Here is a 72,089-nt window from a genome sequence, read left to right on the forward strand (position 1 = left end):
CAAACCTTGCAGTCAGGATATTAGTGCCCTTCCAGTTTGGATGCAACCCGTCCTTCTTGTACAGGTCCCATCTGCCCTGAAGAGAGCCCAATGGTCCACATATCTGAACCCCTCCCTCCTGCACCAGCTGCTCAGCCACGTGTTTAGCTGCACTATCTTCCTATTTCTAGCCTCACTGGCACGTGGCACAGGGAGGAATCCAGCGATTACAACCCTCGAGGTCTTGTTTTGTAACTTACTGCCTAACTTCCTAAACTCCCCCTGCAGGACCTCATCACTCTTTCTGCCTATGTCATTGCTACCGATGTGTACCACAACCTCTGGCCGTTCACCCTCCTCCTTCTGAATGCCCCCTGTCCGTTCAGAGACATCCTTGACCCTGGCACCAGGGAGGTAACATACCATCCTGGAGTCTCGTTCACGCCCACAGAAGGGCATATCTGTGCCCCTGACTATAAAGTCCCCTATAACTAATGCTCTTCTGCTCTTTGTCCCTCTCTGTTGAACAACAGTGCCAGCCGTGTTGCCACTGCTCTGGCTGCTGCTGATTTCCCCTGATAGGCCATACCTCATGCAGAGTTGGGTCACCAAATGCTCTGTCCTCCCTGAATGTCTGCAGCAGCTCACAACACGACCTCCAACAAACCATCCACAGCACCTCCAGTAACTTTACAATAATAGAAGTAAGTTAAAAGCCCCTCACCTGTAAGTTGGATGCCTGGTCCTTTTAAATAATACTAGATGCGTTTCCTCATGCTGCTGAATATATGTTCAGCTGAGAGTCACTTACACAAGCAGTCAGTGGACATGCACAGACCAAGTTTCAAAGATGTACATCAAAGCTGCCGGTATGGTCCATTGACAACACAATCAAAACCATCCTCAGAGCAACAACACAAACATGGTAGGATTGAACTAGAGCCCTGCCCAGCTTGGGGCACTGTGCAGGCCGCACTGGAAGTGCCTGGCTGAGCAGCTCACATCTCTGTATGGATCCCAACTTCTGTACCGTCATCACCAGTAGTGTTGGAGAGTCTAAATAGTGGCTCGGGACAGATACAGAGGGAAAGGAATTCACTTTAAAAGGAGAAATGAGAAAAGATTGAAGTCAAAACATTTTCAGGAATATGAGAATGGGCAGGAGAATGGGACTAATTGTAGGGGTGAGGCCATGGAGGGATTCAAACACAAGAATGAGAATATTAAAATTAAGGTGCTGCCAGACTGGGAGCCAATGTAGATCAGTGAGCACAGGGGTGATGGGCGATCGGGATTTGGTGTGAGTTAGGATACAGGCAGCAGAGTTCTGGATGGGCTGTGGTTTATGGAGGTTTATAACTGGGAGGGTGACCAGGATAGAATTGGAATAGTCAAGTGTGGATTTAACAAAGGTACAGGTGAGGGTTTATGCAGCAGATTGGCTGAGACACAGGTGGAGATGGGGGATATGACAGAGGTGGTAGTGGACAGGGTTGGTCATGGAGAGAATATGGAGATGGACTCAGCTCAGGTTTAAATAGAACACACCGATTGCAAACAGTCTGGTTCAGCCTCAGTATTGGGCAGCGTGGTGAATTTGTTTCACAGATAAGGGACGGCGTTTGTGATGGAGACCAATGACACTGGCTTCAGTATTCCCAAAATTTACATAACAGAACAGTATTTCAGTAAAACAGGGTTTACAGATCTCCTAGCTGGAAATACAGACAGCAAGAGCAGCAACGATGAGAGAGTAAATGACAAGAACTGTAACACAGTTGGCAATGGTTTATAGAGCTAACAGCTGGACATATTCACCAGGAATACAACGGCAGCAAAAAGGGCAGAGTAAATTACAGGAGCAGTAATGCTGTTAAACTTGGTTTATAGAATTAATAGCTAGATAGAGAGACTTACCAGGGACACCAATAATAGCCAGGATGGGATAGTAAATGTATTGAATAATCTTCAGTGCGAGATAGATACGGAAGTTTAATGAGTACCGATCATAATATGTAGAAAGGTAGTAAAATTCCGAGGATAAACTCCTGTCCATTGTTGTAACATTCCAAGCTATTGTTCTCAGATTCTGACCCATTGTTGTAACATTCCAATCTGTTGTTCTCAGATTCTGACCCATTGTTGTAACATTCCAATCGATTGTTCTCAGATTCTGATCTCTCCTTTCTCTCTCTCTGGAGCCGCTGATCTCTGTTGTGCCGGGGCTGATGTTCCGGCTGAAATGATGGGATAACACATGGAAGCCCCTTATTAATAGAAGATGGAAAACTTCCAGTGACACAATTAGGGTCCATGGAGACTGATATTATTTGCAGTCACTGAACAAACAGATTCAGTTAACCATTTTCAATACAGCACTTTTTGTACCACAATAAAGTAGATCATTTACGCAGTCTGGATGGGATGCATGAGGGTTGCTGAGGGATGGAATGGTGGAAGTAGCAGAGGCACTGGCCAGCATATTCCGATCCCTCTTGGATATGGGAGTGATGACGTAATTTCACTGGGTCACCACTCTCTGGATGAAGAAATTTCTCCTCATTTCAGTCCTGAAAAGTATACCCCGTATCCTGAGACTATCACCCCTGGTTCTGGACTCCCCCACCATCGGGAGCATCCTTCCTGCAACTACCCCGTCAAGTCCTGTTAGAGTTTTATACAATTCTATGAGATCCCTCTTCACTCTTCTGAACTCCAGCGAATATAATCCTAACTCTCCTCATACGTGAGTCCCGCCATCCCAGAATCAGTCTGATAAACCTTCGTTGCACTCTCTCTAAAGCAAGAACATCCTTTCTCAGAGAAGGAGACCAAAACGGCACACAATATTCCAAGTGCGGCCTCACCAAGGCCCTGTATAATTGCAGCAAAACATCCCTGCTCCTTTCCTCGAATCCTGTCTCTATGAAGGCCAACATAACATTCGCCTTTTTTTTACTGCCTGTTGCACCTGCATGCTTACGTTCACTGACTGGTGTACGAGAACACCCAAGTCTCGCTGCATATTCCCCTCTCTCAGTTTGTAGCCGTTCAGATAATAATCAGCCTTCCTGTTTTTGCTACCAAAGTGGATAACTTCACATTTATTCACATTATATTGCATCTGCCATGCAATAGCCCACTCACTCAACTTGTCCAAATCACCCTGAAGCCTCTCTGCATCCTCCTCACAACTCACCCTCCCATCCAGTTTTGTGTCTTCTGAAAATTTGGAGATATTACATTTAGTTCCCTCATCTAAGTCATTAATATGGAGTGTGAATAGTTGGTATCCTAGCACCGATCCCTGTGGTACCCCACTAATCACTGCCTGCCATTTTGAAAAAAGATCCGTTTATCCCTACTCTTTTTTTCCATCTGCCAACCAATTTTCTATCTATCGCAATACACTACCACTAATCCCATGCGCTTTAATTTTACTCACTAATCTCTTATGTGGGACTTTGTCGAAAGCCTTCTGAAAGTCCAAATAAACCACATTCTCTGGCACCCCATCATCCACTCTATTAGTTACATATTCGAAGAATTCTAATCGATTTATCAAGCATGATTTCCCTTTCGTAAATCCATGCTGACTCTATCCGATTCTAACACTGTTCTCCAAGTGCTCTGCCATAAAAACTTTGATAATGGACTCTAGAATTTTCACCACTACCGACGTCAGACTGACTTGTCCATAATGCCCTGCTTTATTTCTACCTCCCTTTTTAAATGGTGGGGTTACATTAGCTGCCCTTCAATCAGCTGGAACTGTTCCAAAGTCGATAGAATCTGGAAAGATGACCACCAATGCATCCACTATTTCTAGGGTCACTTCTTTAAGTAATCTGGGATGTAGATTATCAGGCCCTGAGGATTTATCGGCCTTCAATACCATCAACTTCCTCAACACAATTTCTCTACTAATACTGATTTCCTTCGGTTCCTTCCTCTCACCAAACCTTGTGTTCCCCCACATTTCTGGTAAGATACTTGTGCCATCCTTTGTGAAGACAGAATCAAAGTATGCATATTGTTGGTTAGCCATTTCTTTGTTTCCCATAATAAATTCCCATGTTTCTAACTGTAAGGACCTACATTTGTCTGAACCAATCCTTTCCTCTTCACATGCCTACAGAAAACTTTACAGTCAGGTTGGATGTTCCCCGCAAGCTTACTCATGTACTTTATTTTCCCCTTATTAATCAATCCCTTGGTCCTCCTTTGCTGATTTCTAAACTGCTCCCAATCCTCAGGTCTGTTGTTTCTTTCTGGCGAATGCATATGCCTCTTCCATGGATCTAATACGATCTCTAATTTTCCTTGTAAGCCATGGTTTGGCGACCTTTCCCATTTTACTTTTGCGCCAGACAGGAGTAAACAATTGTTGCAGTTCATCAATGCACTCTTTGAATAATGCCATTACCTTTCCACCATCATCCCTTTAAGTAACGTTACCCAATCCATCATAGCCAACTCGTGCCTCATACCTTCATACTTTGCTTTATTAAGATTCACGACCCTCGTCTCAGAATCAACTACGTCACTCTCCATCTTGGAGTCATAGATTCGTACAGCATAGAAACAGGCCCTTCGGCCCACTGCATCCATGCCGACCATAATGCCGATCTATACTAGTTCCACGTGCCTGCATTAATTCCATATCGGTCTGTGCTTTGCTCATTCAAATACCTGTCCAGATGACTCTTAAATGTGGCTACTGTTCCTGCCTCCACCACCTCCTCTGGCAGCTCATTCCAGATACGCAATATTCTTTGCGTGAAAAAATAACCCTTTTAATCCCCATTAAACCTCCTCCCTTTCATCTTAAATCTATGCCCTCTAGTTTTAGTCACCCCGACCATTGGAGACGGACTCTGGCTACCTGCTCTATCTATGCCTCTCATAATTTTATACACCTCCATCATGTCCCCTCTCAGCCGTCTTTGCTCCAGGGAAAACAGACCCAGCCTACCCAATCTCTCTTTATAACTCAAGCCCTCCAAACTAGGCAACATCCTTATGACTCTTTTCCGCACCCTGTCTAGCTTAATCACATCTTTCCTGTAGTGCTGCGACCAGAACTTCACACTGTACTCCAAATGCGGAATAACCAATGTTATGTACAACTGTAACATGACGTCCCAACTCTTGTACTCCATGCCGCATTTGATGAAGACAAGCATGCCATACACCGTCTTCACCACCCTGTCTACCTGTGTTGCCACATTCAGGGAACTATGCACTTGCACCCCAAGTTCTCTCTGCTCAACAACACTCCCCAGGCCCTGTCATTCACTGTATATGTCCTGCACTGGTTTAACTTCCCAAAATGCATCACTTCGCACTTGTCTGCATTAAATTCCATTTGCCAATCCCTTGCCCACTTTCCAAGTTTATCTATATCCTGTTGGAACCTTAGACAACCTTCTTCACTTTCGACTATTCCATCAATTTTTGTATCATCTGCAAACTTACCAATCATGCCCCCTACATTCATATCCAAATCATTAATATATTTGACAAATATATATGTCAGTATTTACAGTGGAGAAAGAAAATGTTGTCGAGATTACTGAGATACAGACTACTAGGCTAGATGGGATTGAGGTTCACAAGGAGGAGGTGTTAGCAATTTTAGATAGTGTGAAAATAGATAAGTCCCCTGGGCCAGATGGGATTTATCTGAGGATTCTCTGGGAAGACAGGGGGGAGATTGCAGAGCCTTTGTCCTTGATCTTTATGTCGTCATTGTCGACAGGAATAGTGCCGGAGGACTGGAGGATAGCAAATGTTGTCCCCTTGTTCAAGAAGGGGAGTAGAGACAGCCCTGGTAATTATAGACCTGTGAGCCTTACTTCGGTTGTGGGTAAAATGTTGGAAAAGGTTATAAGAGATAGGATTTATAATCATCTTGAAAAGAATAAGTTCATTAGCGATAGTCAGCACGGTTTTGTGATGGGTAGGTCGTGCCTCACAAACCTTATTGAGTTTTTTGACAAGGTGATCAAACAGGTGGATGAGGGTAAAGCCGTGGATGTGGTCTATATGGATTTCAGTAAGGCGTTTGATAAAGTTCCCCACGGTAGGCTATTGCAGAAAATACAGAAGTATGGGATTGAAGGTGAATTAGTGCTTTGGATCAGAATTTGACTAGCTGAAAGAAGACAGAGGGTGTTGGTTGATGGCAAATGTTCATCCTGGAGTTTAGTTACTAGTGGTGTACCGCAAGGATCTGTTTTGGGGCCACTGCTGTTTGTCATTTTTATAAATGACCTGGATGAGGGTGTAGAAGGGTGGGTTAGTAAATTTGCGGACGACACGAAGGTCGGTGGAGTTGTGGATAGTGCCGAAGGATGTTGTAGGTTACAGAGGGACATAGATAGGCTGCAGAACTGGGCTGAGAGATGGCAAATGACGTTTAATGCGGAAAAGTGTGAGGTGATTCACTTCGGAAGGAGTAACAGGATTGCAGAATACTGGGCTAATGGGAAGATTCTTGGTAGTGTGGATGAGCAGAGAGATCTTGGTGTCCAGGTACATAAATCCCTGAAAGTTGCCACCCAGGTTAATAGGGCTGTTAAGAAGTGTTAGCTTTTATTAGTAGGGGGATCGAGTTTCGGAGCCACGAGGTCATGCTGCAGCTGTGCAGAACTCTGGTGCGGCTGCACCTGGAGTATTGCGTGCAGTTCTGATCACCGCATTATAGGAAGGATGTGGAAGCTTTGGAAAAGGTGCAGACGAGATTTACTGGGATGTTGCCTGGTATGGAGGGAAGGTCTTACGAGGAAAGGCTGAGGGACTTGAGGTTGTTTTCGTTAGAGAGAAGGAGGAGAAGAGGTGACTTAATTGAGACATATAAGATAATCAGAGGGTTGTACAGGGTGGATAGTGAAAGCCTTTTTCCTCGGATGGTGATGGCAAACACGAGGGGACATAGCTTTAAGTTGAGGGGTGATAGATTTAGGACAGATGTCAGAGGTTGTTTCTTTGCACGGAGAGTACTAGGAGCGTGGAACGCCCTGCCTGCAACAGTAGTAGAGTCGCCAACTTTAAGGGCATTTAAGTGGTCATTGGATAGACATATGGATGAAAATGGAATAGTGTAGGTCAGATGGTTTCACAGGTCGGCGCAAAATCGAGTTCTGAAGGGCCTGTACTACGCTGTAATGTTCTAGGTTCTATGTTCTAAAATTAAAATCCCCTATCACCACCACCCTGTTGCTCCTGCAGCTTTCCATAATCTGTTTACATATTTGTACCTCTGTCTCACGCCCGCTGTTGGGAGGCCTGTAGTACAGCCCCATCATTGTTACCGCACCCTTCCTATTTCTGAGTTCGACCCATATTGCCTCACAGCTCGAGTCCTCCATAGTGCCTTCCTTCAGCACAGCTGTGATATCCTCTTTGACCAGTAATGCAACTCCTCCACCCCTTTTACCTCCCTCTCTCTCACGCCTGAAGCATCGGTATCCTGGGATATTTAGTTGCCAATCATGCCTTTCCCTTAACCAAGTCTCAGCAATAGCAATAATATCATACTCCCAGGTACTAATCCAAGCCCTAAGTTCATCTGCCTTACCTACTACACTTCTTGCATTAAAACAAATACACCTCAGACCACCAGTCCCTTTGCTTTCATCATCTGCTCCATGCCTACTCTTCCCCTTAGTCACGCTGACTTCATTATCTCGTTCCTGACAGGCTTTCGTTAATACATCCTTACTCTCCACTGACCTCATTTGGTTCCCATCCAGAGCTTTCCCTCTCTGCAGCCTCTGCTCCATTTGTTGATCATGTTTCAGACCCAGAGACACTGCAACTACAGTCCCGATACCTCGTCTAGAGTTGGATCACTAAATCCTCTGTCCTCCCTGAATGTCTGCAGCAGCTCACAACACAAACTCCAGAAAACCATCCACAGCACCTCCACTAACTTTACAATAGCAGAACTAAGACAAAAGCCCCTCACCTGCAAGTTGGATGCTCGGTCTTTTTAAATCACCCCAGAGGGGATTCCTTGTGCCAGCTGAATGGATGCTTAACTGACAGTGACTAACACAGGCGGTCAGTGAACATGCATAGGCCAAGTTTCCAAGCTGCTGGAACAGGTTGTTGATATGCCATCCAGACCCCTGTTCAGTCTACCAGTCCATGCAGGGTACTCTTGGACTCGTGCCCTGTCCAGCGTGAGAACGGTGTCGGCCACACCAGAAATGCCCATCAACGTGGATTCCACTGCACCAGCACCAGTGATAGTACTGAGACCAAATCAGAGTCAGGGACAGATCCATAGCTAATGAAATTCACATCAAAACGAGAAATGACAAACACTTCAAATAGAACAAATGGAAGGAATATGGGAAACGGGCAGGGGAATGGGGATAATTGGAAGTTTGAGGCCATTTAGAGCTTTTAATCCAAGTATGATTATCTTAAAATTGTGGCATTGCCAGACTGGGAGGTCGGTTATGTCAGTGAGTACAGGGGTGATGGGTGATCTGGACTGGGTGTGAGTTGTGATGCAGCCAGTAGAGTTCTGGATGAGCTGCAGTTTATCGAGCTTTGTTACTGTGAGCGTGACCAGGAAAACATTGGTATCATCAAGTGTGGATCTAAGAAAGGCACGGCTGAGGGTTCATAATTAGATGAACTGAAGGAGATGTGGAAATGAACAAAATTATCGAGGTGGCTGTAGGCAGGGTTAGTGATCGACAGGATATTGAATATGAACTAAGCTTCGGATGAAAGGAATCGCTGAAGTTGTGAAGAGTCTGGTTTGTTCTCAGACATTGGACAGGGAGTGTGATAGAGTCGGAGGACAGGGACAGAATTTGTGACAGAAATCGATGGCAGTGGATTTAGTCTTCCCAATATTTAAATAACAGGAACAGGAATGCAGTGAAACATGATCTGTACTTCTAATAACTGGATAGAGACGCTTACCAGGAACAATAATATTAGCAAGAAGGGCAGAGTAATTGACTCGAACAGTACTGCAGTTAAACAAGGGTTACAACATTAATAGCTAGGTAGAGAGAGACTTACCAGGGACACCAACAATACTGAGGGCCGGATAGTAAATCATTTGGATAGTCAAAAGGGCGTAATAGATCCGATATTGAAAAGAAAGCCGATGATAATTTGTAGAAAGAAAGTCAGACACCCACGAGAAACTCCTCTCCATTATTGTCACATTCCAATCGATTGTTCTCAGATTCCGACCCATTGTTGCAACATTCCAATCGATTGTTCTCAGATTCTGATCTATCCTCTCCCTCTCTCTGGAGCCACTTATCCCTGTCAGTGCCGGTGAGAGGGATGGAGGTGGGGGTGAGCGGGGTGGAGGCTCCCGCTGATACTATGGGATAACACATTGGAGGGAGTCCTGCATTAATAGAAGTGGAAGACCCTCCAATGACACAATTAGGGTCCACGGAGACTTACATTAATTACAGTCACTGAACAAACAGGTTCAGTCAGCACCTTTCAATCCAACACTTTCTGTACCGCAATAAACAATTATCCAGTCTAGGTGGGATGTCTGAGGGTTGCTGAGGGAAGGAATGTTGGAAATAGCGGAGCCACTGGCCCGAATCGTCCAATCCTCCTTGGATATGGCAGTGATGTCAGAGGACTGAAGTGTTGCAAATTCTACAACCTGTTCAAAACAGTAGTGATAGGCTACACCCTGGAATACTGACCCATCAGTCTAACCTCACTGAAATGTTGGGGAAGCTTGTAGAGTCTGTAATCTGGGACAAGATAATTGTGGTTTAAATAGCATGAGTTTATAAATGACAAGAAGGTCCAAAAGATATATTAGTGGCAAATCATGTCTGAAAAACTTGATCAAATTCTTTGATGAAGTAATAAAGAACAAAGAACAAAGAAAATTACAGCACAGGAACAGGCCCTTCGGCCCTCCAAACCTGCGCCGATCCAGATCCTCTATTTAAAGATGTCGCCTATTTTCTAAGGGTCTGTATCTCTTTTCTACCTGCCCATTCATGTATCTGTCTAGATACATCTTAAAAGACGCCATCATGCCCGCATCTACCACCTCTGCTGGCAACGCGTTCCAGGCACCCACCACCCTCTGCGTAAAGAACTTTCCACGCATATCCCCCCCTAAACGTTTCCCCTTTCACTTTGAACTCGTGTCCTTTAGTAATTGAATCCCCCACTCTGGGAAAAAGCCTCTTGCTATCCACCCTGTCTATACCTCTCATGATTTTGTGCACCTCAATCAGGTCCCCCCTCAACCTCCGTCTTTCTAATGAAAATAATCCTAATCTACTCAACCTCTCTACATAGCCAGCGCCCTCCATACCAGGCAACATCCTTGTGAACCTCCTCTGCACCCTCTCCAAAGCATCCACATCCTTTTGTTAATGTGGCGACCAGAACTGCACGCAGTATTCCAAATGTGGCCGAACCAAAGTCCTATATAACTGTAACATGACCTGCCAACTCTTGTACTCAATACCCCGTCCGATGAAGGAAAGCGTGCCGTATGCCTTCTTGACCACTCCAGTTACCTGCGTTGCCACCTTCAGGGAACAATGGACCTGAACACCCAAATCTCTCTGGACATCAATTTTCCCCAGGACTTTTCCATTTACTGTATAGTTCACTCTTGAATTGGATCTTCCAAAATGCATCACCTCGCATTTGCCCTGATTAAACTCCATCTGCCATTTCTCTGCCTAACAACCAATCTATCCATATTCTGCTGTGTTCACTGACAGTCCCCTTCACTATCTGCTACTCCACCAATCTTAGTGTCGTCTGCAAACTTGCTAATCAGTCCACCTATACTTTCCTCCAAATCATTGATGTTTATCACAAACAACAGTGGTCCCAGCACGGATCCCTGTGGAACACCACTGGTCACACGTCTCCATTTTGAGAAACTCCCTTCTGCTGCTACTCTCTGTCTCCTGTTGCCCAGCCAGTTCTTTATCCAACTAGCTAGTACAACTTGGACCCCATGCGCCTTCACTTTCTCCATCAGCCTACCATGGGGAACCTTATCAAACGCCTTACTGAAGTCCATGTATATGACATCGACAGCCCTTCCCTCATCAACCAACTTGGTCACTTCCTCAAAGAATTCTATTAAGTTGGTAAGACATGACCTTCCCTGCACAAAGCCATGTTGCCTATCACTGATAAGCCCATTTTCTTCCAAATGGGAATAGATCCTATCCCTCAGTATCTTCTCCAGCAGCTTCCCTACCACTGACGTCAGGCTCACCGGTCTATAATTACCTGGATTATCCCTGCTGCCCTTCTTAAACAAGGGGACAACATTAGCAATTCTCCAGTCCTCCGGGACCTCACCCGCGTTTAAGGATGCTGCAAAGATATCTGTTAAGGCCCCAGCTATTTCCTCTCTCACTTCCCTCAGTAACCTGGGATAGATCCCATCCGGACCTGGGGACTTGTCCACCTTAATGCACTTTAGAATACCCAACACTTCCTCCCTCCTTATGCCGACTTGACCTAGAGTAATCAAACATCTGTTCCTAACCTCAACATCAGTCATGTCCCTCTCCTCGGTGAATACCGATGCAAAGTACTCGTTTAGAATCTCACCCACTTTCTCTGACTCCAAGCATAACATTCCTCCTTTGTCCTTGAGTGGGCCAATCCTTTCTCTAGTTACCCTCTTTCTCCTCATATATGAATAAAAGGCTTTGGGATTTTCTTTAACCCTGTTTGCTAAAGATATTTCATGACCCCTTTTAGCCCTCTTAATTCCTCGTTTCAGATTGGTCCTACATTCCCGATATTCTTTCAAAGCTTCGTCTTTCATCAGCCGCCTAGATCTTATGTATGCTTCCTTTTTCCTCTTAGCTAGTCTCGCAATTTCACCTGTCATCCATGGTTCCCTAATCTTGCCATTTCTATCCCTCATTTTCACAGGAACATGTCTCTCCTGCACGCTAGTCAACCTATCTTTTAAAGCCTCCCACACATCACATGTGGATTTACCTTCAAACGGCAGCTCCCAATCTACATTCCCCAGCTCCTGCCGAATTTTGGTAGAGTTGGCCTTCCCCCAATTTAGCACTCTTCCTTTAGGACCACTCTCGTCTTTGTCCATGAGTATTTTAAAGCTTACGGAATTGTGATCACTATTCCCAAAGTAGTCCCCTACTGAAACTTTAAACACCTGGCCGGGCTCATTCCCGAACACCAGGTCCAGTATGGCCCCTTCCCGAGTTGGACTATTTACATACTGTTCTAGAAAACCCTCCTGTCTGCTCCTTACAAATTCTGCTCCATCCAGACCTCTAACACTAAGTGAATCCCAGTCAATGTTGGGAAAATTAAAATCCCCTATCACCACCACCCTGTTGCTCCTGCAGCTTTCCATAATCTGTTTACATATTTGTACCTCTATCTAACGCTCGCTGTTGGGAGGCCTGTAGTACAGCCCCAACATTGTTACCGCACCCTTCCTATTTCTGAGTTCTGTCCATATTGCCTCACTGCCCGAGTCCTCCATAGTGCCCTCCTTCAGCACAGCTGTGATATCCTCTTTGACACGTAATGCAACTCCTCCACCCCTTTTACCTCCCTCTCTATCCCGCCTGAAGCATCGATATCCTGGGATATTTAGTTGACAATCTTGCCCTTCCCTCAACCAAGTCTCAGTAATAGCAATAACATCATACTCCCAGGTACTAATCCAAGCCCTAAGTTCATCTGCCTTACCTACTACACTTCTTGCATTAAAACAAATGCACCTCAGACCACCAGTCCCTTTACATTCATCATCTGCTCCCTTCATTATCTAAATCCTTACAGGCTTCTGTTACTACCTCCTTCCTGTCAACTGACCTCCTCAATTGGTTCCCATCCCCCTGCCACATTAGTTTAAACCCTCCCCAACAGCGTTAGCAAAAGCACCCCCAAGGACTTTGGTTTCAGTCCGGCCCAGGTGTAGACCGTCCAATTTGTAATAGTCCCACCTACCCCAGAACCAGTCCCAATGTCCCAAAAATCTGAACCCCTCCTTCCTGCACCATCTCTCAAGCCATGCATTCATCCTGACTATTCTTTCATTTTTACTCTGACTATCACGTGGCACTGGTAGCAATCCTGAGATTACTGCCTCTGAGATCCTACTTTTTAACTTGGCTCCTAACTCCCTAAACTCTGCTTGTCGGACCTCATCCCGTTTTTTACCTGGATCATTGGTGTCTATGTGCACAACGACAACTGGCTGTTCACCCTCCCCCTTTAGAATGTTCTGCAGCCGATCTGAGACATCCCTGACCCGTGCACCTGGGAGGCAACATACCATTCGTGATCCTCGTTTTCGACCACAGAACCGCCTATCTACTCCCCTTACAATCGAATCCCCTACGACTATAGCCCTTCCACACTTTTTCCCGCCCTTCTGAACAGCAGAGCCAGCCACGGTGCCATGAACCTGACTACTGCTGCCTTCCCCTGGTGAGCCATCTCCCTCAACAGTATCCAAAACGGTATACTTGTTTTGGAGGGAGATGACCGCAGGGGACTCCTGCGCTGCCTTCCTGCTCTTTCTCTGCCTTTTGGTCACCCATTCCCTTTCTCCCTCAGCAATCCTAATCTGCGGTGTGACCAATTCACTAAACGTGCTATCCACGACCTCCTCAGCATCGCGCATGCTCCAAAGTGAGTCCATCCGCAGCTCGAGAGCCGTCATGCGGTCTAACAAGAGCTGCATTTGGACACACTTCCTGCACATGAAGGAATCAGGGACATCAGCCATGTCCCTGAGCTCCCACATTGAGCAAGAGGAGCATGACACGGGTCTGAGATCTCCTGCCATTTTTAATCTTGAGCTTAATTTAGTTAAATGAAAAAGGAAAGAAAAGTTTTTACCAATCACGATAAAACCAAAGAAATAGAAAAAGCCCTACCTTATATACACCCCACCGAGTCCTTTTTTTTGGTTAGAGGAGGAGGGCGGGTGGGAGACCCTACAAGTGTGGTGTCTCGGTTCAGAAACCGCCCAAATATATAGTGTTTTACTTACCCAGCAGCCCCCTGGCCTCCGCCGAAAACAAAAGGAAATTAAGTTTACTTTCAAACTGACCTTCCCAGCTGCTCACTCGCTCGCAATCTCTGCTCCCGAAAAAGCTGCTGCAATGAAAGGAAAGTTATTTTAAACCGCCCAAATATATAGTGGTTTACTTACCCAGCAGCCCCCTGGCCTCCGCCGAAAACAAAAGTAAATTAAATTTACTTTCAAACTGACCTTCCCAGCTGCTCACTCGCTCGCAATCTCTGCTCCCGAAGAAGCTGCTGCAATGAAAGGAAAGTTATTTTAAACCGCCCAAATATATGGTGTTTTACTTACCCAGCAGCCCCCTGGCCTCCACCGAAAACAGAAGGAAATTAAGTTTACTTTCAAACTGACCTTCCCAGCTGCTCACTCGCTCGCACTCTCTGCTCCCGAAATAGCTGCTGCAATGAAAGGAAAGTTATTTTAAACCGCCCAAATAAATAGTGCTTTACTTACCCAGCAGCCCCCTGGCCTCCGCCGTAAACAAAAGGAAATTAAGTTTACTTTCAAATTGACCTTCCCAGCTGCTCACTCGCTCGCACTCTCTGCTCCCGAAAAAGCTGCTTCCCAGCTGCTCACTCGCTCGCACTCTCGATTCCCGAAATAGCTGCTGCAATGAAAGGGAGAGTGTTGCTGCAGATAGCATGGTTGCTACTTTGGATATGAACGATCAAAAGTCGTGGAATCAAATGCCATTTAATAGATTCGTTAGGAAGTCTGAACCTCATGGATTCAAGAGGCAGTAACAGTGTGGATATGACATTGGCTAAGGAACAGAATACAGAGGGAAGTGGTGATCTATTGTTGCTCAGACAGTGGAGGGGATTATACAGTGAAGCTCCCCAATGGTCGGTATTCGGGCCATTGCTTCTTTATGGAAACATACATAAATATATATCTGTGTATTGTGTTTGTGTGTGACATTTACTTATGTATAAAAGGCATAATTTCAATGTACTCAGGTGACAGAAACTCGGAAATGCAAAAAAAAAATGAGGATGATATTAGAAGGATTCAGGGAGACCGATGAAATGAGGAAATGAAGCAGATGAAATTTAGTGCAGACATGGGCTCAGGGAGGAAGAATAAGATGAGGCAATGTAAATGAAATGGGGCAATTTTAAATTGGGTGCATAAACAGATGTCTTTGAATATAGCAGAACAAGTCGATAAAATTATTAAAAACACATCCAGGATATCGAGCTTTATAAATAGAGGCATAGCGTGCAAAAGTAAGGAAGCTGACTAAAACTTTGTAAATCACTGGTTAGGTCTCAGCTGAGGAATTGTGTCCAATTCTGAGCATTACTTATTAGAAAGGATGTCAGAATGTTGGAGAAGGTGCAGAGGAGATTTACTGGAATGGTCCAGGAATGTGGGAGTTCAGGTACATGGGGAGACTTCAGAAACAGGATTCAGAGAAGATCAGGTAAAGGGGGGAATTTTATGGAACAGATCACAATTATGTGCGGTTTTGACAGAGTAAGGGTAAACTGTTTCCTTTGGGAAAAGGACCGATAACAAGACTCAAAATACTTGGCAAAAGATGCAGAGGTGCCATAAGGAAAACATTTTTTTATACAGTGAGTTGCTTTAATCTGGAATACACGGCCTGAAGATGTGCTGGAAGTAGATTCGAGAGCAAGTTTCAAAAGGGAACTGGATAAACGCTGCAGAGGGGGATTTGCAGGGCTTTGGGAAAAGAGGAGGAAAGAGGGGCGAAATAAAAAGCTCTTTCAAAGATGGCACAGGCACGATGGGCCAATGGACTGCTTCCATGCTTTGTGATTCTCCGATTCTATGGTAACAGAATCCATTGAGTCCTTATTTCGTGCGTACAATTGATGTCCAGCAGTTCTTGAGCCAGCGGCTCATTGTTACTTGTATCCTCACACAGATAACAGAAGAAAGGCTAACACAAGGGCCAGGTGAGGTGAATTGTGTTGACAATTTGCTATATTGGGTTATGACGTCTCTCTGTTTGATCACTTCGATCAGTCAATTACAAACTCATTGATTTTATTCCTATTTTATTTCCTGTCTATTTGTTCTCAGGATATGGCTGATACTGACAAGGCTGGCATTACTTCACCATCCCTAGTTACCATGAGAAAATGATGGGCCTTCATTCTAAACCACTGCAGTCCATTTGGTGAAGGTGTTCCCACAATACTGTTGCAGAAAGGATGTCAGGCTTTTAACCCAGTGATGATGAAGGAACGGTGATATCTGTCCAAGTCTAGATGGTCTGTGCCTCGGAGGAGGGGAATATGGTGATGATGGTGTTTTGTGTCAGAGTCCGAGCTGAATTCTGCCCCCTCCCCTCGATCTCGTGTCCCTTGACTGCAAACTGTAAGTGTTCTCTTTAGAGCAGGAATGTTAAATGGAGGTTGAATAGAGATATGCAAAATCTTGAAGAGTATTTGGTGGAGTAAAGACAGAGAATTTGGTTTCACTGGAAGTACTTTCAGTAACCAGAGGACACATTTTTAAGGTGATCGACCAACAAAAACGCATTGATTTATTATAATCCGAAATTCACAGCCTGAAAGAGTGGTGAAGCAGATTCAATAATAAATTTAAAAAAGACAATTGGTTGAATAGTATCAGAGGAGATTTTCATCGATATGGGAATTGTGTAGAGGAGAGGGACAAATGGGATTGCTCCTTCAAACAGCATGCACAGACACGATGGGCCAAATAACCTTCTCAGTGCTGTATGATTCTTTGAGTCTGTGAAAACAGAAACTATTGAAACCTTACCTGATGGGTACAATTGACGGTCAGCAATTTTAAACAGAGGCTGATCGTTACTTGCACTTGGAACACACCTTGTTGGATTAACACAGGCGAGGGAGAGAGATGGAAATCTCCGGCTCAGTTTGTGGGGCTCATGAACACAACTTGTTGGATTCGCGCTGGCCAGGAAAGAAATATAAATTTCCTGCTCTGTGTGTGTATTTGGGGGTCGGTACCACACTATGTGGGAATTACACAGATCAGGGATAGAATCGGTCCTTTTCTGCTCTCTGTCTGCATGTATAAGTCAGTACCACACTGTGTGGGATCAAGAGGCCGGGGATAGAATTGGATCTATCCTGCTCTCTGTGTGAGTCAATACCACATCGGGTGGAATTAAGAGACCGGAGATAGAACTGGATCTTTCCTGCTCTCTGTGTGTCAGTACCATACCGGGTGGGATTAACACAGACTGGGGACAGAATTGTTCTTTCCTGCTCTCTGTGTGGGTCAGTACCACACCGGGTGGGATTAACACAGACCGGGGACAGAATTGTTCTTTCCTGGTCTCTGTGTGGGTCAGTACCACACCGGGTGGGATTAACACAGACCGGGGACAGAATTGTTCTTTCCTGCTCTCTGTGTGGGTCAGTACCACACCGGGTGGGATTAACACAGACCGGGGACAGAATTGTTCTTTCCTGGTCTCTGTGTGGGTCAGTACCACACCGGGTGGGATTAACACAGACCGGGGAGAGCATTAGGTCTTTCCTGCTCTCTGTGGGGGTCAGTACCACACCGGCTGGGATTAACACAGGCTGGGAACAGAATTGGGTCTTTCCTACTTTCTGTGTGGGTCAGTATCATACCAGGTGGGATTAACACAGGCTGGGGACAGAATTGGGTCTTTCCTGCTCTCTGTGTGGGTCAGTACCACACCGGGTGGGATTAACACTGGTCGGGGATAGAATTGGGTTTTTCCTGCTCTCTGTGTGGGTCAGTACCACACCCGGTGGGATTAACACAGGCCGGGGATAGAATTGGGTCTTTCCTGCTCTCTGTGTGGGTCAGTACCACACCGGGTGGGATTAACACAGGCCGGGGACAGAATTGGGTCTTTTCTGCTCTCTGTGTAGGTCAGTACCACACCGGGTGGGATTAATGCAGGTCGGGGATAGTATTGGGTCTTTCCTGCTCTCTGTGTGGGTCAGTACCACACTGGGTGGGATTAACGTAGGCCAGGGATGGAATTGAGTCTTTTCTGCTCTATTTGGAGCTCGGTACCAGACTGGGTGAAAGCCGCTAACTCAGCACAGACTGAGGATGGAGCCTGGTCTGTCCCAATGAGGACAGAGAGTGACTGGTGAAATGGCCAGTCACCCGGCAGATTGAACTTTACACATTGAACTGTGAAGTGATACATATCGGTAGGAAATATGAGGAAAGGCAAACTAATGTGGGTGGTTGACTGGACAGACCTCGGGCTGTACTAATTTCTGAGGCAGCAGGACACTGAGAAGGCTGCTAAAAAAACAACATATCGTGTCCTTGGCTTTATAAACACAGCACAGAGTAATAAAACTCAGGAGGAAATGTTGATCTTTATACATCATTTGTTCGGTACCAGCTGGAGAATTGTGTCCAATTCTGATCACCACACGTTGGTAAGGATGACAAGGACTTAGTGAAGATACAGAGGTGATTTACTAGAATGGTACCAGGGATCTGGGAATTCAGTTACATGGAGAGATCGGAAAAGCTGGGATTTTTCTCTTTAGAGCAGTGAAGGGTAAGAGGGGATTTCATAGAGAATTCAAAATCATGAAGGGTTTTGATAGGGTAATTAATGTGAAAATGATTCCAGTGTCTGAAAGTTCAGTATTCAGAAGACATACCTTCCACTGATACCAGCCTCACATCCACCTCTCACTGCCTCCACATACCACCAGCTATTTAGCTATGGCAGGCACATCACCCAAATACATTGCAACACAGGCACTGACATTCTGCTCTCCCTCTTACAGGACAAGGTGGCCCATAATCGCAGCAGTAATCCGGCGGGGACCAGGATACCTTCATCGCTTGAGCCTGAAGGAGTAGATGGTTCTCCACATCTACTGGGGCGGCACAGTGGCGCAGTGGTTAGCACCGCAGCCTCACAGCTCCAGCGACCCGGGTTCGATTCCAGGTACTGCCTGTGTGGAGTTTGCAAGTTCTCCCTGTGTCTGCGTGGGTTTTCTCCGGGTGCTCCGGTTTCCTCCCACAAGCCAAAAGACTTGCAGGTTGATAGGTAAATTGGCCATTATAAATTGTCACTAGTATAGGTAGGTGGTAGGGAAATATAGGGACAAGTGGGGATGTTTGGTAGGAATATGGAATTCGTGTAGGATTAGTATAAATGGGTGGTTGATGTTCGGCACAGACTCGGTGGGCTGAAGGGCCTGTTTCAGTGTTGTATCTCTAATCTAATATAAAAACATCATAGGAACGGCTGTGACAGAGCCCATAGCATCCGGCATCACCGAGAGCATTCAGAATAATGATATGTTCCTGCCTTCTGTCCCTTCTTAACTCGCACCTCCCCCTCCCCCCTCCCCCCACCCCCATCTTGCTGTCCAGGATGATGTACAAGCTGCAGATGTTGGGACCATGGACCTCCAGCGTTCTATCGCACCCCCATTCCCTCACTCAACACTTCCCTTCTGATTTTATACTTTCCAATGATAACCCAAAACTGCCAGCTTCCCCTTCGCCACAGCCCCAGGAGAGAGAGAGAGAGAGAGCAGCAGCACAGCACTGATGGTGAAGCCCCATCACTTGGTCTGACACTCACAGTCACCAGATCAAATACTTAGACTGCGTGTACCTTAGAGGCTGGTATAGAGTTGGAATCTGCACGTGGTGAGTCACCGAGCATGAGTGAGCTGCAGCCAGGCATGGGGGAAATTGGTTATGATAAAGAGGACACAGATAAGAACATTGCTGGAACAGCATACAGGAGAATGCTGATGGACATGTACATTGAGATACTTTGTCCACTGACTGGCCTGTCAGACAGTCTGTTGTCACTGTCAAGGAACATGGAGGAGTCCAGCTCCAACATGGTTCAGAACATTTCACGGAGATTGAAGTCCATTCTTTCTCCTGTGGAAGTGGTCACTAACTCCATGACAGCACTGGCGGATCCAGCCGTGATACAGCGCCTGGTGACCATTGTCTCAGCTTCCACTGCAGCACAGACAGCAGACACCCAACGTCTCAGTACTGCAGTGGAAACTCAGACTGAGGCCATGAGATCCATGCTTGCTGCCATGCAGGATCAGACTGCTGTCATCATGGCTGTTGAACTCAGAGATCAAATGGGTTTTCAGGCTTTCATAGCAGTCCAGCAATCTATGATCCAATAGATTACTAGGATTGCTGAGGTGTCACCAGGTGGGAGTGACAGGGTCTCCGTGGAGTATGAACCTGCTGTCTTCTCACAGGATATCAGTATTTGTGAGTGTCCTTGCTGTTACCCATCAGCCAGCCCAGGCTTCTGCTGCCTATGTCGAGGTGGTGCAGTCCGAATCCGAGCCCTCAAGACCCAGAGCTGCTCGAGGACGCCCTGCAAGGCCATCTGCAGTCTCCCCAGTGAAGGTCAGCAGCCTTCCACCAGCCATGCTGCAGTCACTGGGGAAACACTGTGTAGGAGCACTAGGCAAGTTGAGGGAACCCACAAGACAGGCACTAAGGGAATACACAAGGGCGAATAGTTCGGTAATGTTTGTATCATTGGTGACGGATAAATATGTTAATGAAAAGGTTTTTGCTGGTGGTTTTTATTGCAGGATGGTGACCAAGAGAACGCTGTAATGGGGCGTCTAAGATGAGTGTAATGGTGGAGAATGGGGATGGTGGGGGTCCATGGTGGGAAGGGGAGGTTGTCCTATGGGAACTGGAATCTTGGCAGGGACTCTCGAACAGCCTGTCTGGGTAGAAGACATCCAGGAAATATCCTCCCTGCCTCCTCCTCCTCTCCTCCTGAAGTGGCCTCCGGATTCCTGGTGCCAATGCCTGTGTCCTCACGATGGTGATGATTTGAAGGTTGCAGCAGAACACCATGAATTTGGACACCTGCTCCAGTGTGTACTGCAGGGCTTCCCCTGAGCGGTTCAGACATTGGAAGTATTGCTTCATCACACCGATGGTCTGTTCCATCGTGTTCCTGCTGGAGTGTTTGACTGGCAGTGGGAAGTGGGTTTAGGTGTGTAGAAGGTATAGCCATGTGTAGAGGGGTGATGGGGGGTGGGGGGGGGGGGTGGGGGTGCTGGTTTCGGATGCCATTGTCTCTGAGGAAACGCATTCCGGTTGTCCATGGAGATCCGAAGTGGTGCGACCGGCTGACTGCTTCAGAATGAAGTTATCATTGCTGCTGCCAGGGTAGTGGAAATTCACCAACATGATGTACTCGGCATGTTAGCACACCAACTATACATCAATGGAGTGAGAGATCTATCAGTTCCTGTACCTCTCCCCATTGACATGGGGGCCCCGCAGAGCCACCTACACCTTCAGGAATCCTGCTATCCTGACAAAGCCATGGGATCTCTCATCCTGCTTCTCTCTGCTGAGGGAGAAAATGATATATTTACCTCACCCGAGATGGATGGCCTTCGTCACCAGCATATACGTCAATGGACAGCATAGAGAGAGATAATGGATACGTCACCCGCTCCTGCCTGGAAATATCCAGATACGTAGAAGTTCAATGAAATTATGACCTTAACAACCACCGACAGCTCCGTCCTCACCCTGGTGTGAGGCTCCAGGTCATGTTACAGGAGGTGATACAGCTCTGTGTCCACCTCCTTAGTGAATTAGAGTCACCTCACACACTGCTCCTGGGTCAGGTGTAGGTAGGAAAAATGCTCTTGGAAAACGTGGGGTGGGTAGGGCAGAGCCCCCTCCTCCTCCCTCTTTACAGAGCTTCCCTTGTCTGCAGACTCTGCTTCATTTGATGGCCATGTTACAGACCCAGATACATTGTTACTACAGACCCCATACCTCGTCCAGAGTTGGTTCACCAAATCCTTGTCCTCCCTGGATACCTGCAGCAGCTCACAACACAACCTCCAGAAAACCACCCACAGCACCTCCACTAACTTTACAATAGCAGAAGTATGTCAAAGGCCCCTCACCTGTAAGTTGGATGCCTGGTCTTTTTAAATAGCAGTGAACATAGAAACATAGAAAATAGGAGCAGAAGTAGGCCATTCGGCCCTACGAGCCTGCTCCACCATTCATTATGACCATGGTAGATCATCAGTAACCTATTCCCGCTTTCCCCCCATATCCTTTGATGCACTTCGCCCCAAGAGCCATATCTAACTCCTCCTTGGTGTTCCTCATGCTGCTGAATGTATATTCAACTGAGAGTGACGAACACAGGCGGTCAGTGGACATGCACAGTCCAAGTTTCAAAGACGTACATCAAAACTGCTGAAATGAGTGACATTCATTCAGACCCCTCCTCACACTATCAGCACATACATGGTACACCCAAGCTAATGACCTGCCTAGCATAGGGCACTGTGCTGGCCGCACTAGAAGTGGATGGCTTTGCAGTTCACATCATTTTATGGATCCAGGTTTCCATCATGTTGGTACCAGTGAGCCATAGAGTGAAAAGCTTCCAGGGAAGATATAGTGTGAAAGCAACTCATTTTAAAAAGAACATTGATATAAACTTGAAGGCATAAGATTTTAAATAGTTTGTGAAATGGAGAGGGGAATGTGACTAATTTGGGGGGTGAAGCCATGGAGGAATTCAAACACAAGAATGAGGATATTAAAATTAAGGTGCTGCCAGACTGGGTGCCAATGTGAATCAGTGAGCACAGGAGTGATGGGTGATCGGGATTTGGTGTGAGTTAGGATACAGACAGCAGAGTTCTGGATTGCCTGGGGTTTATGGAGGTTTATAACTGGGAGGGTGACCAGGATAGAATTGGACTAGTCAAGTGTGGATTTAACAATGGCATGGATGAGGGTTTATGCAGCAGATGGGCTGAGACAGAGGTGGAGACGGGAAATATTACAGTAGTAGGCAGAGTTGGTGATGGAGAGAATATGAGGATGGACTCAGCTCAGGTATGAATGGAGCACAGATGTTGAAACAGTCTGCTTCAGCCTCAGACATTGGGCAGGGAGTGGAATGGAGTGGATAGGGAATTGAGTTTGTGACAGAGACTGAAGAAAATGGCTTGAGGCTTCTCATGATTTTACATGACAAGAACGCTATATCAGTGAAATATGGTTTATAGATCAAATAGTTAGATACAGAGACTTACCAGGTACACCAATAATAGCGAGGATGGGATAGTAAATCGTTTCAATCATCTTTAGTGCCAAATAGATCCGTCATTCTAATGTTATCCAAAAATAATCTGCAGTAACTTCGCCAAGCCAATAGGATAAACTCCTGCTGCCCATTGTTGTAACATTCCAATCTAATGTTCTCAGATTCTGAACCATTGTTGTTACATTCCAATTCATTTTTCTCAGATTCTGATATATCCTCTCCATCTCAATCTAGCCGCGGATCCCTGTTCGTGTCAGGGTTAATGCTCCCACTGACACTATGGGATAGCACTTTGAAAGGAGTCCCTTATTAATAAAAGAGGGAAATCCTCCAGTGAAACAATTAGGGTCCTTGGGGACTGACATTAATTACAGTCACTGAACAAACAGGTTTAGTTAACCCATTTCAATCCAACACTTATTGTACCACAATAAAGTAGAAGATTTACCCGGTTTAGATAGGATACATGAGGTTTGTTGAGGGAAAGAATGGTGGAAATAGCAGAGGCACTGACCAGAATTCTACAGTCCTCCTTGGATGTGAGAGTGTTATCAGAGGAGTGGAAGGCTATCAAGGTCACACACTGTCTCCAACTGGAGAGATTAGATAAACCCTATAACTACTGATCAGTCAGTGTAATGCTGATGGTTGGAAATTTCTAGAGGCCGTAACCCAGTACAAATATATATCTTGCTTGGGAAAACAGGGGATAATAAATGACAGGCAGCACGGATAGGTCAATGGAAAATCATGCCTGCTAATCTTGATCAAGTTCGTCGATGACATAACTGTGAGTGTTGATGAGGATAGTGTGTTTAGTATTATGTATATGGACTTTCAAATGGCCTGCGATCAAATGACATGTCATAGACTTGTTATGAAAAATGGAACACATGGATTAATGTGACAGTTATAGTGTGGATATGACACTGACTCAGGGACAGAAAGCAGACAGAAGTGGTGAACAGGCATTGTTCAGGCTGGGGGAGGGGGAGTATACAGTATTGTTTCTCAGGGGTCTGTATAAGAACGAGTGCTGTTCCTGACATGTAGATAGATATATGAATGACATAGACCTGTATGTAAAGAAAGACATAAGTTCATGTGTTGCAGATGACATGAAACTCATAACTAATGTTGGCAAAGGTGCAGACCACAGAATCATTCAATCTCACAGATCTTGTTTTTTTTAAAAGAAATTATTCCAGATTCATATCCAACCACAAATTTATTTCTCATTCTAATTTATTTGTGTGTGAATCTCGTGTCAGTGTCTGCGTGAATGTACAGCGTATATTTTAATTATTTTATTTAGATCCAATCAGAATTTTAAAATGTAATAAACTCACCTCTAGCTTAATCTCAAGAAAATCTCTCTGATTGGTTCTTTCACGATCACAACAAAAATAAAAACGTAAAACACTCACTGAGGTGGTAAGCACGTCCACTGTTGAAAAGGAATAAACCTTGTTGTGATCAAATAAAAGCTAGGCCAAATGGGGAGTCTAGGACTCATCCCCATCTGGCTTCTACAGAACTCTGGAGGTTCTAGTGACCATAACCCAGCAACAAACGACAAATTGGAGTCACAGGGTTATACAGCACAGAAACAGTCCCATTGGCCCACCGTGTCCACGCCGGCCATTAGGCCTATCCCGCGCTGGCCATCAGGCCTATCTATTCTAATCCCATTTTTCAGCACTTGGCCCATAATCTTGTACAGTATGGCGCTTTAAGTGCTCATCTAAATACATCTTAAATGTTGTTGTGAGGGTTCCTGCCTCTACCACACTTCAGGCAGTGTGTTCCAGATTCCAGCCACCCTCTGGGTAAGAATAATTTTTCCTCAAATTTTCTCTAAACCTCGTGCCCCTTAACTTAAGTCTTTGCCCCCCTGGTTATTGACACTTCCGATAAGGGAAACATTTCTTCCTATCTCAGCCCCTTATAATTTTGTGCACCTCAGTCAGGTCCCCAGTCAGCCATCTCTGCTCTAAGGAAAACAACCCTAGCCTATCCAATCTCTCTTCATAGCTGAAACGCTCCAGCCCAGGCAACATCCTGGTGAATCTACTCTGACTCTCCCCAGTGCAATCACATCCTTCCTATAGTGTGGTGACCAGATCCGTACACAGTACTCCAGCTGTGGCCTAACTAGCGAGTTATACATCTCCATCATAGCCCCCCTGCTCTTACATTCCATACCTCGGCAAGTGCCCCATATGCCTTCCTAACCACCTTATCTACTTGTCCTGCTGCTTTCAGTGCTCCATAGACAATTACACCATGGTCCTTCTGACCCTCGGTGCTTCCTGGGCTCCTACTATCCCTTCCATATTCCCTTGCCGTGTTATTCCTCCCAAAATGCATCACCTCACATTTCTCAGGATTAAATTCCATTTGCCACTGTTTGCCCATTTTGCCAGCCCATCTATATCGTCCTGTAATTTCAAGCTTTCCTCCTCACTATTTACATCACCACCAATTTTCGTGTCATCTGCGAACTTATTGATCATGCCTCCCAAATTCACGTCTCAATCTTTAATGCATACTGCAAACAGCAAGGGTCGCAGCACCAATCCCTGTGGTACACCACTGGTCACAGGCTTCCACTCGTAAAAACAACCCTCAACCATCACCCTCTGCCTCCAGCCACGAAGGCAATTTTGGATCCAATTTGCCAAATTACCCTTGATCCCATGGGCTCTTACATTCATAACCAATCCCCCATGCGGGACCTTATCAAAAGCCGTACTGAAGTCCATGTAGACTTCATCAACTGCTTTACCCTCATCGACACATTTAGTCACTTCATCAAAAATTCAATCAAATTTGTTAGACCCGATCTCCCCCGACAAAGCCATGCTAACTATCCCTGATTGATCTCTGCCTCTCCAAGTGGAGATTAATCCTGTCCCGCAGATTTTTTTCCAATAGTTTCCCAACCACTGATGTTAGACTCACGGGCCTGCACTTAACTGGTACACGTGGCAGAGTGGCGCAGTAGTTAGCACCGCAGCCTCACAACTCCAGTGACCCGGGTTCAATTCTGGGTACTGCCTATGTGGAGTTTACAAGTTCTCCCTGTTTCTGCGTGGGTTTCCTCCGGGTGCTCCAGTTTTCCCCCACATGCCAAAGACTTGCAGGTTGATAGGTAAATTGGCCATTAGCAATTACCCCGAGTATAGGTAGGTGGTCGGGGAGTATAGGGACAGGTGGGGATGTGGTAGGAATATGGGATTAGTGTAGGATGAATATAAATGTGAGGTTGATGGTCGGCACAGACTTGGTGGGCCGAAGGGCCTGCTTCAGTGCTGTATCTCTAAACTAAACCAAACTAAAATCCCTGCTACCCTTCTTGAATATGGCACCACATTCGCTGTCCACCAGTCCTCTGGTACCTCGCCTGTGGCCAGAGAAGTGGTAAAAGCTATTGATCCTGAGAATACAATTTCAAAGCAGTTTTATTGTGTTTTTCACTGCTGGAGCACTACAATATCCACATTCAAAGCCAGCACCTTGCAAAACCAGAGCAAACGAACACGTGAACATACGAATTAAGAGCAGGAGTAGGCCACTCGGCCCCTCAAACCTGCTTTGTCATTCAATAAGATCATCGCTAATCCGAGTTTAACCTCGACTTTACATTCTCATCTACCTACGATAACATTTTACCCCTTGTTTATCAAGAATCTATCGATCTCTGACTTAAAATATCTAAAGACTCTGCTTCCACTGCCTTTAGAGGACGAGAGTTCCAAAATCTCACGGCCCTCTGAGAGAAAGCAATTCTCCGCTTTCAATGGGCGACCCCTTATTTTTAAATAGTGACCCCTAGTTCCAGATTCTCCCACAAGGGGTAACATCCTTTCCACATCCACCCTGTCAAGACCCCTCATGATCTTATATGTTCCAATCAAGTTGCCTCTTACTCTTCTAAACTGCAGTGGATACAAGCCTAGCCTGTCCAATGTTTCCTCATAAGACAATCCACCCATTCCAGGTATTATTCTCGCAAACCTTTTCTGAATTGCTACAATGCATTTACATCCTTCCTTAAATAAGGAGACTACTACTGTACACAGTACTCCAGATGTTGTCTCACCAATGCCTTGTATAGCTGAAACATAATCTTCCTTCTTTTGTATTCAATTCCCCTCATGATAATCAATAACATTCTATTAGCTTTCCTAATTACGTGCTGCACCTGCATACTCACATTTTGCGATTCATGCACTAGAACACCCAGATCCCTCTACATCTCAGAGCTCTGCAATCTCTCACCATTTAGATATTATGATTCTTTTTATTCTTCCTGCCAAAATAGACAATTTCACATTTTTCCACATTGTACTCCATTTGCCAGATCTTTGCCCACTGACTTCACCTATCTATATTCCATTTTAACCTCCTGATGTCCTCTTCACAACTTACTTTACTGCCTAACTTTGTGTCATCAGCAAATTTAGCAACTATACCTTTGGTCCATTCATCCAAGTCATTTCTATAAATTGTAAAAGGTTGAGGCCCCAATATTGATTCCTGTGGCACACCACTCATTACACCTTGCCAACCAGAAAATTACCTATTTATGCCTACCTTCTGTTTCCTGTGAACTAGGCAATCTTCTATCCATGCCAATATGTTACCCCTTACACCATGAGCAATACCGTTTGATGTGACACCTTATCAAATGCATTCTGGAACTCTAAGTACAGTACATCCACCTGTTTACCTTTCTCCACAGCACATGCTGCTTCTTCAAAGAAGTCGAATAAATTTTATTAAACATGATTTCCTTTTGAGAAAACCATGTTGACTCTGCCTGATTATCTTGATTTTATCTATTACGTCTTTAATAATAACTGCTCACATTTTCTGCAAGACAGATATAAAGCTAACTAGCCTGGAGCTTCCAGCTTTCTGTCTCCCTGTCTTTTTGGATAAAGGAGTTCCATTCGCAATAAAGGAGTTACATACCCAGTGAAGTAACTCGGTACAGGTTAAAAGTCCTATCAGTTGAAAAGTTGAGTAATGTGGCTGGACAGTAAAGGATTACTCTCCGTCCAAAAGCTCAGAACCTGAAATCCTAAGACCTGTGTCCAACCATTTTTCACTTGAAGCTGAAGACTCACACAGGGTTAGAATCACTAACAGATAGAGTAATGTTAGCTAAGGTAAAACTAGAACAGAAGAGACTAGAATTAGAATTCCAGAGAATGCGGGAAAGTGCAGAGTGAAAGGTAGAAAGTAAGAGTGTTCCAGAAGGAGGAAAGGGAGTTAAGGCAGCTCAAACAACTAGAGGAAGACCCAATACGCCCAGTGAAGACACAGCTAGTGAGGGAGCTGTCCCTAGCTCAGGGCCATGCGCTGATCTCTTAAAGATGTCCGAGTTCATGCGAAAGTTCAATGAGGAGGATGTGGCAGAAATTTTCGTCACTATTGTAAAACTTGCAAAGCTGCTCCTATGCATAGGGGGTGACTGAACATGCTTTAAAATGCGAATTCTGCTGGCCTAAGTTTTCCAAAGTGCCAGTTTCCAAACCGAGAGAGTAACATAAACTGTAATTGCTTGGCGATGTCAGAGTATGTCTTGTTCTGAAGTGCAAATAAACTAGAAATTCTCTGAGCGTTAGTTTGTAAGACCTCAGGAATCTAAAAGATTTCGATTGTTTAATTGTCCTGTGGTTTAAAATGTGTGTGTGACCAGGAAGGAGAGCTGCAATTGTTTGTGCTGAAAACAATCCTGAGGCATCTGTAACATGCACAAGGGGTTATGAAATTACTGAAGAAAATGTAAACACATACTCACCATCAAGGCAGTCTCTCATATCACAGTCTGAGCAAAGAATTAGACATCTCATTGGACAAATGTAGCTTTAGGTGGATTTTGATAGGGCAGGGTAATCTTGCCAATGAAACATGCAGGCCAACTTGGCAAGAAAGGCATACAAATCATTGCAAATATTGTGTCAATGGTAAGAAGGAGCTTGATCAGCTACTGAACTTTTAGGAGGGAGGTTTATTGCTCTTTGGGTGATCATGTGTGCATGACGCCTTGTAATACATCTGTGACTAATGGGTGTACTGCTAACAGGTGCATTCCAAATGGGAATGTTCTCTAATTGTTAACTAGTAGTATTCCTACTGAATTTAGTAGAGGCATTGATGTTTAATTTGAGCTTTGAATGCTGCCTCATTATTTCTTGTAATTCTCATGTTTGATCCATGGCATAATCAATCAAAACAGATGAAAATTATCAGCAACAAGAGTTTAGATATGTGGATGTGAGACTTCACATTATCATTCCAAGGAATGTCGACACAAAGACATGTGTCCAGAGTTATGTCCTTGACTGGATAACGACCCTCATGAAGAAACTCTGGAATACCATTCCTACCCTTTTTTTAGTTTCTCTTTTATTTTTTATGGGATGTCGTTGGCAAAGTCAACATTTGTTGCCCGTCCATAATTATCCTTGACAACTGAGTGGCTTGCTAGTCTATATCAGAAAACAGTTAAAAGTGAACCACATTGAGTGGTTCTTTCTACATGTAGACCAGATCATGTAAGGATGGCAGATCTCCTGCCCTGAAGGACAATAGTGAACCAGATGGATTGCTACAAAAATCGATGATAGTTTCATGGCAAGATTACTAAGTCCAGCTTTAAATTCCAGATTTTTATTTATCAATTGAATTTATTAAGTAAATACATTTTAAATTCAGGCAGCTGCTATGGTGGGATTTGAACCCATGCCCCCAGGGCGTTAGCCTGAGCCTGTGGATAACTAGTTCAGTGACATTACCACTATGCCACTGTCACTGCCGCTCTGCCTCACTTTCCTCCCTTAAGACACGACTGAAAACCATCCTCTTTGCCAAGCTATTGGTCATCTGACTTCATATCTCCTGTTGTGTCGCGTGTCATACATTGCACGAAAATGATCCTGTGAAGCACTTTGGGATGTTTTATTGCATCAAATGCAATACGGCACAGTGGTGCAGTGGTTAGCACCGCAGCCTCACAGCTCCAGGGACCCGGGTTCGATTCTGGGTATTGCCTGTGTGGAGTTTGCAAGTTCTCCCTGTGTCTGCGTGCGTTTCCTCCGGGTGCTCCGGTTTCCTCCCACATGCCAAAAGACTTGCAGGTTGATAGGTAAATTGGCCATTATAAAAATTGTCACTAGTATAGGTAGGTGGTAGGGAAATACAGGGGCAGGTGGGGATGTTTGGTAGGAATGTAGGATTAGTATAAATGGGTGGTTGATGTTCGGCACAGACTCGGTGGGCCGAGGGGCCTGTTTCAGTGCTGTATCTCTAATCTAATCTATATTCAAAAACGTTGTTGTTGGTGTTGACATTTACCAGACATGGATTGTCTTACCATATCCTTGCTGCTGGCCATTTACTGTCCATTATTTCATCTTTCTCAAACAGTGAATACTGTTGTCCTGGGATGCGATCTCCAGAACGTTCACCATCAACGATGTTAAACAGACTGGTCGATAAATATAGGGTTTATTCCATCTCTGCTTTTTTTTAAACAGGGTGTAACATTTATAACACTCCAGTCCACTGCCACGACTCCCATGTCCAAGCAGGATTGGAAGATTCTGGCCAGTGCATCTGCTATTTCCACGTTTCCCTCCCTCAGCAACCCTCACACATCCCATCCAGGCAGGGTAAATGTTCTACTTTATTGTGGTACAAGAGGTGTTGGATTGATAGTGGTTAATTGAACATATTTGATCAGTGACTGGAATGAATGTCAGTATCCATGGATTCCTATTTGTGTCACTGAAGGGTTTCTCTCTTCAATTAATAAGGGACTCATTTCAATGTGTTATTCCATCGTGTCAGCAGGGACTTCACCTCCGGCACTAACAGGGATCAACGGCTCCAGAGAAAGGGAGAGGATAAATCAGAATCTGAGACCAATAAATTTGAATGTTGCAGCAATGGATCAGAATCTGAGAACAATGGATTAGCTTGTTGCAATAATGGGTCAGAATCTGAGAACAGTAGATTGGAATGTGACAACAATGGGTCAGAATCTTAGAGCAAAAAAATTGGAATGTTACAACAATGGGTCAGAGTCTGAGAACAATACAATGAAATGTTACAACAGTGGACAGGAGTTCCTCCTCGGATCTTTACTTTCTTTCCACATGTTATGAGATGATCGGATCCTCTATGCACTTGAGATTATTCAATACATTTACCATCCCATCCTGGTTATTTTTGTTGTCCCTGGTAAGTCACACTAGACAGCTATTAATTCAATAAACCACATTTATCCACATTACTGTTCTTGCCATTTACTCTGCCCTCCTTGCTCCTGTTATTATTTTTGGTGATTCTGTACCATCAGCTATTATTTCTATAAACCATTGCTAACTGTATTACAGTTCCTGTCATTTATTCTCTTCTTTGTTGATGTTGGTGTCTCTTTTTCCACCTCGGCGATCTGAAAACCCTGTTTCACTGAAATACTGTCATGTATTATAAATTTTGGGAAGGCCGACGCCAGTGCCATTGATCTCCATCACAAACTCCGCCCCCTAACATTGAAACAGATACCCCACACTGGCCAATGCCTGAGACTGAGCCACACTGTTTACAACCTCTGTGTTCTATTTACACCTGAACTGAATTCATCTCTATATTCTCTCCATCACCAACCCTGCCTACTGCCATCTCTGTTATAGCACTCGACTCCATCTCTAAATCAGGCCATCTTCTGCATAAACCCACATCCGTGCATTCGTCAAATCCACACTTGACTTTCTCAATTCTATCCTGATCACCCTCTCAGTTATAAACCTCCATAAACCACAGCCCATCCGGAACTCTTCTGCCTGTATCCTAACTCACACCAAATCCCGATCACCCATCGTGCCCGTGCTTACTGATCTGCATTGGCTCCTGGTCTGGTGGCACCTTTATTTTAATATTCTCATTCTTGTGTTTGAGTCCTTCCATGTTCGCACTCCTCCAATTAGTAACATTACCCTGTCCATTCCCATATTCCTGCAAATATTTTGCCTTCAAGTCTAATTAAATGTCCCCCTTTAAATTGAATTTCCATGCCTCTGAATCTCTGCCTACTGGTGACTTTTGGCTGCACAGCACCGATGTTGCCCACACTATGGAAGCCTGGATCCAAAAACAGTGTGAGTTGAGGTCCCAGCTACTTCCTCTGTGGCCTGCACACTGTCCCATGTTGTGTAGCGTTCTAGCCTGGCTGTACATTGTGTGCACTAGTAGCTTGAGGAGTTGTGGAATATCATGTCAAACTGCTTTTCCAGGAACTGTGATGCACGTCTTTTAAATGCACGCCAACTGACCGCCTGTGTTAGTCACTCTTAGACGAAGATACATTCAGCAGCACGAGGAACCCTCTCCACTGTTATATAAAATTACCAGACATCCAATTTACATGTGAGGGGCTTATTATTTACTTCAATGCGAGAAGCATAACGATTAAGGCAGATGAAGTTAGAGCTTGGATTAATACTTGGAAATATGATGTTGTTGCTATTACAGAGACTTGGTTGAGGGAAGGGCAGGATTGGCAGCTAAATGTTCCAGTCTTTAGAAGCTTCAGGCGGGATAGAGGGGGATGTGAAAGGGGTGGGGGAGTTGCATTACTGGTTAAGGAGAATATCACAGCTGTACTGAGGGAGGACACCTCAGAGGGGTCATGCAGCGAGGCAATATGGGTGGAGCTCAGGAATAGGAAGGTTGCAGTCACGATGTTGGGGGTTGACTACAGGCCTCCCAACAGCCAGCGGGAGGTAGAGGAGCAGATATGCAGACAGATATTGGAAAGATGTAAAGGTAACAGGGTTGTGTGGTGGGTGATTTTAACTTCCTCAATATTGACAGGGACTCAATTAGTGCCAGGGACTTGGATGGGGCAGAATTTGTGAGGAGCATCCAGGAGGGCTTCCTGAAACAGTATGTAGATAGTTCAACTCGGGATGAGGCCATTCTGGACCTGGTATTGGGGAATGAGCCCGGCCAGGTGGTCGAAGTTTCAGTGGGGTAGCATTTCGGGAACAGTGACCATAATTCCATAAGTTTTAAGATACTTGTGGATAAGGATGAGAGTAGTCCTCGGGTGAAGGTGGTAATTTGCAGGAAGGCTAATTATAACAATATTAGGTAGGAACTGAAGAATTTAGATCGGGGGCGGCTGTTTGAGGGTAAATCAACATCTGACATGTGGGAGTTTTTCAAACGTCAGCTGATTAGAATCCAGGTCCAGCATGTTCCTGTGAGGAAGAAAGACAAGTTTGGCAAGTTTCGGGAAGCTTGGATAACGTGGGATATTGTGAGCCTCGTCAAAAAGAAAAAGGAAGCATTTGTGAGGGCTGGAAGGCTAGGAACAGACGAAGCACCTGAGGAATATAAAGACAGTTGGAAGGATCTTAAGCAAGGAGTTAGGAGGGCGACAAGTGGTCATGAAAAGTCATTGGCAAATAGGATTAAGGAAAATCCCAAGGCTTTTTATACGTATATAAAGAGCAAGAGGGTAACTAGGGAAAGGGTTGGCCCACTGAAGGACAGAGATGGGAATCTATGTGTGGAGCCAGAGGAAATGGGCGAGGTGCTAAATGAGCACTTTGCATCAGTATTCACCAGAGAGAAAGACTTGGTGGACAATGAGCCTAGGGAAGGGAGTGCAGATAGTCTCAATCATCTCATTATCAAAAAGGAGGAGGTGTTGGGTGTCTTGCATAGAATTAAGGTTGATATGTCCCCAGGGCCTGATGGGATCTACATCAGAATACTGAGGGAGGCAAGGGAGGAAATTGCTGGGGCCTTGACTGAAATCTTTGCATGCTCATTGGCTACAGGTGAGGTCCCAGAGGACTGGAGAATAGCCAATGTTGTTCCTTTGTTTAACAAGTGTGGCAAGGATAATCCAGGAAATTATAGGCCGGTGAGCCTTACGCCAGTGGTAGTGAAACTATTAGAGATGATTATTCGGGACAGGATTTACTCCCATTTGGCGACATGATAGAGCTTTACAAAGCTATGAGCGGCATGGACAGAGTGGATAGTCAGAAGCAGTTTCCCAGGGTGGAAGAGTCAGTTACTCGGGGACATAGGTTTAAGGTGCGAGGGGCAAAGTTTAGAGGGGATCTGCGAGGCAAGTGGTTTATATAGAGGGTGGTGACTGCCTGGAACTTGCTGCCAGGGGAGGTGGTGGAACCAGATACGATAGCGACGTTTAAGAGACATCTCGACAAATACATGAATAGGAAGGGAATAGAGGGATATGGGCAACGGAAGGTGTTACTTTAGGCAGGCATCGAGATCGACGCAGGCTTGGAGGGCCGAATGACCTGTTCCTGTGCTGTACTGTTCTTTGTTCTTTGTTCTGCTATTTTAAAGTTAGTGAAGGTGCTGTGGATCTTTTTCTGGAGGTTGTGTTGTGAGCTGCTGCAGACATTCAGGGATGACAGAGGATTTGGTGACCCAACACTGAACGAGGTATGAGGACTGGAGTTATAGTGTCTCTGTCTCTGCAACATGACCAACAAAAGGAGCAGAGGCTGCAGAGAGGGGAAGCTCTAAAAAGAGGGAGGAGGAGCGGGTTCTGCCATGCCCACCCTCAGTTTACCAGAAACACTTCTCCTACGTACACCTAACCCAGGACTAGAGTGTGAGGGAACTCTGATTTAATAAGGAGGTGGTCACAGAGCTGTGTCACCTCCTGCAACACGACCTGGATCCTGACACCAAGGTGAGGTCGTAGCTGTCTGTGGCAGTTAATGTAACAGTTTCATTGAAATTCTGTGTATCTGGATCTTTCCAGGCAGAAGCAGGCGCCACCATCATATAATCAGAGATAGTGATAGACAGAGTAATTTACCACGCAGAAGGAGTCCATTCTTCCCATCGAGACTGTGTCAGCTCTCTGTGGAGCAATTTGTTCAGTCCCACTCGCCCGTTCAATCCCCGTAGCCCTGCAGGTTCACTTTCTTCAAACGTCCATCCAGTTTCCTTCTTAAATTGGAAGGAAGAATCAAATTGTAAGAAATTAAAGCTGGTAACAGGAGCAGAAAAGTAACACGTGACATTAGAAGGCAGGCAAAACAAATGTAAGCTTCAAATAGACTTAGAATGGAAAATGTCATGAAGACAACGTTCAGGGCACTCTACCTGAATGCACGCAGCATCCGCAACTAGGTAGATGATTGAAAGGCTCAAATAGAGGGAACTTGGTATGTTCCAATTGCCATAACGGGTGACCAAGACTGAGAACGCAATATTCAAGCATATTCGACATTTACAGAGGACAGGCAAAAAGGCAAATGAGTTGGTGTTGTACTAATAATAAGGCATGGGATCAGTACATTAGTGAGGGAGGATCTCAGATCTGAAGAACAAAATGTGGAATCTGTTTGGGTGGCCTAAAAGCAGCAAAGGGCATCAAAGGGCAGCAAATATTGGTAGGAGTTGATTATAGGGCACCATACATTAGTTGTAGTGTGGGGCATGACATTAATCTGTAGAATAGAAAATCATGTATCATGGGTAATACGGTAACCATGGGTAAATTTTATCTTCATATAGACTGGCTAAAACTAATGAGAACTAATGCTATGGGGGACAAGTTTATGGAGTGTGTTAGGCATGGTTTTCTAGAGCAGCATGTTCAGGAACCGACTACAGAACAGGTTATTTTAGTTCCAGAATTATACAATGAGGGATAATTAACAACTTTATTGTAAAATAACCTTTAGCGTTGAGTGACTATAATATGATAGAATTTTACATTGTATTTGAAAGTGAGACAGTTCAATCTGAAGCCAGGGTGTTAATTTTGGAAACTGTGAAGATATAAGGTAGAATCTGGCTGAGGTAGATTGGAAAAATACATTAAAAGGTATGAAAGTACATAGGCAACGGATCGTCTTCAAAGAAATGCTACATAGTCTACAGCATCTATACTGTCCCTCAGAGCACAAAAACCCCAAAAGTAAAGGCAGTCAACCATGGATAACAAAGGAGATTAAGGATTGCATCAGATTAAAAGAAAGGGCCTATGAAGTTGCCAGAAATAGCTGTAAATCTGATGATTGGGAGGATTTTAGAATACATCAAAGGAAGATGAAGAAACTAATAAAGAAAGAGAGAATAGAATACGAAAGTTAGCTGCAGAATATATAAAATGGACTTTAAAAGCTTCCACCGGTGAGCCTTACGCCAGTGGAAGGGAAATTATTAGAGAGGATTCTTCGGGACAGGATTTACTCCCATTTGGAAACAAACGAACTGATTAGTGAAAGACAGCATGGTTTCCTGAAGGGTAGGTCGTGCCATACTAATTTGATTGAGTTTTTTGAGGAAGTGACGAACATTATTGATGAGGGAAAGGCGGCGGATGTTGTCTGTATGGACTTTAGTAAAGCCTTGGACAAGGTCCCGCATGGCAGACTGGTGCAAAAGGTGAAGTCACACGGGATCAGAGGTGAGCTGGCAAGATGGATACAGAACTGGCTCGGTCACAGAAGGCAGAGGGTAACAGTGGATGAGTGTTTTTCTGAATGGAGGGATGTGACTAGTGGTGTTCCGCAGGGAACGGTGCTGGGACCTTTGTTGTTTGTAGTATATATAAATGATTTGGAGGCAAATATAGCTGGTCTGATTAGTAAGTTTGCAGACCACACAAAGGAGTTGTGGATAATGATGACGATTGTTAGAGGATACAGCAGGATATAGATCGGTTGGAGACTTGGGCGCAGAAATGGCAGATGGAGTTTAATCTGGACAAATGTGAGGTAATGCATTTTGGAAGGTATAATGCAGGTGGGAGGTATACAGTAAATGGCAGAACCCTTCGGAGTACTGACAGGCAGAAAGATCTGGGCGTACAGGTCCACAGGTGACTGAAAGTGGCAACGCAGGTGGATAAGGTAGTCAAGAAGGCGTTCGGTATGCTTGCCTCCATCGATCGGGGCATAGAGTATAAAAATTGGCAAGTTATGTTGCAGCTGTACAGAACCTTAGTTAGGCCACACTTAGAATATTGCATGCAATTCTGGTCGCCGCACTACCAGAAGGACGTGGAGGCTTTGAAGAGGGTACAGAGGAGGTTTATCAGGATGTTGCCTGGTCTGCATGGCATTAGCTTTGAGGAAAGGTTGGAAAAACTCGAATTGTTTTCACTGGAATGACGGAGCTGGAGGGGCGACTTGATAGAGGTTTCCAAAGTTATGAGCGGCATGGACAGAGTGGATAGTCAGAAGCTTTTCCCAGGGTGGCAGAGTCACTTACTAGGGGACATATGTTTAAGGTGCGAGGGGCAAAGTTTAGAGGGGATGTGAGAGGCAATTTTGTGCACAGAGGGTGGTGAGTGCCTGGAACTTGCTGCCAGGGGAGGTGTGTGGAAGCAGATACGATAGCGACGTTTGAGAGACATCTTGACAAATAGATGAATAGGAAGGAAATAGAGGGATATAGGCCCCGGAAGTGCAGAAGGTGTTAGTTTCGGCAAGCATCGAGATCGGCGCAGGCTTGGAGGGCTGAATGGCCTGTTCCTGTGCTGTACTGTTCTTTCTTCTTTGCTCTTTGTTTGTCTAATATGAATGTGGGTCCATTACATGCAGAGTCATGAGAATTTACAAAGGGGAATAGAGAAATGGCAGAGATGCTAAATTATTACTTTGTGTCTGTCTTCCATGAGGAATCTATAAGAAATTGCCCAGAATTAGAGATTTGAGGGGTTAGAGGTCCTTCTTGTACAGGTCCCCTCTGCACCAGAAGAGTTCCCAATGATCCAAGTAGCTGAAGCCCTCCAGCCTACACCATCTCTTCAGTCACGCATTCATTTGCCTAGTCCTCCTATTCCTACCCTCACTCGCACGTGGCAAAGGGAGTGATACTGAGTTTACAACCTAAGAGGTCCTGCTTTTTAACCTACTGTCAAACTTCCTATATTCCATTTGCAGGACCTCATCTCTCTTCCTGCCTATGTCGTTAGTACCAATATGGACCACGACCTCTGGCTGCTCACCCTCCCCTTTCAGAATGTCCTGCAGCCGCTCCGAGCCATCATTGACCTTTCTGTACATAAGCCATTTTTTAATCCAATTGGACACTGGCCCTCCCATTCCATGAGATCCAATGTTGGTAATTAACCTTTTATGTGGTACTTTATCAAACACCTTCTTCAAAACAATATAGACAACATCCATCACATTTCCTTCATCATCCTTCTCTGTTACATCATCAAAAACTTCAATTAGGTTAGTCAAGCATGACTTTCCTTTTGTGAATCTACACTGGCTATCCTGATTTAACTCAAACCTCTCAAAATGACTGTTATTTTCCCTCTTGATTATTGGTTCTAAAAACTTTCCCACCACTGATGTTGGACGCTCTGGCCTGTCGTCGTGAAGACTGTGTGTTGTCCATTGATGTGTCCGCTGGGTGAGAGAGGCCATCTATTCCAGCGAGGTGAATACATCATTTTCTCCCTCCGCAGGGAGAAGCAGGATAAGGAATCTCGTGGATTTGTCAGGATAGCGGTATTCCTGATGGTGTCGGTGGCTCTGCAGGCCCCCATGTCAACGGGGAGAGGTACATGAACTGAAAGAACTCTCACTCCATTAATTTTTAGTTGGGGTGTGAGCATGCCCAGTACATCATGTTGGTGAATGTTCACTATCCTGGCAGAAGCCACGATACCTTAATGCTGAAGTAATCAGACATTCCCACGTCCATCGGGACTCTGCGGAGAAACATAATGTAGCTCCTCTGAGACAATGGCGACCTCCCTTTTAACATGCCTCATGATTCTACCCCAAGAAATTCAACCCCATCACGGATGCCAACCAACCAAATGAAAATAACCCGTGTGTAACGTGAGCAATAGAGTCACCAGGAACATTGTGGAACAGACCATTGGTGTGATGAAGCAATGTTTCCGATGTTTGAACCACTCGGGGAGCCCTCTAATATGCACCGGGGCAGGTGTCCTTGTTCATGTTCTTCTGCTGCACCCTTCATATCATCACCATCATGAGGACACAGGCATTGGCACCAGGAATGCGGAGGTTACGTCAGGAGGAGGAGGAGGCAGGGAGGATATTTCCTGGTACCTTCGACCCAGACAGACTGTCAGAGAGTGTCTGATAAGATTTCGGTTCCTATAGGAGAACTTCCCTTTCCTAGATCGTCCATTCTCCACCATTACACCCATCTGAGATACCCCATCACAGCGTTCTGCTGGTCACCATCTTGCAATAAAAACCACCCACACAAACCTTTGCATTAACATCTTTATCCAACAACACATCCAAATATACAAACAAAACTGAACTGTTCACCCTTGTGTATTCCCTTAGCGCCTGTCTTGTGGGTTCCCTCGACCTGCCTCGTGTTTCTACCCAGTTTTTCCCAATTGGCTCCCGCGTGGCTGGTGGAAGTCTGCTGCCTTTCACTGGGGGAGACTGCAGATGGCCTTGTAGGACGTCCTCCAGCAGGTCAGGGTCTTGAGGGCTCGAATTCGGACTGCACCACCTCGACATGGGCAGTAGCAGCCTGGGTCGGCTGATGGGTAAGAACAATGACAGTGGTGGAGTGGCAGTGAAGGAGGAACAAATATTGTCATCCTGAGAGAGTGCAGCAGGTTCATGCTCCACGGAGGCACTGCCACTCCCACGGGGCGACACCTCAGCAATCCTAGTAATCTACTGAATCACAGATTGCTGGACTGGTGTGACAGCCTGCAAATCCCTTTGAACACGAATATCCACAGCCATGATGGCAGCAGTCTGATCCTGCATGGTAGCAAGCATGAATCTCATGACATAAAAGCAAAATGCTGCAGATGCTGGAAATCTGAAATAAAAACAAGATATTCTGGAAATACTCAGCAGTTCTGGAAGCGTCTGTTGATGGAGAAGCAGAGTTAACGTTTTCGGTCAGTGACCCTTCTTCACAACTGGCAGACATGAGAAATGTGAAAGGTTTTAAGCAAGTAAAGCAGGCGTGAGGCAAGCAATTACAAGGAAGAAGGAGTAGATAGGACTAGGTCAAGAGAGTAACCGACCAGAAGGTCATGGAGCAAAGGCAAACAGTATGTTAATGGTCTGTTGAAAGACAATGCATTAGGACACATTGTGTGTTAACGGACTGAAAACTAACTGAAAACTACAGCCACAGCTAATGGTAGGCAAACTGAACACAGTAAGATAAAATAAAATAAGCACAAAAAACATATAGAAAAGAAAAAAGAACTAAAAATAAAAGTAAAATGGGGAGACCGTCATGCTCTGAAATTATTGAACTCCAGCAGGCTGTCGTGTACCTCATTGGCAAATGAGATGCTGTTCCTCGAGCTTGCGTTGATATTCACTGCAACACTGCAGTAATCCGAGGACAGAGATGTGAGCATGAGAGCAGGCGGGAGTGTTGAAATGGCCAGCTCTGGGTCATGCTTTCAGACGGAGCGGAGGTGTTCTGCAAAGCAGCCACCAAGTCTGCGTTTGGTCTCCCCAATATAGAGGAGACCACGTTGTAAGCAGCGAATACAGTATACTACATTGAAAGAAGTACAAGTAAATCGTTGCTTCCCCTGTAAGGAGTGCTTGGGGCCTGGGATAGTGAGGAGAAAGGGCAGGTATTACAACTCCTGCGATTGCAGGGGAAGGTGCCATTGGAAGGGGCGAGGTGGTGAGGGCGATGGAGGAGTGGACCAGGGTGTCACAGAGGGAACGATCCCTTTGGAATGCTGACACGGGAAGGGAGTCTACAACCTCTGTTTTCTATTTATACCTGAGCTGAGCTCATCGCAATATTCTCTCCATCACCAACCCTGCCGACAACCATCACTGTAATATCAGTTGTATCCGCCTCTGCCACAGCCCACTTGTTGCTTAAACCATGATCTGTGCCTTTGTTAAATCCACACTTGACTATTACAATTCTATCCTGGTCACTTTCCCAGTTATAAACCTCCATAAACCACAGCCCATCCAGAACTCTGCTGCCTGGATCCTAACTCACACCAAATCCAATTCACTCATCACCCTTGTGCTCACTGATCTACATTGGCTCTCGGTCTGGTAGCACCTTTATTGTATTATCCTCAGTCTTGCGTCTAAATCCCTCCATGTCCTGACCCCTCCAATTAGTACCAATCCCCTGCCCATTCCCCATTCCTGCAAATCATTTCAATCATTTTTCAGTTCAGCTTTTGAAGTGTTTGGTTCCCTCTGTATCTGTCCCTGGCCACGGTTTTCGATCCTACAGCACCACTGTTGCTGATGGTAAGGAACCTGGGATCCATAACATTATGTGAGTCACACAGCTGGCACTTCAATTGTGGCCAGCATAGTGCTACATGCTGGGCAGGTCTCTAGTGTGGTCAGCACTGTGCACCATGCTGGGCAGGGCTCTGGTGAGGTCTTCACAGTTCCCGATGCTGGACTGAGCTCTAATGTGGCCAGCACAGTGACCCATGCTGGGCAGGGTACCAGCTCAATCTTTCCATGTATGTGCTGTTAGTGTGATCTGCATTTTCCACCACTTTTAGAGTGGTCAGCACACTGCACCATGCTGGGCAGGGCTCCAGTGTGGGCTGCACAGTGCCCCATGCTGGGCAGGGCTCTGGTGTGGTCAGCACAGAGCACCATGCTGGGCAAGGATCTAGTGTGGCCAGCTCAGTGCCCCATGCTGGGCAGGGAGATAGTGTGGTCAGCACAGTACCCCATGCTGGACAGGCCTCAAGGGCAGTCGGACCATGTATGTGCTGCTCATATGACGAGGGGTTTGAATGTGACGTCACTGTACCATTCCAGCAGATTTGATGCACGTCTTTGAAACTTAGTCTGTGCATGTCCACTGACCGCCTGTGCTAGTCACTCTCAGCTGAACATACATTCAGCAGCACCAGGAACCCCCTTGAGTGTTATTCAAAGGACCAGGCATCTAACGAACAGGTGAGGGGCTTTTGACTTACTTCTGGATTGTAAAGTTTGTGGAGGTGCAGTGGATGGTTTTCTGGACGTTGTGTTGTGAGCTGCTGCTCAACCCTCTGCATTGTTTTATCAAAGAACTCCATCAAGTTTACCTCACCATCACCTCTCTCCACTCCAACACTGTTGTTAGACTGCTTATCCGACATCGAGTACTGGATGAGCAGAAATTTCCTACAATTAAATAGTGGAAAGACTGAAGCCATTGTTTTCACACCGCCCTCCAACTCTATTCCATTGCTGTTGATTCCATCCTTCTCACTGGTAACAGACGGAGATTTAGACAGTCTGTTTGCAACCTTGGTGTTACATTCTGGAGAAAAATAACAGGCATACAGATAAATGTGTTTTTTTTTTAATGAAAACCAGCACGGATTCATTAAGAGAAAATGGTGGTTAACTGACTTGCTGGAATTTTTTGAAGAGGTAAAAGGATGCTTGATGAAGGCAATGCTGTTGATGTGGCGTAAATAAACCTCCAAAAGGCATTTGATAACGTGCCACACAACAGACTTATGAAAAAAGTCATAGTTCATCGAATAAAAAGTTAATCGGACGGGGTATTGTGTACAAGGGTTGGCAGATCATGTTACAGTTTTATAAGACTTTGGTTCGGCCACATTTGGAATACTGCATGCAGCTCTGGTCGCCACATTACCAAAAGGATGTAGATGTTTTGTAAAGGGTGCAGAGGAGGTTCACCAGGATGTTGCCTGGTATGGAGGGCGCTAGCTATGAAGAGAGGTTGAGAAGATTAGGATTATTTTCATTAGAAAGACGGAGGTTGAGGGGGGACCTGCTTGAGGTGTACAAAATCATGAGAGGGATAGACAGGGTGGATAGCAAGAAGCTTTTTCCCAGAGTGGGGGATTCAATTACTAGGGGTCACGAGTTCAAAGTGAGAGGGGAAAAGTTTAGGGGGGATATGCGTGGAAAGTTCTTTACGCAGAGGGTGGTGGGTGCCTGGAACGCGTTGCCAGCGGAGGTGGTAGACGCGGGCACAATAGGTTCTTTTAAGATGTATCTAGACAGATACATGAATGCGCAGGAAGCAAAGAGATACAGACCCTTAGAAAATAGGCGACATGTTTAGATAGAGGATCTGGATGGGCGCAGGCTTTGAGGGCCGAAGGGCCTGTTCCTGTGCTGTAGTTTTCTTTGTTCTTTAGCAACATGAAACTAATTTGGTTGCGTGACAGGAAACAGACAGTAGTAATTAATGGATGGTTTTCGGGCTGGATAAATGTTTTTAGTGGAATAATAGCAAAATACTGCGAGTGATGGGAATCTGAAATAAAAACAGAAAGTGCTGGAAATAGCAGGTCTGACAATCATCTGTGGAGAGAGAAGCGAAATTAATGTTTCAGGTCTGTGTCCTTTCATCAGAACTGGAAAGGTTAGAAATGCAATAGGTTTCAAGATAGTAATGCGGGAGTGAAGGGAAATACAAGGACAGAAATGTGGGCATTAGAGCGGGGGTGGGAGATGGAGGGTGTTGAAATGACAAGCGAGTGGAAACTTCGGGTCATGCTTTTGGATTGAGGGGAGGAGTTCCACAAAGTGATCACCCAATCTGCGTTTAGTCTGCTGCGGTGTTCCAGTGAACATCAAGGCCAGCTCGAGGAACAGTACCTCATTGTTCAATTAGTTACTCTACAGCCTTCCGGACTGAACATTAAGTTTAATAATTTCAGAGCATTACTGGTTTTTTTAAATTATTATTTTGTTTTATTGTGTTTTATAATTTTTTTTGTATGTGCCGGCCTTAACTTGGGTGTTTTATGTTGCTGATTTTGGCTAGGGCTGTTCATTATTTCGTCATTTAACATCCTCTGTGCATGAATGCTTTACCTTTCACAACACCATTAGAACGCTATGTTTGCCTTTGCCCCATGACCTCCTTGTCAGTTAATCTTTCTGATCCTCGGTTCTGTCACCTCCTTGCCTTTTGTTCTTTTTCTCTCCACCCCTGCTTTACTTGCTTAAAACCTATTACATTTCTAATCTTTGCCAATTCGGATGAAAGGTCACAGATCTGAAACGTTAACTCTGCTTCTGTCTCCACAGATGCTGCCAGACCTGCTGGGTATTGCCTGCACTTTTTGTTTTTATTTAATGTTTGTAGTGGAGTTCCCCATGTATTAGTGTTGGGATCCTTTCTGTTTCTGACATTTTTACTGGCCTAGACCTTGGCGTACAGGGCCCGATTTCAAAGTTTGTGGATGATACGAAACATGGGATCATTGTGAACTGTGAAGAGGATAGTGTAGAACTTCAAAAGGACATAGACAATTTGGTGGAATGGGCAGACAGGTGGCAGATGAAATTCCGTAATGTAAATTGATTAATTTTGGTAGAAAGAACAAGGAAAATAGAGAAGAAAGGATACAGCCCTAAAGGTGGCACAGAAAGAGAGTTACCTAGGTGTATATGTGCATAGGTCATTGAAGGTAGCAGGACAGTTTGAGAGAGTCCTTAATGAAGCATACAGTTTCCTGGGCTTTATTAACAGGAGCATGGAATATAAGAGCAAGGAGATTATTTTGAATTTGTATAAGGCCTCAGCTGTAGTATGATGTGTACTCCTGGGTGTTACACTTTAGGTAACATGTAGACATTGGAAAGTGTGTAAAAACATTCACAAGAATGGTTCCAGAGATGAAGAATATCAGTTATGAAGATAGACTGGTGAAGTTGGAATATTTTCCTTGCAGAAGAGAATGCTGAGAGGAGAGTTGAAAACAATATTCAAAATTATGAGGTGTCTGGGCAAGTGGATAGGGAAAAACTGTTCCCACTCCAAAAGGATCGAAAACGAGAGGGCAAAGAATTAAAGTAATTGGCAAAAGAAACAGAAGTTACATGAGGAAAACTTTTTCACACGGCAAGTGATTAAGGTCTTGAATGCACAGCATGAGAGTATGGTGGAGGCGGATTCAAGACGAAAATTCAGGACGAAATTGGATAGCTATCTGAAAAAGAACAGTGGACAGAGAGAAGACAGGGGAATGGTACTAGATGTATTGCTGTTTTGGAGAGCCAGTGCAGACACGATGGACTGAATGGCCGCCTTCTGTGCTGTAACAATTTTGTGATTCAGTGTCATTTGCTCACACCATGAGCATCCAAACTCATATGCATGTCGTCATTATGGCTACCTATGTCCACCTCAGTAACATTGCCCAACTACACCCCTGTCTCAGTTCATCTGTGGCTGAAACTCTCATTCATAATTTCATTACCTGTAGCCTAGACTAGTCATAGAGAGACACGGAACTGAAACCGGCCCTTTGGCCCACCATCAACCACCCAATTATACTAATCCTACATTAATCCCATATTCCTTATCACATCCCAACCTTCCCCTACTACCTACCTATACGAGGGGCAATTAACAACTTATCTATCAACTTGCAAGTCTATGGCTGTGGGAAGAAACTGGAGCACCCAGTAGAAACCCACGCCTTCGCAGGGATAACTTGCAAACACCGCACAGGCAGTACACAGAAACGAAGTCAGGCTGCTGGAGCTGTGAGGTTGCAGTGTTAACCACTGCGCCACTGTGCTGCCACAATTCTAGCTTGTTCTCCCATATTCGACTATCTGTAAACTGGAGGTCATCTAAAACTCTGCTGCCTGTGTCTTAACTCACAAGTCCCATTTCCTAATCACTGTGCTACATCAGCTCACTGCCAAGCAATGTCTTGATTTTAAAATTCTCAACAATGTTTTCAAATTCCTCCATGGTCTCAGCCCTCCCTGTCTCTGTCATGTACCCCAAACGCACAACCCTCCGAGATATCTGTGCTCTTCTAATTCTGGGCTCTTGTCCATTCCTGATTTTAATTGCTCCAGCATTGGTGGCCACACCTGCAGTTGCCTCAACCCTGAGCTCTGGAATATCCTCCCTACTCAGCTCCAGCAGTCCACCTCGCTTTTAACGTTTAGAAAACTCCTTTAAAACCTGCCTTTTGACCAAGCTTTTGGTCACCTAACCTAATATCTCCCTTTGTGTTTCAGTGACATATGTTGTTTCATAATACTGCTGTAAAGCACCTTGGGGTAAGTTCTTGTTGAAGTTTGCCAGACAGGATTTTACATTAGCATATTGTTGCTGCTTGAAATTTATTATGCTATGCTTTTGCAAACTACAGATATTTCTGTACTGGTGAAATAGCCTCACCACAGACGTCAGATTGACTGGCCTATACAGCGTTTACCCAATCACTCCTTTTTGTAAACAAGGTATATCATTTACAACCCTCCAGTCGTCTGTCATCACTCCCATATCCAAAGCGTATAGCAAGATTCTGTCCAGTACCTCTACTATTTCCACCATTCCTTCCCTCACTAACCCTCATACATCCCAGTCAGACCGCTTAAATGTTCTACTTTGTGGTGGTGAAAGAAGTATTGGATTAAAAGGGATTAACTGAGCCTGTTTGTTCAGTGACGGTAATTAATGTCAGTCTCCATGGATCCGAACTGTGTCACTGGAGGGTCTCCCTCTTCTACTAATACAAGGACTCCTTTCAATGTGTTACCCTCGGCACTAACAGTGATCAACGGCTCCAGAGAGAGGAAGAGGATTAGATTAGATTAGATTAGAGATACAGCACTGAAACAGGCCCTTCGGCCCACCGAGTCCGTGCCGAACATCAACCACCCATTTTATACTAATCCTACACTAATCCCACATTCCCAACAAACATTCCCACCTGTCCCTATATTTCCCTACCACCCACCCACACTAGTGACAATCTATAATGGCCAATTTACCTATCAACCTGCAAGTCTTTTGGCTTGTGGGAGGAAACCGGAGCACCCGGAGAAAACCCACGCAGACACAGGGAGAACTTGCAAACTCCACACAGGCAGTACCCGGAATCGAACCCGGGTCCCTGGAGCTGTGAGGCTGCGGTGCTAACCACTGCGCCACTGTGCAGATAGATCAGAATATGAGAACAATAGATTGGAATTTTACAACATTGTGTCAGAATCTGAGAACACTAGACTGCAATGTTACAGTAATAGGTCAGAGTCTGAGAAAACTAGATTGGAATGTTACAACATCTGGCAGTTTGACATTCTTTCTGAAAATTATGTTTTGCACTCATTAGTCAGTAGGATCTGTTTGGCATGGAAGATTATTCAATAAATTTACTATCCCATCCTCACTATTTTTGGTGTCGCTGGCAAGTTTCTCTTTCCAGCTATTAATTCTACAAAACATGTTTAAATGCATTACTGTTCTTGTCATTTAATCTGCCCTCGTTGCTGCATTTGTTATTCCTGCCAAATCACTATCTTCAGATATTAGCTCGATCAACCATTGCGAAATTTATTAGAGATCTTGCAATTGACTCTTTCATCTTTGCTGCTGTTGCTGTCCCTGGTAAGTCTCTATTCCCTGGAAAGAGATATAAAAAACCTGCTTCACAGAAATAATATTCTTGCAATTTTAATTTTGAGAAGAGTAGAGCTAGTGTTATTGGCCTCCATAAGGAATTCTGCCCCCTATCTGTGAACCATTTACACCTCACTGGCCAATGTTTGATGCTGAACCAGACTGTGTTCAATTTGTACTTGAGCTGAGATCATCTCCATATTCATCACCAACACTGCCGACCACCACGTTTGCAATATCACGTGTCTCCACCTCTGCCTCAGCCCATCTGTTGCATAAAACCTCATCCGTGCCTTTGTTAAATCCACACTTGACTATTCCAATTCTACCCTTGTCACCCTCCCAGTAATAAACCTCCGTAAACGACAGCCCATCCAGAACTTTGCTGTCTGTATCCTAACTCACACCAAATCCCTATCACCCATCAACCTTGTGATCACTGATCGACATTATGTCCCGGTCTGGCAGCACCTCAATTTTAATATTCTCATTCTTGTGTTTCAATCACTTCATAGTTTCACCCTCCAATTAGTCCCATCCCTCTGCCCATTCCCATATTCCTACAAATCATTTGCCTTGAAGTCTCTTCTTTAATTTCCCTTTAAAAATAATTGTTTGAAAAGGCCCATTGTTAAAATTAGGGGTCGCACTTTCAGGACATGTATGAGAAGAACGTTTTACCTAAGAGCGACTTTGTGACTTTGGAATTATTTGCCTCAGAAGATGGGGGAGGCGGGGTCATTGAATATAAGGTGAGGGTAGATAGATTCTGGCAAGGCAAGGGAATCAATCGTTATCAGGGGTAGGTGGGCATGTGGAATTCGAACCACAAACAGATCACCCAAGATTATATTAAGTGGTGGAGCTCGAGGGTCTGAATGTACTTCTGCTACGAATCAGTATGGTTGTATGGTCTTTCTCCTTGTACCTTCTAATGGCCATTAATTGCAGCTCGACAGCACCACTGGGAACAACGCCATGGAAGCCTGGATCCATAAAATGGTACGAGCTGAGCTGCTAGTCACGTCCAATGCTCCATGCTGGACAGGGCTCCAGTGCCGGTTCCCCAAGCATGTGCTGGTTGTGTGAGGACGGGTTTGAAGTAATGTCAATCAGCCATTCCAGCAGCTTTGATGTCCGTCTTTGAAACGTGGTCTGCACATGCCCACTGACCGCCTGTGTTAGTCACTCTCAGCTGAGCATGCGTTCGCAGCATGAGGAAGCCCCTCTAGTGTTATATAAAAGGACCAGGCACCCAGCTTATGGGTAAGGAGCTTTTGATCTACTTCTGCAATTGCAAAGCTAGTGGAGGTGCTTTGGATGGTTTTCGTGAGGTTGTGTTGTGAGCTGCTGCAGACAGTCAGGGAGGACAGAGGATTTGGTAAACCAACTCTGGGCGAGGTATGAGGACTGTAGTTACAGTGTCTCTGCGTCTGTAACATGACCAACAAATGGAGCGGAGACTGCAGAGAGGGAAAACTCTGTAAAGATGGAGGAGAAAGGGGCTCTGCTTAACCCACCCCGGGAATTTCCAAGAGCACTTTTCCTACCTATACCTAACCCAGGAGCCGTGTGTGAGGCAACTCTGATTCAATAAGGAGGTGGTCACAGAGCTGTGTCACCTCCTGCAACACGACCTGGAGCCTCACAGTAGGATGAGGATGAAGCTGCCAGTGGCTGTTAAGGTCATAGTTTCATTGAACTTCAATGTGTCCCGACCATGCCAGGCAGGAGCAGTTGACATATCCAACATAGCATTGCAGAAATTAATGGAGTCATAGTGTCATTTACGACACAGAAGGAGGCAATTCGGCCCCTCCATTCCAGCTGTCAGTGGAACAGTCCATTCAGTCCCACTCCCCTGCTCAGTACCTCTATCTCTGCAAGTTCATTTCCTTCAGATGCCCATCCAGTTTCCTTTTGAAATCAGTGACTGTCGCGGCTTCCACCACCCTCATGGGCAATGAGTTCCAGCTCATTACCATCCACTGTGTAAAAACAGTTCTTAATCTTATTCCCTGTGCATCCCTTAGCCAAAACCTTCCATCTGTTTCCCCTAGTCCGTGTGTCATCAGTTAATGAGAACAGTATTTCCTTGTTTATCTTATCGAAGCCGATCATAATCTTGTACACATCGATAAAACCTCTCTCAGTCTCCTTTACTCGATGGAGAACAACTCCAGTTTCTCCAAACTAACCTTGTAACTAAAACCCTCCATCCACGGAACCATTCTGGGAAATCTCCTCTGCATCCTCTCAAGGACCTTCACATCCTTCCCAAAGTGTGGTGACCAGAACTGGACACAGTTCTCTGGTTGGGGCCTACCAAAGCCTTACACAGTTTCATCACAACTTCCCTGCTTTTGTACCTTTGTCTCTAATGAAGAAGACCACGATTAAGAGGGCGAAAAGGGGTATGAAATATCTTTAGCAAACAGGGTTAAGGAAAATCCCAAAGCCTTTTATTCACATATAAGGAACAAGAGGGCAACTAGAGAAAGGATTGGCCAACTCAAGGACAAAGGAGGAAAATTATGCGTGGAGTCAGAGAAAATGGGTGAGATTCTAAACGAGTACTTTGCATCGGTATTCACCGAGGAGAGGGACATGACGGATATTGAGGTTAGGGACTGATGTTTGATTACTCTAGGTCAAGTCGGCATAAGGAGGGAGGAAGTGTTGGGTATTCTAAAAGGCATTAAGGTGGACAAGTCCCCAGGTCCGGATGGGATCTATCCCAGGTTACTGAGGGAAGCGAGAGAGGAAATAGCTGGGGCCTTAACAGATATCTTTGCAGCATTCTTAAACACGGGTGAGGTCCCGGAGGACTGGAGAATTGCTAATGTTGTCACCTTGTTTAAGAAGGGTAGCAGGGTTAATCCAGGTAATTATAGACCGGTGAGCCTGAAGTCAGTGGTAGGGAAGATGCTGGAGAAGATACTGAGGGATAGGATCCATTCCCATTTGGAAGAAAATGAGCTTATCAGTGATAGGCAACATGGTTTTGTGCAGGGAAGATCATGTCTTACCAACTTAATAGAATTCTTTGAGGAAGTGACAAAGTTGATTGATGAGGGAAGGTCTGTAGATGTCATATACATGGACTTCAGTAAGGCGATGATAAGGTACCCCATGGTAGGCTGATGGGGAAACTAAAGTCGCATGGGGTCCACGGCGTACTAGCTAGATGGATAAAGAACTGGCTGGGCAACAGGAGACAGAGAGTAGCATTGGAAGGGAGTTTCTCAAAAAGGAGACGTGTGACCAGTGGTGTTCCACAGGGATCCGTGCTGGGAGCACTGTTGTTTGTGAGATACATAAATGATTTGGAGGATATATAGGTAGTTTGAATGGCAAGTTTGCAGACGACACAAATATTGTTGGAGGAGCAGATAGTGAAGGGGACTGTCTGAGAATACAGAAGAATAGAGATAGATTGGAGAGTTGGGCAGAGAAATGGCAGATGGACTTCAATCCGGGCAAATACGAGGTGATGCATTTTGGAAGATCCAATTCAAGAGTGGACTATACAATAAATGGAAAAGTCCTGGAGAAAATTGATGTACAGAGAGATTTGGGTGTTCAGGTCCATTGTTCCCTGAAGGTGGCAACGCAGGTCAAAAGAGTGGTCAAGAAGGCATACGGCACGCTTTCCTTCATCGGACGGGGTATTGAGTATGAGAGTTGGCATTTCATGTTACAGTTGTATAGGACATTGGTTCGGCCACATTTGGAATACTGCATGCAGTTCTGGTCGCCACATTACCAAAATGATGTAGATGCTTTGGAGAGGGTGCAGAGGAGGTTCACCAGGATAAAAGCAAAATACTGCGGATGCTGGAAATCTGAAACAAAAACAAGAAATGCTGGATTCACTCAGCAGGTCTGGCAGCATCTGTGGAAAGAGAAGCAGAGTTAACGTTTCGGGTCAGTGACCCTTCTTCGGAACTTCCGAAGAAGGGTCACTGACCCGAAACGTTAACTCTGCTTCTCTTTCCACAGATGCTGCCAGACCTGCTGAGTGAATCCAGCATTTCTTGTTTAGGTTCACCAGGATGTTGCCTGGTATGGAGGGCGCTAGCTATGAAGAGAGGTTGAGTAGATTAGGATTATTTTCATTAGAAAGACGGAGGTTGAGGGGGGTCCTGATTGAGGTGTACAAAATCATGAGAGGTATAGACAGGGTGGATAGCAAGAAGCTTTTTCCCAGAGTGGGGAATTCAATTACTAGGGGTCACGAGTTCAAAGTGAGAGGGGAAGAGTTTGGGGGAGATATGCCTGGAAAGTTCTTTATGCAGAGGGTGGTGGGTGCCTGGAATGCCTTGCCAGCGGAGGTGGTAGACGCGGGCACGATAGCGTCTTTTAAGATGTATCTAGACAGATACATGAATGGGCAGGAAACAAAGAGGTACAGACCCTTCGAAAATAGGCGACAGGTATAGATAGAGGATCTGGATCTGCGCAGGCTTGGAGGGCCGAAGGGCCTGTTCCTGTGCTGTAATTTTCTTTGTTCTTTGTTCTTTGATCTGATATGTTTTGCTGAACACTCTCCAAATATGTCCTGCCTCCTTCAAAGATCAATGCCTATGGAGCCGCAGGTCCCTCTGCTCCTGCACAATATTTAGAACTGTGCCATTACATATATATTTCCTTCCCATTCCTTAAGCCAAAATCCATCACCTCATACTCCTCTGTATTCAATTCCAACCGCCATTGCTCTGTCGATTCTACTAGCCTATCTATTACCTGTTTCAGGCAGTTTGTATCATCCACACTGTTTGCCACTCCTCCAAGATTGGAATCATCGGAAAAAATGAAATTCTACTCTGTCTTCCAAGCTACAAGTCATTTATATGTAGCAAATAAAAACAGAAACGGTGGTCCTCGCATTGTCTCTTGGAGAACATCCCTGTCTACCATCCTCCAGTCTGAAAAATAACCATTTCCCTTGACTCGGTCTTTTGTGTCCTTTAGACAATATTTGATTCAATTGGATGCTACTCTTTGAGCTTCAATTTTGTTAACCAACTTTTTGTGTGGTATTTCATCAACAACTTTCTTACAATCCTTGTAGACAACATCCACTGCATTCACTTCATCAGCCTTCTCTGTTACGTGTTACTTCATCAAACAAAGATTAATTAGTTTAGTCATGTGCGATCCACCTTTTAAAAGTCCGTGTATGCTTTCGACCCAGACAGACTGTCAGAGACAAAAACAAGAAATGCTGGAGTCACTCAGCAGGTCTGGCAGCATCTGTGGAAAGAGAAGCAGAGTTAACGCTTCGGGTCAGTGACCCTTCTTCTGAACCCGAGTCTTTGCTAAGATTCCGGTTCCCATCGGACAACTTTCCTTTCTCACCATGAATCAGCCAGTCCCCAAAATACACCAATCTGAGACGCCCCATCGCAGCGTCCCCTTGGTCATCATCCTTTAAGAAAGCAATCAGAGAGTTATTACAGCACAGAAGAAACCATTCAGCCCATCTTGTCTGAATTGAGTCTCCAAATGAGCAATTCACTGCCGTTCTCTGCCTTCTCCGGTGAGCCCTGCACATTCTTCCTTCCCATATAACAGTCTATTCAGCTTCAATTGAATCTGCCTCCACCACACTCTCACGCAGTGCATTCCAGACCATGACCACACAATGCGAGAAAAAAGCTTCTCCTCATGTCGTCTTTGCTTCGTTTACCCATTAGTTTAAATCTGTGCCCTCTCGTTCTTGATGCTTTCACGAGTGGGAACAGTTTCTCTCTACCTGCCCTGTTCAACCCCCTCATGATTTTGAATACTCGATCCAATCACCTCTCAGCCTTCACTTCTGCAAGGAAAAGAGCTTCCTAACTTCTCCAATCTATTTTCATTCCTGGAATCCTGCATCTCTGGAGCCATTCTCATGAATCTTTTCTGAACTCTCTCTAATGCCCTCATGTCATTCCTCAAGTATGGGACCCAGAACTGAAGGCAATACTCCAGCTGAGGCTGAACTACGGTCTTATCAAGTTCAACATTACTTCCTTGTTCTTGTACTATATGCCCTATTAATAAAGCCCAAGATACTATATGCTTTATTAACCACTCTCTCAACCTCTCCTTCCACCTTCAATGACTCATGCACATATACACCGAGGTCCCTCTGCTCCTGCAGCCCCTTTAGAATTGTAACATTTATTCGATATTGTCTCGCCATGTTCTTCCTACCAAAACGAACCTCTTCACATTTCTCTGCGTCGAACTGCATCTGCCACCTGTCTTCCCATTCCAACAACTTGTCTTTGTCCTTTTGAAATTCTACACTATTCTCCTCACACTTGACAATGCTTCTATGTTTCGTATCATCTGCAAACTTTGAAATTGCGCCCTTTACACCAAGGTCTAGGTCATTAATTTATATCAGGAAAAGCAAGGCTCCCAACACTGATCCCTGGGGAACTCCACTACAAACCTTCCTCCAACACGAAAAAACAGCCATTAACCACTCCACTTTGTTTCATGTCACTCGGCCAATTTCGTATCTATGTTGATACTGTACCTTTTATTCCATGAGCAACAGTTTTGTTCACAGTTCTGTTGTGTGGCACTGTATCAAATGCCTTTTGAAAGTCCATGTACACCACATCAACAGCATTGCCCTCATCAACCATCCCTGTTACCTCCTCCAATCCAGCTAGTTACTTGAACATGATTTTTCCCTTCGGAAATCCATGCTGACTTTCCTTTATTGACTCACATTTGTCCATGTGAATAGTAATTTTGTCCCGAATTATGTCTGTGTAAGTGTTAACATGAAAAATTATCCACCCACCCTAATCCCCCCTTCCGGCATTTGATCCATAGCCCTGCAGAGTATGGCAATTGAGGTGTATATCCAGATCCCTTTTAAATGATTTGAAAGTTTATTCCTCACCTACACTTCCATGCACCGATTTCCAGCTCCCCACCACCCACTGGGTGAAAACAAAAACATTCCTCATCTACCCTATAACATTTCTACCAATCACTTTAAACCTGTGTCCCTCGTCACTGACCTCTCTGCAAAGGTGAAAAGATACTTCCCCTCCACTCTAACCTGGCACCTCACAATTTTTTACATTCTAATCAAATCTCCCCTCAGCCTTCTCTATTCCAAGGAGAACAACACCAGCCTCTCCAGACTTCCCTCATAGCTGCATGTTTCCAGTCCTGGCAACATCCTTGTAAATCTTCTCTGAACCCTCTGCAGATCAATTACATCCTTTCTGAAATGAGAAAGCCAGGACTGCACACAGTACTCAGGTTGTGCCCTAACAAATGATTTATGTAGTTTCAGCATAACCGCGCTGCTCTTATATTCTATACCTTTGCTAATAAAGGAACAAAATCCATACCTTCTTCCTTGGTAAAGACAGATGCAAAGTGTTCATTTATTAGCTGAGTTACGGCCTCTGACTCCATGTGTAAATCCCCTTTATGGTTCCAAATCATCCCTATTGCTCCTTGTACTACCCTTTTAACTATTTAAATGCCTATCAAAAACTTTAGGATTTCCTTTCATGCTAGCTGCTAGTCTCTTTTCATGCTCTCTCTTTGCTTCTCTTATCTGCATTTTTTCACTTTCCCTCTGGACCTGCTATATTTATCCTGGTTCTCAATAGAATTGTCCACCTTACATCTTTCATAGGTTTGAATATCAGGCAATACATTTTTCAACTTTTAGTGCTAACTTCAAAAATCTGTGTGAACAAACATCAAGTTTTTATATCCATGTCTCCTTATTTAAGCAATACCCATTTGTTTATATTGCCTTCCTTTACACTTCTTACAAAATAACATCATTTTAAACTTAGCTGTGTTAAATTACATCTGCAAATGTATGCCCATTTCACCAGTAAGTCTCTGTCCTCCTGAAGTCTGTTACTATCCTTCTGACTGCTTATTAACACTTCTGAGTTTCTTGCCATCTAAAAACATTGACATTATCCTCAATGTACACAAGCCCATTGCATTGACATACAGGAACAGTGATCCTAACAGCTGTGTACTTCCCTCCAGACTAGACAGCAAACATTCTCGACTACTCTCTGCTTTCTGTCACTTAGCTAATTTTCCACATGTTGGCATTGAAAACAAAAGACTTCCATTTACGTAGCGCCTTTCATGACCACTGCATGTCCCAAACCGATTTACAACCAATGCGTAGTTTTTTAATCCTTTGTCACTCTTGCATTGTAGGAAACACGGCATCAAATTTCTGCATGGCAGGAGCCAAAGGTAGCAATGTCTTCATGATCATATCTGTTTTTGTGAAGTTGATTGAAGGGTAACTTTTGACCAGGACATCGGGAATAATTCAAGCAAAATACTGCGGATGCTGGAAATCTGAAACAAAAACAAGAAACGCTGGAATCACTCAGCAGGTCTGGCAGCATCTGTGGAAAGAGAAGCAGAGTTAACGTTTCGGGTCAGTGACCCTTCTTCGGAACTGACAAATATTAGAAAAGTCACAGATTATAAGCAAGTGACCCCCATCTCACTTGCTTATAATCTGTGACTTTTCTAATATTTGTCAGTTCCGAAGAAGGGTCACTGACCCGAAACGTTAACTCTGTTTCTCTTTCCACAGATGCTGCCTGACCTGCTGAGTGATTCCAGCGTTTCTTGTCTTTGTATCGGGAATAATTCCCCTGCTCAACTTCTGCATAGTGCAATGGGATATTTAGCATCCACCTGAGAGGGCAGACGGGGCCTTGGTTTAACTATTCATTCGAAAGACGGCACCTCTGACAGTGCAACACTCCCACAGTTCTGTCACTGCAGTGTCAGCCTTGACTCTTGTGATCAGGTCCTGCAGTGACACTTGCTCCGAGAAGCCTGTGACTGAAAGGGGAGAGAGCTACAAACTGAGCCACGGCTGACATTGGCCCTTTAATCCCATGTGTTTCTAATTTGGTAGCACGGCTGCCGTATGTTACATTGCCAAGCACCTTTTGGAAGGATAGTAAAATTGGCAAAGTACAGATAGTACAGCAGTCATGGAATCATAGACTAGAACAGCCCTGAATTAGGTTATTCGGCTCATCAAGTCTGTGCTGGTCCTGTCAAAGAGTAATTCAGTTCGTCCCACTCCCTGGCTCTTTCACTATATCCTTGCATTTCTTTCTGCTTCAGATATTTATCAAATTCCCTTTTCGGATCTACTATTGAATCTGCATCCATCAGCCTATCAGACAGTGCACTCCAAATCCAAACCACCCAGAAACAAAAATACTCATGGCTGCTTCTTTTACCAATCGCCTTAAATCTGTGTCTCTGGTTAGTCACTCCTTGGCTATTTGAAAATGTTTCTCTTTATTTAACTTATCTAAACCATTCGTAATGTTAAACACCTCAATAAAATCTCCTCTGAAAGTTCTCTGCTCTAAGCAGTACAATCCCAGCTGCATAACTGTAATCCCTCATACCCGGACAAATTCCAGTAAATAAATTTTGCACCCTCTCTGAAGGCTTCATGTCTTTCCTAAAGTGTGGTTCCCAGTATTCGACACAAGACTCCAGGTGGATCCGAATTATTATTTTATATACGTTTCGCATAATGTCCTTGCTTTTGTTCTTTTTGCTTCTATTTATAAACTCTCGGATTCCATATATTTATGAACTGTTTAGTTAACCTTTCCTGCCACCTTCAAAGATTGGTGTACAAACACCCCAGGTGTCTCTGTTATTTCACCACATTTATAGTTGTATCATTTAACTTGTATTGTCTCTTTTCATTTATCCTTCCCAAATGTTTACCTCACACATCTGCAATGCCAATTAAATATTGAGAACATTGAAGCCATTGTTTCCTGTCTCTGCTCCAAATATGTCCGTGCTCCACACTCCATCCCCCTCCTTTATAAATGTTTGGGACTACGTCAAACTTGGCTGCATAGTTAACACTAAGATGCCTTGAGATGAGCTTCCGACCAAATATTCACACCATCAGTCAAACGGCCTATTTCCACCTCCTTAACATAGGACAACTTCAGCCCTGTCTCAGATCTTCTGCTGATGAAATTCTCCCTTGCCTGTGTTACCTGCACACTAGACTATTCCAACACACTCTGGGCTGGTCTCCCACATTCTCCCCTCCATAAGCTTGAGGTGATCCAAAACACTGCTGCCCATGTCCAACTCACACCAGGTCCTGTTCACCCATCACCCTAGTTCTCATTGGCTCCTGGTCAGCAGCACCTCAATTTTAAAACTCTCAGCCTTCTTTGCAAATCCCTCATTGCCCTACCCCTCCATATCTATGTAATCACCTTCAGCCCTCCGAGATATCGGCACTCATCTCATTCTGGCCTCTTGAGCATCCCCGAGTTTAATTACTCTACCGTTGGCGGCCGTGCCTTCAGCTGCCGAGGCCCCAAGCTCCGGAAGATAAGAGCAGAACTTCGTCAGGGTAGGCATTCCTGTAAGATAAGTGGCAGTGATTAAACACTAAAGTAAAAGCAAAATACTGCGGATACCGGAACTCTGAAATGAGGACAGAATGTTCCGAAAATACTCAGCAGGTCCGGCAGCATCGGTGTAGAGTAAACAGAGTTAGTTATTCTTCAGATCTGTGACCCTTCATCAGAACTGGTAAACGTTATAAATGTAACAGCCTGTCATTTAATCACTCCCCTCTCCCTTCCATCACAGTCCTTCCTTCCTGTTCTTCTCTCCCATTCCCCTCTTTCACTTGCTGAAAGATTGTTACATTTCTAACGTTTACCAGTTCTGATCTGAAGCATTAACTCTGTTTCTCGCTGCACAGATGCTGCCAGGCCTGATGAGTATTTCTGGCACTTTCTTTTTTCATCCCTAAACTCTGGTATTCTCCAGCAAACGCTAAATAGAGTAAGTTGCGCAGAGTCCAGTTTTAGGGAGTACTGCTTGCACTGACTACTAAATACAGTACTGTTAATGAGTGACTGAACTTTAAGAGATCTAAGAGTTGATCTATTTCCAAAAACATATTAATTTTTGCATTTATTATTTCACTTAATTATAAGCTGACCATGTAGTTTTTTTTTAGAGAAAGAGATACAGCACCGAAACAGGCCCGTTGGCCCACAAAGTCTGTCCGGACCAACAACCACCCATTTATCCTAATCCTACATTAACCCCTTATTCCCTACCACAGACCTAAACTAGGGGCAATTCATAATGGCCAATTTACCTATCAACTTGCACGTCTTTGGCTGCGGGAGAAAACCGGAGCACCCGGTGGTAACCCACACGGTCACAGGGAGAACGTACAAAAACTCCGCACAGGCAGTACCCAGGTTGCTGGAGTTGTGAGGCTGAGGTGCTAACCACTGCGTCACTGTGCCACCCCAATTCTTTTACAGTCTGTTTGTGACAACTGTGCCCATGGAATATGAGGGTCAGTATCAGCTTGGATTTTAAAAAAAAAACTGGTTTAATGATAGAAAACAGTGAGTTGTGGTAAATAGTTTCTCTTCAGACTGGAAGAAAGTAGACAGTGGTGTACCCCAAGGGTCATTGCTAGGATCACTGTTTTTTTCTGATATGTACAACTAATTTGGATATTGGAATACAGAGCAATGAAACTGAGGGAACTGCTGCTCATGCCCACCATTCCCAGTTCCTGCTGTTGAGCCCTGGCCTCAGAGTGGCTGTGGTGGTGAAATCTCCCTCACTTCCCTCACATGCTCACTCATCCAATCTATGCCAGTCTTGTTCTGAGGCTGGCATGCAGCTTAGGCCCAGGTTACGACACACGCAGGTATGTTTCAGTTATCTTACCATCCTTGTATGGACGAGGTGGAGCAGAGGCTGTGAGGCTCACACATATGTTGTCCCAAGAAGAACAGGGATATATGGCTTTGTGTTTGGAGACAGCAGCCACTACTGTCCACTGTTGACTGAATGTGTCTGAAGCTGCTGTATTTTATCTAAACACAAGGTATGCTCTGCTTCAGTGGAAGCAGACCTTTAACACGTGTATAATTTCCTGAAAGCCCCTCCTCACATCTTCTAACTCCTCACCTAGTCTGGGAGTTTCTACGTGTAACTCAGTGTGTTGGTCCAATATTTGTTCTGATTTTCTCTGCGGATAATATACTCCGTCATGTGGCCCCTGATCCCGGAGTAACTGATTGTACAGGATGCCAACCTTCATTTTCCTTCTGTAAATTGTCCTTCTCTTCCTTCACTTCTTTGTGTCTTTTATTTAACTGTCAGGTGCACAGATGTGCCCCATTGACCAACTTATCCCAGCCCTTTGTTTTTAAAGATTACATTGCATTTCTGGACATCCTCAGACATTCCATTGAAAAAAATCGTTATCCTCATCATACTCCTCGAAAATCCATAGGATGTCCATCTCCCCAGCTGCACCTGTTTTTCTCTGTCAGGTTGACTCTTTCCTGTGATATGCTAATAACATTGTATTTCTGGCTTTACTTATTCAAAACTCTCTTAAAGTCCCCCCCTTTTGCTTTTAGTGATGAACAGACACGTTTGTTCGAGTGTAAACTCTCTCTGTCTCAGGATTAACTAACTAGTCCCACGCTGAGCACATGTGTTTGCTTGTACATTCTCTCTCTCTGTCACAAATTCCGACCAAGCTTCTGCAATAAGCACACATATTCGATGGATTGTAATCTCTCTCTGTCTTCAAATCTCCTACCCATTCCCAGCAATGATTGCTCAACTGCGTTTGTCATTTCTCACAACCAAAGTAAACCAAGCCTATGATCCCGATCTCTGTGATCCCTCTCCTACACCACTGTGAGATATGATCTCGGGTCACGGTTTACCCAAAAGGAGGTTGAAGGGTCACAAGTAATCTGTTGAGGAATGACAGTTCAAATACAGCACAAAATCAGAATAGACATAGTAGACAAATGACATCGGACAGGTGAGAAAGGCTTTCTGGCTACGGATCAGATGTTAGAAGCTATTAGTGAAGCCGTTATAGTAGGGCACGTAGAAAAGTTATAGGTGATCAGCCAGCATGAACATGGGTTTGTGAAAGCGAAATCAGTTTAAACCAATTTACTGGAGTTCTTTGAAGAAGTAACATGTGCTGTGCATAAAGGGGAACCAGTGGATACACTGTACATAGATTATCAGAAGGCATTTGATAAGGTGCCACATCAATGGTTATTGCGGAAAATAAAAGCTCATGGTGCAAGGGGATACATATTGGCATGGATAGAAGATTGGCCAGCTAACAGGAAACAGAGAGTAGGCATAAATGGGTAATTTTCTGGTTGGTAATATTTAACGAGTGGTGTGCCACAGGGATCAATGCTGGGGCCTTAACTTGTTACAAATCTTATAAATGACTTGGATGAACAACATAAGAAATAGGAGCAGGAATAGGCCATTCGGCCCATCAAGCTTACCCCACCGTTCAATAAGATCATGGCTGATCAGTCCCAGTCCTCAACTTCTCTTTTGTGCCTGTTCTCCCCAACCCTCAACTCCCGGAGATTTCAATAATTTGTCTACCTCCTCCACAAATACCTTTAGTGACCTAGCCTCCGCAACTCGCTGAGGCAGAGAATTTCAGAGATTCACCACCCTCTGAGGGAAGAAACTCCTTCGCATCTCAGTTTTACATTTATGACCCCCTTATTCTGTAATAATTCGCCTGGTTCGAGATTCCCCCACTAGTCTAAACATCTTCTCGACATCTGCCATGCTGAGCCCCCTTAAAATCTTATATGTTTCTATAAAATCACCTCTCATTCTTCTAAACTCCAATGAATAAAGGTCTAACCTGTTTGTTTAGTTACTCTTGATAAGACAACCCCTTCATCCTAGGAATCAGCCTAGTGAACCTTTTCTTTACTGCCTCCAATGCTAGTATATCATTCTTTACATACAGGGACCAAAACAGTACGCAGTACCCCAGGTGTGGCCTCACAGGTACAGATGTAATAGAACTTCGCTATTTCTAACATACAAGGTCTGTGCCTTATCCAGCAATGAAAGCGAAAATCCCTTTCGCCTCATTAATTACTTGCTGTACCTATTTGCCAACCTTTTATGCTTCATGCACAAGAACACCCAGATCCCTCTGAACTGCAGTGTTTTGTAGTCTTGCTCCATCGAAATAATAATCTGCCTTTTTATTCTTCCTACCAAAGTGGATTGCCTCACACTTTTTTACATTGAACACAATCTGAAAATTTTTGCCTACTCAGTTGAGGATTGGGACAGATCAGTAATGAACTGATTGAATGGTGGGGCAGGCTTGATGGGCCGAATGGCCTACTCCTGCTCCTATTTCTTATGTTCTTCATCCACGTCATTTATAAGATGGGTGGCACAGTGGCGCAGTGGTTAGCATCACAGCTCCAGGGACCCAGGTTCGATTCTGGGTACTGCCTGTGTGGAGTTTGCAAGTTCTCCCTGTGACCGCGTGGGTTTTCGCCGGGTGCTCCGGTTTCCTCCCACAGCCAAAGACTTGCAGGTTGATAGATAAATTGGCCATTATAGATTGCACCTATTGTTGGTCGGTGGTAGGAAATATGGGATTACTGTAGGGTTAGTGTAAATGGGTGATTGTTGGTTGGCACAGACACAGTGGGCCGAAGGGCCTGTTTCAGTGCTGTATCTCTAAATAAGTAAAGTATCACTTAACCTATCTATATCCCTTTGCAAATTCTTTGTGTCGTCATCACAACATGCCTGCACACCAAAATTTGGATCGTCAGCAAATTTGGATACACTACATTCTGTCCGTTCCTCAAAATCATTAGTGTAGATAATAAATAGCTGAGGCTCTGGGTCCGATAATTCTAGCACTAGTTATGGATTTCCAACCTGAAAACGGTCCAATTGATCCCGATCCTCTGCCTTCAGTGTGTTAGCCAATCCTCAGTCCATGCCAACACATTACCCCAATACACTGAGCTACTACTTTGTACTATAACCTTTTATGTGGCAGCTTATCAAACTCCTTCTGAAAATCCAAATACACAACATCCACAGGTTCACCTTTATCCACTCTGCTTGTTATATCCTCAACGAACTCTACCAAATTTGTCAAACATGATTTCACTTTCATGAAACCATGTTCACTCTGTTTGATTGCATTTTGATTTTTTTCCTAACGTCCGGCTATTTCTTGCTCAATAATCGACTCAGGCATTTTCCCAATGACTGATGTTAAGCTAACTGGTCTGTAGTTTGCTGCTTTCTGTCTCCATCCTTTCTTGAAAAGGGGTATCACATCAGCGGTGGTCGAATTCACTGGTGCCCTACCGGAATCCAATGTTTTTATGACCAATGCCTCCGTTATCTCTGCAACCACTTCTTTCAAAACCCTTGGATGCAGGCCATCAGATCCTGGCGACTTGTATGCCTTTAATCCGAACAGGTTGTCCAGCACCTTTTCCCTCGTGATCGAGATTGTTACAAATTCCCCCCTCCCATTTCACCTTGTGCATCTATTATTGTCGGAATGTTTATAGTGACCTCCGCCGTGAAGACTGATGCACAATATTGGTTTAAATTATCTGCCATTTCCCTGTTCCTGTTAATAATTCCCCATTCTCACCCTCTAAGATCCGGACACTTACTTTAGCTGCTCTCTTCCCTTTAATATACCCTTAGAAGCGCTTATTCTTTGTTTTTGTATTTCTATCCAATTTATTCTCATAATCAATTTTCTCCCTCTTTATTAGCTTTTTAGTCATCCGCTGCTGGTTTCTAAAAACTTCCCAATCCTCTGACTTACCACGCGTTTTCGCCGTATTGTACGCCTTTGTTTTTGATTTGATACTCTCCTTAACTTCCTTTGTTCTCCACGGGTGGTTCATCTTTCTCTTCGAGTCCTTCCTTCTGACTGGAATAAATGTTTGTTGACTGATATGAAATATCTGCTTAAACGTCTGCCACTGCTCATCTACCGATTTCCCCTGCAGTCTATGTTCCATGCCTGCTTTAGACTACTCCTTCTTCATACCTCTGTTATTGCCCTTGTTTAAGCTGAAGACATTGATTTGAGACCTGAGTTGCTCAACCTCAAACTGAATTTGAAATTCTACCATCTTATGATCACTTCCCCCTAAAGGATCCTTAAATATGGGATATATGAAGGGACTGAAGGTATGGTTGCTAACTTTGTTGATGACACAAAGATAGGTAGGAAGGTAAGTTGTGAAGAGGACATAAGGAGCTACACAGAGATATAGATAGGTTAAGTGAGAGGGCAAAGATCTGACAAATTGAGTATAATGTGCGAAAATGTGAAATTGACCATTTTGGCAGAAATAATTTTAAAAATAAGCATATTATCTGGCTTGTGAGAGATTACAGAGCTCTAAGATGCAGAGGGATCTGGGTGTCCTGGTGCATGAATTGCAGTTACAGCAAGTATTAGGAAGACTAATACAATGTTATCATTTATTGCATGCAGAATTGAATACAAAAGTCGGTATGTTATGTTTCAGCTATACAGAACATTGGTGTGACCATATCTGGAGGACTGTGTACAGTACTGGTCTCCTTATTTATGGAAGAATGTAATTGTGTTGGAAGCCGTTCAGAGAAGGTTTACTAGACTAATACCTGGAATGGACGGGTTGTCTTATGAGGAAAGGTTGGACAGGCTACTCCTACATCCGCTGGCGTTTGGAAAATTAAACGGAGACTTGATTGAAACATATAAGATTCGGGAGGGGGGTGGTGGGGGGTGGTGGGGGGCGGCAGTGCAAGTGCAGGTGGCAGACAGAGAAATAGAGAGGGAGAGGGAGAGAGAGAAAGAGTGGGGAGGGGGCTGATGTGCATTGGCTCTTGATCCAGTATCACGACAATTTATATATTCTCACTCGTGTGATCAAACAATTCCATGGCCTCACCCCTCTGATTATCCCAGTCCCCTGTCCACATCCAGTATTTCTGCATCTTGTTCATCTGAAAGTCTTATTTTAATTCCCTTTTTAGAGTGATTTCTCTCCCTCTGCATATCTCCCTAACCACACATGTCATCTCTCGAGCTCCACTCGTGCTGTGGATGTTTGGATCCATACAATGGCGTGAATTGCACTGCCAGTCACATGCAGTACATTGTGAAGAACACCCTGCACAATGTGGGTGTAAAATGTAACGGGGTACAGCATGAGGAGGCGTCTGAATATAGCGTCTGTCAGCCATTCGGACAGCTTTGTTGTACATCTTTGAAACTTGGCCTCTGCATGTCCACTTACCGCCTGTGTTAGTCACTCACCGCTGAATGTACATTCAGCAGCACGGGAACCCGTTCAAGTGTTATTTAAAAGGACCAGGCGTCCAACTTACAGGGGAGGGGCTTTTGAGTTACTTCTTCTAGTGTAAAGTTAGTGGAGGTGCTGTGGATGCTTTCATGGAGGCTGTGTTGTGCGCTGCTGCAGACATTCAGGGAGGACAGAAGATTTGGCGACCCAACCCTGGGCGAGGTATGGGGACAGTAGTCACAGTGTCCCTGTGTCTGTAACATGACCAGCAAATGGAGCAGAGGCTGCAGAGACGGGACACTCTGTAAAGAAAGAGGAGGAGGGGCCTCTGCCCTACCCACCACGAATTTTCCAAGAGCAGAAAGAGCAGTGGTCCTAACACTGACACCTGGGAAAACAAGTGTATACTCTCATCGAGTCTGAACAACAATATTTCATCACTTCTCACTGTTTATTCTTCCTTACTTAATGTTCTATCCACACACTCACTGTCCCTTTAGTCCATAGGGTTCAGTTTTCCGAACCTGTTTGTTGAATGGCACTTGATAAAGCACCTTTTCAAAGTCCATATATGTAACCTCAACACACCACCCTCATCAACCCTCTCCATTGTTTTATCAAAGAACTCCATCAAGTTTACCTCAGCACCACCTCTCTCCACTCCTCCACTGTTGTTAAATTATCAGACTGCTTATCCGACATCCAGTACTGGATGAGCAGAAATTTCCTCCAATTAAATACTGGGAAGACTGAAGCCATTGTTTTCACTTCCCACTCCAACTCTGTTCCTTTGCTATTGATGCCATCCCTCTGCTTGGGAGAGTGTTTGTAACCCTGGTGTCACGTTATTCCACAAAATGAGCTTCAAACCTCACTTACAGATATCATTAAAACCGCCTATTTCCACCACAGTAACATCGCCCGACTGCACCCCTGTATCAGTCCATCTACTGCTGAAAACTCATTCATGACTTCGTCACCTCCAGATGTGATTATTCCAACTCACTCCTGGCTGATCTTCCACAATCTACTCTCTGTAAACTTGAGGTCATCCAAAACTCTGCTGCCCATGCCTTAGCTCACAACTAGTCCCGTGCATCTATCACTGACCGACATTGGCTCCCAGTCAAGCAATGTCTTGATTTTAAAATTCTCATCCTTGATTTCAGATCCCTTAATGGCCTCGCCCTCCCTATCTCTGTAATCTCCTCCAGCCCAACAACCCACCGAGATATCTGTGCTCCTATAATTCTGGTCTCTTGTGCATCCCTGATATTAATCACTGCACCACTGGTGGTCGTACCTTCAGCCGCCGGGGCCCCAAGCTCTAGAATATCCTCCCGACACCTCTCTGCCTTCCACCTCACTTTCCTCCTTTAAGACACTCCTGAAAAACTTAATCTTTGATCAAGCTGTTGGTCATCTGAGCTAATATCACCTGTTGTGTCTCAGTGTCATAGCTTGCTTCATAATATTCCAGTGAAGCACCCTGGGATGTGTTATAACGTTAAAGACACTCGATAATTATAAGTTGTTGTTGTTGCAGTTTGCCAGCCGTGATTTGTCATTAGCATATCCATGTTGCTAGCCAGCTACTATCCACTGTTTTAAAAGCAATATATATATATATATATATATTTTATTATGGGTTGTCACCTCCAGACTGGTCAGTAATTAGAGGGTTTATGCTATCCTTCCTTTTTCAAACAGGTTGTAACATTTACAATCCTCCGGTCCTCTGTCATCACTCCCATATCCAAGGAGGATTGAAAGGTTCTGGTCACTGCTTCTAATATTTCCACCATTCCTTCCCTCAGCAACCCTCACACATCCCATCAAGACCTGGTAAATGTTTTGCTTCATTGTGATACAAGAAGTGCTGGATTGAAAGGGGTCAACTGAAGCTGTTTGTTCAATGGCTGCAAATAATGTCAGTCTCCATGGACCCGAATTGTGCCACTTGAGGGTTGCCCTCTGCAACTAATAAGGGACTCCTTTCAATGTGTTATCACATAGTGTCAGCCACAGCATCACCCCCGGCAATAAAAGGGATTAGCGGCTCCAGAGAGAGGGAAAGAATAGATCAGATTCTGAGAGCAATAGATTGGAATGTTACAACAATGGGTCATCATCTGAGAACAATAGATTGGAATGCTACAACAATGTGTCAGAATCTGAGAACAATAGATTGGAATGTTACAACAATGGGTCAGAATCTGAGAACAATAGAATTAGAATTAGGACATTACAGCGCAGTACAGGCCCTTCGGCCCTCGATGTTGCGCCGACCTGTGAAACCATCTGACCTACACTATTCCATTTACATCCATATGTCTATCCAATGACCACTTAAATGCCCTTAAAGTTGGCGAACCTACTACTGCTGCAGGCAGGGCATTCCACGCCCTTACTACTCTCTGAGTAAAGAAACTACCTCTGACATCTGTCCTATATCTATCACCCCTCAACTTGAAGCTATGTCCCCTCGTGTTTGCCATCACCATCCGAGGAAAAAGACTCTCACTATCCACCCTATCTAACCCTCTGATTATCTTATATGTCTCTATTAAGTCACCTCTCCTCCTCCTTCTCTCCAACGAAAACAACCTCAAGTCCCTCAGCCTTTCCTCGTAAGACCTTTCCTCCATACCAGGCAACATCCGAGTAAATCTCCTCTGCACCCTTTCCATAGCTTCCACATCCTTCCTATAATGCGGTGACCAGAACTGCACGCAATACTCCAGGTGCGGTCTCACCAGAGTTTTGTACAGCTGCAGCATGACCTCGTGGCTCCGAAACTCGATCCCCCTACTAATAAAAGCTAACACACCATATGCCTTCTTAAAAGCCCTAATAACCTGGGTAGCAACCTTCAGGGATTTATGCACCTGGACACCAAGATCTCTCTGTTCATCTACACTGCCAAGAATCTTCCCATTAGCCCAGTACTCTGCATTGCTGTTCCTCCTTCCAAAGTGAATCACCTCACACTTTTCCGCATTAAACTCCATTTGCCATCTCTCAGCCCAGCTCTGCAGCCTATCTATGTCCCTCTGTACCCTACAACATCCTTCGGCACTATCCTCAACTCCACCGACCTTAGTATCATCTGCAAATTTACTAACTCACCCTTCTACACCCTCTTCCAGGTCATTTATAAAAATGACAAACAGCAGTGGCCCCAAAACAGATCCTTGCGGTACACCACTAGTAACTAAACTCCAGGATGAACATTTGCCATCAACCACCACCCTCTGTCTTCTTTCAGCTAGCCAATTTCTGATCCAAAGCTCTAAATCACCTTCAACCCCATACTTCCGTATTTTCTGCAATAGACTACCGTTGGGAACCTTATCAAACGCCTTACTGAAATCCATATGCACCACATCCACTGCTTTACCCTCAGCCACCTGTTTGGTCACCTTCTCGAAAAACTCAATAAGGTTTGTGAGGCACGACCTACCCTTCACAAAACCGTGCTGACTATCTCGAATGAACATATTCTTTTCAAGATGATTATAAATCCTGTCTCTTATAACCTTTTCCAAGATTTTACCCACAACCGAAGTAAGGCTCACAGGTCTATAATTACCAGGGTTGTCTCTACTCCCCTTCTTGAACAAGGGGACAACAGTTGCTATCCTCCAGTCTTCGGCACTATTCCTGTCGACAATGACGACATAAAGATCAAGGACAAAGGCTCTGCAATCTCCTCCCTGGCTTTCCAGAGAATCCTAGGATAAATCCCATCTGGCCCAGGGGGCTTATCTATTTTCACACTTTCCAAAATTGCTAACACCTCCTCCTTGTGAACCTCAATCCCATCTAGCCTCGTAGCCTGAATCTCAGTATTCTCAACAACATTTTCTTTCTCTACTGCAAATACTGACGCAAAATATTCATTTAACACTTCCCCTATCTCCTCTGATTCCACACACAACTTCCCACTACTATCCTTGATTGGCCCTAATCTAACTCTAGTCATTCGTTTATTCCTGATATACCTATAGAAAGCCTTAGGGTTTTCCCTCATCCTATCCGCAAATGACTTCTCGTGTCCTCTCCTTGCTCTTCTTAGCTCTCCCTTTAGATCCTTCCTGGCTGGCTTGTAGCTCTCAAGCGCCCTAACTGAGCCTTCATGTCTCATCCTAACATAAGCCTTCTTCTTCCTCTTGACAAGCGCTTCAACTTCTTCAGTAAACCACGGCTCCCTCGCTCGACAACTTCCTCCCTGCCTCACAGGTACATACTTATCAAGGACACACAGTCGCTGCTCCTTGAATAAGCTCCACATTACGATTGTTCCCATCCCCTGCAGTTTCCTTCCCCATCCTACGCATCCTATATCTTGCCTAATCGCATCATAATTTCCGTTCCCCCAGCTATAGTTCTTGCCTTGCGGTATATACCTGTCCCTGCCCATCGCTAAGGTAAACCTAACCGAATTGTGATCACTATCACCAAAGTGCTCACCTACATCTAAATCTGACACCTGGCCGGGTTCATTTCCCAGTACCAAATCCAATGTGGCATCGCCCCTGTTTGGCCTGTCTGCATACTGTGTCAGAAAACCATCCTGCACACACTGGACAAACACTGACCCATCTAAAGTACTCGAACTATCGTATTTCCAGTCGATATTTGGAAAGTTGAAGTCCCCCACAACAACTACCCTGTTACTCTCGCCCCTGTCGAGAATCATCTTCGCTATCCTTTCCTCTACATCTCTGGAACTATTCGGAGGTCCACAAAAGACTCCCAACAGGGTAACCTCACCTCTCCTGTTTCAAACCTCGGCCCATACTACCTCAGTAGACGAGTCCTCAAACGTCCTTTCTGTCGCTGTAATACTCTCCTTGATTAACAATGCCACCCCCGCCCCCCTCTTTTACCATCTTCTCTGTTCTTACTGAAACATCTAAATCCCGGAATCTGCAACATCCATTCCTGCCCCTGCTCTACCCATGTCTCCGAAATGGCCACTACATCGAGATCCCAGGTACCAACCCATGCTGCAAGCTCACCCACCTTATTCCGGATGCTCCTGGCGTTGAAGTAGACACACGTTATACCAGGTTCTTGCTTGCCAGTGCCCTCTTGCGTCCTTGTAACCATATCCCTGACCTCACTACTCTCAACAGCCTGTACACTGGAACGACAATTTAGGTTCCCATTCCCCTGCTGAATTAGTTTAAACCCCCCCGAAGAGCACTAGCAAATCTACCCCCCCCCCCCCCCAGGATATTGGTACCCCTCTGGTTCAGGTGAAGACCATCCTGTTTGTAGAGGTCCCACCTACCCCAGAAAGAGCCCCAATTATCCAGGAAACCAAAACCCTCCCTCCTGCACCATCCCTGCAGCCACGTGTTCAACTCCTCTCTCTCCCGATTCCTCGCTTTGCTATCACGTGGCACGGGCAACAACCCAGAGATAACAACCCTGTTTGTTCTCGCTCTAAGCTTCCACCCTAGCTCCCTGAATTTCTGTCTTAAATCCCCATCTCTCTTCTTACCTATGTCGTTGGTGCCTATGTGGACCACGACTTGGGAATGCTCCCCCTCCCTCTTAAGGATCTCATGAACACGATCCGAGACATCACGAACCCTGGCACCTGGGAGGCAACATACCAACCGTGAGTCTCTCTCGTTCCCACAGAACCTCCTATCTGTTCCCCTAACTATGGAGTCCCCAATGACTAATGTTCTGCTCCTCTTCCCCCTTCCCTTCTGAGCAACAGGGACAGACTCTGTGCCAGATACCTGTACCCCATTGCTTACCCCTGGTAAGTCGTCCCCCGCAACAGTATCCAAAACGGTTTACCTGTTGTTGAGGGAAACGGCCACAGGGGATCCCTGCACTGCCTGCTGGTTCCCTCTCCTTCCCCTGACGGTAACCCATCCACCTACTTCTTTTACCTGAGGTGTGACTACCTCCCCAAAACTCCTCTCAATAACCTCCTCCGCCTCCCGAATGATCCGAAGGTCATCCAGCTCCAGCTCCAGTTCCCTAACGCGGTTCTCGAGGAGCTGGAGTTGGGTGCACTTCCCACAGATGCAGTCAGCAGGGACACTCTTGGCGACCCTTACCTCACACATTCTGCAGGAGGAACATGCAACTGCCTTAACCTCCATTCCCACTATTCTAAATTCCCAACAAAACTACTGAAAAACCAAAAACAAAAAGTCAAAACTTGTTAGGTTAGCAATCCAACGGACAGAACTTCTTAAATACAAAGCTTACCTTATCAACACACCAGAGTCCTTTTTTTGGTTAGCGGAGGAGGGTGGGTGGTGGACACTACACGTGTAGTGTCTCGGGTACAGCCACCACACAAATATATACTTTTTACTTACCCAGCAGTCCCCTGTTCCTCCGAAAACAGAAGGGAATTCACTTTTCAACTGACACTGAAATTGACTTCACAGCTGTAAGTCCGCTCCCGCACCTCCGTTCCTATCAAAGCTGCAGTCACCGAAACTAAAAGGAAGAGATTTTAAACAACACAAATATATACTTTTTACTTACCCAGCAGTCCCCTGGTCCTCCGAAAACAAAAGGGAATTCACTGTTAAACTTACACTGAAATTGACTTCACAGCTGTAAGTCCGCTCCTGCACCTCCGTCACTATCAAAACAGTACATTGGAGTGTTACAACAATGGACAGGAGTTTATCCTCGAATCTTTACTATAATTTCTACATGTTATGATTGGTTCTCATTAAACTCTTGGATCCCTCTCACACTTGTGATTGCTCAATACATTCCCTATCCCCTCCTCGCTATTGTTGGTATCTCTGATAAGTCACTCGACCCAGATATTAATTCTATAAACTATGTTTAACTGTATTGCTGCTCCTGTAATTTACTCTGCACTACTTGTTGCTGTTGTTATTCCTTGTGAATATCTACAGCTATTTGCTCTATAAACCATTGACTATTCCAATTATATCCTAGTTACACTCCCAGTTACAACCCTGCATAAACCACAGCCCATCCAGAACTCTGCTGCCTGTATCCTAACTCATGCCCAATCCCGATCACACATCACCACTGTGCTCACTGATCTACATTGGCTCCCGATCTGGCAGCACCTTAATTTTAATATTCTCATTCTTGTGTTTTCAAAGCGTCCATGGCGTCACCACTCCAATTAGCCCCAAACCCTTGTCCATTCCCCATATTCCTGCAAATATTATGCCTTCAATCTTTTTTCTATTCTTCCTTGAAAGTGAATTTCTTTCACTCTGTATCTGTCCCCTGCCATGGTTTCCGTCTCTACAGCGCCACGAGTGCTGTCGGTGCAGAAGATGGGATCAATGAAATGACTTGAACCGAAGAGTTGGGCACTTCT

This window comes from Heterodontus francisci, chromosome 50 (assembly GCF_036365525.1).
Source record: "Heterodontus francisci isolate sHetFra1 chromosome 50, sHetFra1.hap1, whole genome shotgun sequence".
Taxonomy (NCBI): domain Eukaryota; kingdom Metazoa; phylum Chordata; class Chondrichthyes; order Heterodontiformes; family Heterodontidae; genus Heterodontus; species Heterodontus francisci.